Below are 60,948 nucleotides of genomic sequence, written 5' to 3'. Positions count from 1 at the left end.
TTTATTCATCTTTTAAATAACTTTAGGATGTGCAGATGCAGGGGTTTTTTTTTAAAAAAAAATCATTCTTGCCTAAAAGGAGCCTTGGAATTTTGAGTCTGCAGCAGCTAGCTGAGTCATAAACTCTTTTTTATTTTGTGTGTATACAAAAATAGGGAAGGAAACACCCTCTCAAGTTCTGCAAAGTATCACCAAAAAAAATCTCTATGACTCTAGAATGGAATTTGAAAAGAACAACTTATCTAGAGAATGGTATTGAAAAATATAGCAATTCTTATACCTTAAAAAAAAAAAAAAATCAGCTCCAGTAATTTGTTTTTACACCTTCTCATAGATGTAGTTTCGAGATACATTTGATGTGGTAGAAATGCCACAGTCTCAGGCTACGTACCACATTACAAAGGCAGATGAAAAGCCAGAATTGAAAGTACAAGAATGATAATGAGGTGTTTAGTTCCTTGATTAGATTTTGCTTCTAGAAAAACACCCGTGCTCAGGAAAAGGCTCAGTTAATTTTGGCATTAGCACATGTATATACAAGTCAGCATCATGACAAGTTGTTTTGGTCAAGAAAATGATAAATGGCATCTGCAAGGATCATGCCAGTCATAATATTCTGGGTTTTTCTCTTGTGTCAGAAAGGATCCACAGCTAGGTTTGTCTCACACGGTGTAGCTTACGAGGACATGATGATAACTAAACTTGAACTGAGTCCCTACTGGGGAGGTTTGAGCTCCAAGTCCCACCACAAAAGCCAACATCCCAAATCTGTGAGGGTCGCCTCCGTCATGGCCAGCACATCTAACATTTATTGTGGTGACTGTGATTACTAGACACACTTTTCCCAAAAAAGCCACTTCTAGTAGTGAGTTTTTCTGCTCAAACCCCAAGAAAGGCTGTTGACCCCTCTGCCTTTCTTCCCTGTCCATCAGTACCATACAGATATGCTCTGAGCATACATAGTTTTCCCTCTCTTTATTCCTCATGGGGAAAAATACAATATGGACACACTAACAAAGGTGTTCTGCAGATTGTGAAAGCAGGTTTTCTTCTCCTACCTACTGGCAGGAAAAATTATGTCATTCTTTAGATATTTGGAGGCACTAGAGAAAACCGTGATGCATAGGCATTCCTCTGGAATTAAAATATGTATTCATAGGGTTGTAACAGAACTACATGCTTTCTCTGGAGTAATAAATTAACAGTAACTACAATGCTTCTTAAGCCTACCCATTATATTGTGAACCAACAAATGCTGCAGAAAAGTTTTGCATCCTGAAGTATATGAAGAACTTATGACCTGGCTTTTCAGCTTCCCTGCACTGCTACTGTACTCCTATGCTTCTATGACACACAGATTTACAAAACCAGTCAGATTCAGTTTAGCAGCCACAAATAACCATGAAAAACAATAAAATAAACAAAAAGGAAATTAGAAAGGGGAGCAGATGCCAGTCACGGCACTGTCCTGTAATACATTTAATCCCCATGAATATGAAGCCATTGTGCTTAAAATTAATCTTCAACATACATTTCTCAATGCTTCAAGGTAAAAATTAGAGTGATTTGTTAGCAAAACAAAGAATGTCTGTAATTTCCAGAGGAGGTGAGCATCAGGTTTCACTCTTGACATGGTTTTTTTGTTCGGTATAATCCCCAATCTGAAATTTTGCAGTTGAAATGTACTTTGTATGCACTCAGTCTCTTTACATTACTGTGCAGTGGCATTTCTGAGAGTGGATATAGTTCCTGTAATCAGCAAGCTGCTTCAGGTACAAGTTTGAAGGCCATCGGTGCATCTCTACAAAATTGCGCTCTTCCACTAGAAAAAGAAATAAAGGAATTAAATGTAATATATAGACACAGAGCACATATGCACAGGCTATAAAAAGTATTTTAAAATAGATAAAAAAACCATTAAAGATATAAATACAACTACAAAAGTAAAGGTGAGTGCTACCTGTTTTGCTTTGAGCTCTACTATGGCACAGAGGTAAGAGTTATCACACAATGTTTCCTTATTTTTAAGTTAGTAATAAAAAAGTTTTTTTGAAAAAATGAATACAATACTTATTAAGGATAGCAGAGAGATATTCCTAAAGATGAGTATACTTTATTCTTAGAGAACAGTCATATGTAGTATGCAAGGATTTTTTTTTATACTGCAGAACTATAAAGCAGGGTATATCAATTCCTGTGCAGGTAGTTTGTCTCAAGATCAGCACAGAAAGCAAGGTGAGGAGTGCAGCTAAGAATCCAGCAAGACATTAATCTCTTATTGCATACAGTTTTTAATCACTGACATAGTCATATAAGAGTCTTTTACCCCTATTATGTAGATTACTCTTCTCTGCATTTGCAGAAAGATGCATTTTCATCCCCCTAACCCCAGATATTCCAGAGTCAGCTTGCATCCATTGATCCTTGAGGGCCTCAGATGAAGACAGAGAGTTTACAGCTGGGAGAGCCTGAGGGCAGGCAAACTGCACTCACCTGGGTACAAGGCAGGGCTGCAATCCTCAGGGGAGTATCCTGCTAATCAAATCTGATTTCCTCTATGGCAAGGTAACCCACCTAACCGATCAAGGGAAGCAGTTGATGTAAGGTTTTTGCAGGTCAGTAAAACTTTTGGTACTGTTTCTCACGAAAACTGGATCTTTCTTGACAAAATGTCCAGTCCACAGCTGGATAAACACATCATGTGAAGGGTGAGCAGCTGGCTCACAGGTCAGGCACAAAGGGTTACAGTGACTGGTGGGACATCAGACTGGGGACCTGTCACTAGTGGGGTTCCAAAGGCCTCCATCCTTGGCCCTGTGCTCTCCAACATCTTCATAAGTGCCCCAGATGGAAGACTTATAGAAAGGACACTGACTATGTTTGCAGATGCTACAAATCTGGGAGGAGCTGCTGACTTCCTCAAAGGCAGGGAGGCCCTTTGGAGAGGCCTCAGTGAGTTAGAAGACTGGGTGATCACCAACCATAGGAAGTTCAAAAAGGGAAAGTGCGGGACTCTGCACCTGGGATGGGGCAACCCTGGATGTATGGACAGACTGAGGAATGAGATGTTGGAGAGCAGTGCCCTGGAAAGGGATCTGGGGGTCCTGGTCGATGACGAGTCAGCAGTGTCCTGGCAGCCAGGAGGGACATTCCTGTCCTGGGGGGCACCAGGCCCAGCATGGCCAGCCAGGCAAGGGAGGGGATTGTCTTGTTCTGCTGCCCACTGGGATGGCACCGCCTCAAGTCTGTGGCAGATTGGGGCACTACAGTGTAAGAATGACATTAAAACGATTAGAGAGTGTCCAAAGGAGGGCAGCAAAGGGCCTTGAGTGGAAGCTGTGTGAGGAGCGTCTGAGGGCACTTGGTCTGTTCACCCTGGAGGTGTCTGAGGGGAGACCTCAGTGGGGTCTGCTACTTCCTTGTGAGGGGAAGAAGACGGGGCAGACGGGAAAAAGAGGGGCAGACACTCCAAGGGTATGGCCTGAAGTTTTGTTCAGACCTCCTTGGGGAGGTTTAGGCTGGATTAGGTAAAGGTTCTTCCTCCAGTGTGTATTTCAGCATTGGCACAGGCTCCCCAGGGCAGTGGTCACAGCACCAGCCTGACAGAGTTCATGAAGCTTTTGGGCAATGCTCCATGGTGTGACTCTTGGGGATGGCGTTGTGCAGACCCAGGAGTTGCACTCAGTCAACCTTGTGTGTTATTCCAACTCAGCTAACTCTGCATTTCTGTGAAGGTCTCAGGTCTTGGAAAGCCCTGGGAGAGCTGCTGCCTGCTGCTGTGTTGCTGCCCTGAACCTCGAGATGATGAGGTGCCACAGGTCAAAGAGATGCACCCCTCATCAGGGTGAATGAAAATCACATAGGCAATGAGCAAAACATTCTAGTTACACTACCAGAAACAAATACAAATGCTTGGAAAAATAAATATCAGGTCCCTGGAAGAAGGTGGATTTATTTACTTGAATGGGCCATAATTTTTTTATTTTATAAGATCTGCTGGAGCATACTATAAAAATCCTACTTTCTTAAAGGAAGACCCTTTAAAAACCAGCACTTGAAGAAGTATCAAAAATGACCCATTACCTTGATTTAAATTAGCATGATAATATGAAGGGGTTGACATACAATGACCAAACTGGTCCAGCAAATTCAGTTATGGATAGGAACCTGGCCATCCCAACAGGACCCATAAAAATGGTGATGCAATGCTGGCTGTGTCATGCTGTGTGCTGATCGCACGCCAGGGTGGTGAAACATCCTGCTGGAATATCCTAAAGAAACCCTAATTATTTTCTCATGCAAAATTGGTATTATCCAGAACATCACTTTTTATCTCAGCAAAACATAAAAACATTTGTATTTTCAAAATGAACAGAAAAATACCTGAAAGTTCTTCAAATTCAGGCTTTTGACTGAAGATGAGGTAGTTAGTGGCAATAAAATGAAGAAGCCAAGTTGAAAGGCAATCAGAATTGTGAAACTGTGGGAAAAAAGAAGACAAAAAACCTCTTAATGCTATCATGTCTAAAATATAACCACATCTCACATGTCAAAATATTTCTGGTTTCCATTGTGAAGCAATTTACTAAATAAAGATTTGACTATAGAAGATAATGAAAGAAAAGTAATTTAATGGAAATACATAAACAGGTGAACACCCAAGAACAAATCAACAAAGTCCCTCTCCCAGGGGTAGAAAAAAAACCCTGAGGTATCATGAATCTTGGAAATTTTGTCATCTGCACAGAGACAGAACTTCACAGGAAGGAGGGAAGGAATGTGTCATGTTGGTTCTGTGGTCTCCTCTTCCTGCACTAAATCCTTTTGATTAAGGCAATATCCTTCAATCTAGTTTTTACTTTCCTCTTCTGTTTTCCAAACCTGTCTTTATTGTCTCTCTTTTTTAAGCATCTAATATTTTCTTTTCCTTCTTCTATGCATTTCTCTCAATATTCTATGCAGTTGGAACTCCTTTGTCACCTACATACCACATAATTTTCTTTTTTGTCTAAAGGAGGAGTGAGTGCATCTTTACTTGCCTAAAACCCATCTTTCCTGGAGGAAGCTGTAATTAAACTGAATTACTGCAGTGTGTCCATGATAAAAGGAATTCTACAGATAAGGGTGTGACTAGAGGGTCTGGAGCCTAAATCTTAAGGGGAGCAGCTGAAGGAGGTGGGGTTTTTATCCTGGAACAAAAAGAGGCTCTAGGAGACCTTATCACTCTCTACAACTCCCTGAAAGGAAGCTGTGGACAGCTGGGGGGTCAGTCTCTGCTCCCAGATAAAAAGTGACAGGACAAGAGGAAATAGCCTCAGGTTGTGCCAGGAGGTTTAGGTTGAATAGCAGGAAAGCTTTCTTCATGGTGAAGGTTGTCAAGCTCTGGAGCAGGCTTGGGTACAGTGGTAGAGGCAATTCTGTGATTCGGTAACTGCATAATCAGCAATTAAAGGCTGAAGGATTTCTTCTGGCCACCCTTGTGTCACCAGTTATCCTAATAAACAGATTTTATACCAACGCGTTTCCTTGGGAACAGAAATTGCTCTTAATATTTTTAAAAATTTTAAAACAACTTATAACAGTCAACATACATATTCTCATTTGATATATACACAGTAAGTACCTTAGCTTTCTTGAGCAAGCTAACAATACTGAGGCTTGTGGAAGCCAGTTCCCTGCTAGGCATGCTCTGGAGCTGCGTGATGATGTAAAGTTCACAAATATGCTGGAGTCTCATTACTTGGTACATCTCTGCACAGATCAGCAGAGACATCGCCTGGAGAATACTGGCTGAAAAACAAGAAGACACAAGTTACATGTATTTTACCTTTCTGACAATATGATCAAAGCTACTTTTCGCCAAGTTGAATTTTAAATACCTAACAACAAACACAAAATCAGACTCCTGTGATCACCTTGTTTTATTTTTTTCATTATTATAAATTTTTTTTTTGCTGTATCACCTTATTTTTCCAGATAAGCTATTCAATTAAGAAGAAAAAATGTGTTTACAACTTTTTGACAGATAGGTGTAAAGAATTGCTGTCAATATTGTGGATCTTGAAAATGATGAGTCAAGTGCTGCTGATTTATTTAGAGTAACTGAGAAGGAATAAGTGGATTTAGCTAAGTTCTCTTTCAGAAAAGCACTTTTATGATACAAGAAAATATAGCCAGAAGTCCAAAGACAAAAAAAAGAACAATTTTTTTTTTTTAAATATAGCACAGTAGCACAGTAGTTGCATTTTTAAACTGATAAACAAGGAAATGTTAGGTGGAGTGAAAAGAGAAACATGGAATATCTAAGAATAAGGTAGAATAAGAATTTCAAAATAAAACAAAAGCAAAAATACGTATCACAATATCATTTATTCATTATACCATGGAAAAATAAGCAAAATTTAAATAATGTTTTAGATTTAGTATTCAGATTTTCTTCTCATAAGAAAGATAAAAATTGAGATGTAAAGAATATTTTAGCTCAATTTTTCTTGCCAAACACTCCTGTTGGCATATTTTTCTGGGTAGACATACACATAAAATAACCATGTGTATAAATAAGATATTCCTGCAATTTAGCCTTGTTTACAATACACTCAGCTATATGTGTGTTCAAGAAATGACAACTTTTAAATTTAACACAGAATCCAGACTAGAAAGCAGTATTACTATAACGTAAAAAAAAAAAAAATACAAATATTATAATGGATCAGAAATGAAATTGAAACTTCTTTGAGTCTTGTTATGTGAGCACAAAGCAAATAAATAATGTTATTAGAAATATTTTTTCTATTTTACTTGTATAGTACGGATTTCTTTTTTTATTGCACAATACAAAAACATTACCTTTCTCGAGACATTGCACATTCAAATATTGGCATTTTTCAATCAAGTAGGCGCTGCTACATTACTCTCTACCCATGCCCTGCTGTGGAAAAATGAATTACAGATATAGAACTGTATTTTACAGTATTTCCTTACCTGGACAGCAGGAGTCAGTGTAAAGGTACTCTAGGAAGGACAGGAAAGTGTCTTTGGAAACGCCATACACTGGAACTTGAATGCTATTTGCTTCTAGATAATTACCATTAAACATTGCTGCCATAACCTCACAGCGAGCCACCAGAACTGCCCTGTGGGCTGGAACAGTTGCACCTGCAGGATGCAAGACAAAAATCAATATACAATGATTTTATACAACACAGAAATATCTTCATTTTAAAGTTCATGTCTTTTTAGGAGGTCTTCACCCCACTGAACATGATTAAAGTGTTGAAAGTTGACAATGACTAACAACACACTCACTGCATACTAGTTAGGATGAATAATGAATAGTAAAATAAAACAAAATCAACAGCAAAGAATTATTTAAGTCAAAATGCAATAGACTAAACCAACTGAGAATAGACCAAATAGAATAAATCTGTTCACACAAACTGAACCCATTTCATAAATATGCCATATTATGAAGTGTTATGCAAATGGTTAATTGTTGGATTTGATGATCTTAGGGGTCTTTTCCAACCTGAATGATTCTATGAAGAGTCATTTATGTGCACCAGTAACCCTGCTGGCAAGTGATGTTTGTATAGAATGACCAAAGAAAGCAGAGAAACGCAAATTTTTCCAGATGAAATTCCATTAACTCCACTAAGTATAAATTTAACTAGATTAAATACTGTGACTAAGTGAATTTCCTGAGTGGTTGTCTTTTGAAAAAACCACTGATGATTTCTTCCCATAAATTCATTAATTTTCTATTATTTACAAGTGAACCCTTTGCTTTCCTACAGTCTTTGAAAGAGGTGGAGAGGCCAAAAGCCCAGGATGGCAGAGGCCTTTTGCGCTGCAGAGTCCAGCTGGACTGAGCAGTCCAGCTCAGTATGCAACAAGTGCCAAGCAAGTGCCAGTCAGGACAGCAACCAAACCCAAAATGAGCATTTAGAGTTGGATGTAAATGTTTTAATCAAAATTATAATAAACAGATCAACTCACATGCAATATAATGCATATACTTACAAAGAAGTTATTGTTTTAATTATGTCTTTAATCACAACATTGGTACCTGAGTAATTTTTTGAACCCTTCTGGCATTTTTTGTCTTTTGTTCTGTTTCTACCTCCTGTACTTCCACTTTCAAAATGTCTAAGCTGCATGCTATATGTCCTATATGTGCTTGTGAATGGACACTCATCTACTAATTAAGATGTTCAGTCACATTCTGTCTCTCTACACAGACACAATGGGCTCCAGTTTTTCCTGGCTTCCATACTTCTGTAAGCTAGAAAACTCAAAGCAATGCTAAGTATCCAAGAAATTGCTCAAAATCTTACAAATTTGTTTGTCTGGTTAAGATTAGGGCCTTCAATTTCTCTTAGTAGTAATATAATTTTGATACAATTGCTCTGATTGATGAATTTGAGAAAAGAATTTAGAAGATGTATCAATTATTAGGAAAAACTGTTAACATTTTTTAGTGGATAAGCATGCTTTTTAAAAATACTCGTCAACCCAGATATTTGGGGTTTATTTCTGTAAAATATATAGTGTTGTGTGGGAATCTATAAAATTAGAGGGTTTTGGGAAAGCTGCAAAAGTCTGCAAAAGGAGTCAGGTTCCCGCAAAGACTCTCAGGAGTGGGACACTGAGGTGAATTGTTCATGTCATTGAGGTCAAAATCAGTATTTTCCTCTCCTTTACAACGATATTTTTGTGCAATCTTTTCTGTGTGTTAAACAGAACATCTAGAAAGAGTCTCCTTGACCTGTGCTTATATTTGATGAGCTAATGCTTCATATCTGTCCCTGAAATATACACCTGAAAATAATTATCTAATTCTAGAAGGCCATTTCTGCATGAAGGGTGAGTATGGACAGACTAAGAAATGGTGTTAGCTTTTAAAAACCATCTCATTCTTATTCTTACAAAAGCATGCAACACATTTCTCACACTGCATCATTCGTTGCAACAATGAACATATTTAATTTCCAGACAAAACATTGAATCCTGACACTGCAGCACATTTGGAGTAAACCAAAATAGAATAAAAAAATAATGTCAATCAGGGAGGCACAGTGTGCCGTGACAGGGAGAGGGAATTCTCATAGGCTCAGCCCAGATGAACCTTGCCCGCCATCCACAGGGACAAGATTTCCCTGCTTTCCACAGTGACAGTAAAGCACTCATAATTCCTTAGTTTTGATGCCACGGTCACCTCCATGTCCCGCATTCTTGAAGAGGGGAAAAAGGGTAAAGGATGGATGCCAAGTGGTACTGTACCTTGTATTTTGAAGATTACATCAGCCAGCACAGGCGTGTTAAAGAATAGCCTGAGAGAAGTATTATACAGCCGTTTTATCTGGTGAGACTTGCAGTCCTTTACAGTGTTTAGCTGAAAAATAAATTGGTAATTAAACATTGTCATGTGTGGCTGCCCACAAAACTAAATATTATGGGACGTAATTTTTATGGGAAAATAAACAAGAGCTTCTGGCATGTGCATTCCTCTGCAATCACCTTTTACTTTCTAATTTCCTATTCCCTGCTGTGCAGCAGCCCTGAGGGGTCTCTTGTCCCTCACAGTCACACCAAATTTTGCTATTCTTGACCTCCTCCATCCAGCCCCTACAGGCAGGTTGGGCTTCACCGGTTTTCTGGAGTCCCAACCTTTGCAGACTTTGCCTGTGCAGACCCAATGCTGCAGCAGAACGGGGTTTGAGGGCTCTGGGGGGAGCCAGGATGGGACACACATCCACCCCGCAGCGTCATGCTCTGTACAAAGGCAAGGCAGCTGAAAGTTTGGTGATTATATTGCCCTGGAATCACCTCCACAGAGGCAGGGGGAGCTCACAGCCTGGAGCACAGACTCCTCTTACAATAACCTGGTAGTGTCAAGGCCCTCCAAAACCCAGTACTGCCAGTTAGTTTTCAGTTTTGGATTTCTTACCTTAAAAGTGTAATCTAAAGCTGACAAAAGGAACTGCATTAAAATTGTGTTGCTAGATTCTGACAAGTGAAATTCAGTTGAGGTTGAATTTATGGTTAAAATGTTAAATCTATAAAATTTTTAGTTTTACTAAGACAAATCACAATTCCTTCTTTTTGACTTAAAAAAAATGCTTGAATGAAAAATAAGAGTACCCTGAAAGCATAAAAAAAGAATAAAAGAAACTACAACAGCTCAGTCTTGCTTTCTTGAAAGTCTTCAGGCTCTCCAAGGCCAAACCTATAAATGTTTTAGCTGGGCACTAAGGGCTGCTAAGCCTAAAACAAAGCAGTCATAAGCTGAAAACAGTTCAGTGACCTTTTGATGTCTATATTGTATTATTCCTAGAGAATCTGAGAGGTTTTCCTTTCTAAATCAACAGAAATCATCAGAGCAAGTTCTGTATTATCAGGGAACGTATATGCTCCAAGAAAAAATGTCTGTAAAAACTAATTCTATATTAAAACTAATCCTGCATGGTGACTTTTTATTAACTTAATAATATTTTACAATTTTTGTGTGGTCTTCTACTGACTTAAATATATTGAGTTACAGACAGCTTTCCACAACACAGCATTTATATGAGAAACCACCCCTCTCTGGATCTACTGCAGAAGCCCAACTTTTGGCTTATGTTCAGGAGCAAATCTTTCCTGGGCAGCCTCTATTACATGGGAATTAGCAACACATAATCATATTGGCAGACAATGTTCAAAGCTGTGAATACGAGTAATCCCTTTAGAATACCTGCTTGTTTGGTTTTTACGAATTACATTAATTCTGCATGTTACATCAGGATCTCTGTGTATGTGCCTGCAAACTACTCACTGAAAGCATGAAAAAGTACAGGCTCTTTAATCCAAAGTGACTTTAAAACAAAGACTGACAAGAAAACCTTGTCTACAAAACAATTTCTCAAAAATTTAAGTAACTTATAGTGACCCAAAGGAGTTAGATGTACCTTTCCTGGAGTTTTCAGGATGCATTTAACTTTCTCAAGCACATATTCTGTTTTATCTGGATCCTTCAGCTTCTTTCTTATGTCCTCTTCTAATCGTTCCCACTGGAAAGCACCTACCACAAAACCAGGGGGAGACAGATTATTAATCAGCAAGGCACAGGCCTCAGCAGGTGGAGAAAAGATGGCATCACTGCCAAACACATCCTGCAGAAATGGTAGGGGGCTTGCACATAAATCAGCCTGATCTTTGCTTTTAGGAAGGGCAGAATGCAATTTTTGCACACTAAATTTCTATGGTACTTTTTATAGTGTAACCAAGTACCAAGTACTAGAGCATCTCACTTGCTTTCACATTCAATCTATTCATTCCTCCCAGTTCAGTCACTACAAATTGCAGGTAGTTCAATAGAGATTCAGAAAAAAAAATCCTTCATGTTTCAACATTTGTAGAAATTTTTTAGCTTCTGCTCATGCTGCTAGCTGCATTGTTCTGTAGGGGTCGGAACCAGAAAAATTTAATGCACAGCTACATTATTAGTCCTCACAGCTAAAATCAGCACAAAGTTTGCAGTAGAATTTCTGTTATTCTTGTTTTCGCAGTCAAAGCCATGACATTCCCTGAGGTGTATCAATAGCTTTCTTGGAAAAATGAAGAGAGTGAAAACAAAGATAGTTTATCTTCATGCACTTTGCTGGAGTAAGTCTCAGAGGCAAAGTGGGGTTTTGTGCTAACTTTCAGTTCTAACCCAGGACAAGAATGAGACAGAAATAGATCGAGCTCAGTAACAAGCCCAACTCAGCACAGCTGATGCTATCAAGAGGCTCAACCAGCATCTACAGCACACAGCATCCTCAGCTCAATTATCTCCCATCTGTACCACACTGGTTAAGGGTTTATAACCTCATGGGCATCATGTCACAGCCCTGAAAATCTGAAAACTCATTATTTGTTCTCTTCTCAGCCTCTACCTCAAGCGCCTCCACCTCTCAGAGGCACCAAAACATAAAGCAGAGCTCTGCCTGCAACTGCAAAGTTTCACAGCTCCTTGGCTGACATGAAGGAAAGTAAAAAAGGAAAATTAGTGCACACAAGGCACTAAACCCAAGCTGTAGATGGTAACAGATGAAGATGTTTACAAAGATATTTAGACTGGAGGAAAGGAGGCTCAGGGGTGAACTTGTTGCTCTCTTCAACTGCCTGGAAGGAGGTTGTAGCCAGGCTGGGGACAGCCTCTTTTCCCATGTAATAAGTGACAGAACAAGGGGAAACAGCCTCCAGTTGCACCAGGGGAGCTTTGGATTCAGTATCAGGAAGATTTCTTCACCTCAGGGGTTGTCAAGCACTGGAACAAGGTGACCAAGGCAGTGGTAGGGTCACCATCCCTGGAGGCACTTCAAAGATGTGGCACCTGGGGACACGGTTTAAGTGATGGGCTTGGCAGTGATGGATTAGTGGTTGCACTTGATAATCTTAAAGGTCTTTTCCAACCCAAATTATTAAATTATTCTTTGAATTAAAAATACTGTATTTATCCATTACCTGCTGAAAATCTGTTTTTTATCCCCTATTCTTGGCTCAAATAAATAAGAACAAAAAAAATAATCTACTCATGGATTTTTTTTTTCAGTGAAAAGCTTCATCTATTCTTTATGTTTGTTACTATTTTGGAAAAAAGTGTCTTTGATGTAAAAACTCCAACTGAAAGCTGAAAGATTGTCTGACAGGTTGAAAAATATTTTACAAAGAACAAACAGGCATTAGCTACTTCCAGAAAAAATCCCAAATCTTTCTGCTGAGTAATTCTAAGCAACATCTGAAAAGTTAAAAAAATATCTGTGCCATTTTGATAGCTGGCATTAGGTAGGTGAGGTCACAGACTGTACCAACTGGAAGCAGAACTCATGCAACACATCAGAGGTCTCCACAGTCCAGCCACTTTTCACTGTTTTCTCTTCAGATGCACCATACTCAGAATAAAAATTACTTGAGCTTCCTTAAGCAACTCTGCGCTCTTGCCCTTGTGTTTAGAACATGCAACCATTTACAATATTTTAAAAGCCTAGGATCTGAAACTGACTCAAACTCCAAATTTGTTTTGACAAAATTTTGAATGTTATTGATGTTAGCCTATGGACTAATTTAATTTAGGCCCATTAAATCTGGAATGACAAGTAACTTAATTTTTGTTATAGGTGGTGGTGTTTTCATTGTGCATGGTAATCACAAGGGATAAAATGTGGAAACAAGGTGAGATATCATCTAGCAACAGCAAAGCCGCGTTCCTTAGGGCGATGCACACATTCCTTCATGAGACAATAGGAAACAAGTTGCCAGATCTGTTCCCAGCAGGTACCTGAATAAATGAAGTGGAGGATGTCTGGGAGACAAGAGCAGAAGACAGAGTCCTTCACCACCACCCTGACTGGTGGGACACAGGGTGGGACACCCCGGGGCGAGGAGGGCAAGGGATCCCCGGCCTGCACCGCGAAGAGGCTCTGAGCCAGCTGCGCCACGGAGGCGTCGTGCGCGTCGCATGGGCTCTTCACCCCGAACAGCAGCATGAAGAGGTGGCTCACAGAGCACAGGATGATCTTGTGAGCCTCCACCACCGTGCTGAGGTCCTCAGGGTAGAAGGCCACATCTGCACACTGGCAGCAGCAGAGCAGGTTGTGCAGGTCTGCGTTGTAGTGCGAGGCTTCGCCCTTTAGGATCGGCATCTTTTCTGCAAAAGAAGTCAGGCTGTAAAACCTAAGTTTACAACCTTAGCAAGTGCTAACCACAGGACAACTGACCTTATCAGGTCAGTTTAATTCTAAAAGAGATATTCAATAAGAATATTTCTTATATGCTGTTTGAATATCTTGAGTAAAATACTCAAGATATTCAAATACTTAATACAGTAAGTAAGTTAAGAAACACTTAGTTTAATAGTAAGTGTCTGTCCTTTCACGAACCCTCTATAGAAAGTTACACTATAAAGAAACTTCGACTGTGTACTCCAAATCTAAGAGGTCTGAGCAAATTTTTAGAACATGGAAGAAGAGACAACTACATGTTTATAGGTAACTACTTGTCAGTAATTCTTTCACTGAGCAAATGCATCAGATGCTCAGAAATCTCATACATGCGCATACTTCTCTCCCTTGCTTCATCTGCAGCAAACAAAAACACTATCTGATTACGCTGTAGAGTAATAATTCATGCTCTAACAACTTTCTTTTTTTGTCTGTCTGCTAAGACTTTATGTAAAGCTTTTATCAATTCATGTTTTAGTATGTCCACCAGAAAACCATTCCTACTAGTTATACCTAAATTAAACTGGAAATCCATTGCATTGTTATATATTGCCATACAATTCTCCCCAAGTAAATTAAACTATCATTAAGAGGTGATGCAACATAACCAGAACAGCTGATAATAGATGACACAGCTCATAGTAACAATTGTTACTAAAAAATGAAGTAAAAGATACTGATTGTGCAAAGAAAGTGACACACATCAGGAATTATACTAGAGACCAGATATCATTGAGCACCTGGCTGTTCAAGCTGAGGTGGTTGGACTCGACGGCACTTCTGTGTCTTTTTCCTTTTCTTCATTTTTTCAGATGACTTCTGATTCAAACTTTGGATCATAAAATATTCAAGCTAAGACAAGAAATATTTTTTTAAAAAAACTTGTTATTTAATAACAACCTATACATCAAATTAGGGGTATAACAGGCTCTGTATGCAGGGCTAAAGCTGCTGACACTATTACCAGTCATCCAGGAGAGTACCAAAACTCATTTCTGAGAAGCTACCATATTTAGATAGAACTAGCACAATTTACAAGACTATTTATTCAAATGATTGTGGTTAATTCTTATGTATTTAATCTTCCTAGAACAGAGAGACACAAAGATATTCAATTTACCGACCTCTTAAGATGCTAATTCTATCTTGGGGAGTGGCCTCATTTGGCTGGATGTTAGCCAGCAAGATAAAAGGACAAGAATACAAGAGGAAAACTTACTGCAATGCGACAAATAGCTTTCCTAAATCTTCCTACTTAAAACCAGAGCAGCCTTGGTACTATTAATTCAGATAGCACCATAGACTCACAGAATCCTAGAGTGGTTTGGCTTGGAAAGTGCCTTGAAGACCATTGAGTTCTTCCAATGGAGACACTTTCCACAGATCAGACTGCTCCAAGCCCCTTCCAACCCAGCCAAGAACACTGCCAAGGATGGGGCACTCACAGCCCCCTGGACCATTCTGTCCCACTGTCTGACCTCCCTCACTGGGAGGAATTTCTTTCTAATATTTAACTTGAATTTTGCCTTGGTGGGAACTCAACACTTGGTGGAAGGGCCCATGGTGTGCCTCCCCTGGCTCTCTGAAGCCCTCACATCTGCCAAGCACCTCATGCATGTTCCACCCTGCTTCCAAAGCTGCAGATTCTCACTCACCACTCCTCCAAAGTATTTCTGGATGTAGAAGTCATTAAGGGTGTGCAGTTCAAGGTAAGTGGCTCCGAGTTCCTTTGCAAGCTGGACTCCTTCAGAGGTTGTGACACAGCTCCTCCTGTCTGAAGTGCACAGGGGACAGGTGCAAGGCACTCCTGGGGTAAAAAGTCATGGAAAATAACCATTTTGGCCAAATAATGCAGAATTCTTAGATTCCTAAAAAACTGTAATGATATCTTACTTATAGGAGAACAAAGAGGGAAATGAAAACATAGGAATTTTATAGTAAGAAATCTGTATTGACAGAAAAAAATCCAACTTCATATAAATCAATTCAAAACACTACTCACCCTACAAACCTCTGTATACATTACATTAGTATTACTTTATTGATTTTGTTAAGTTGGAAGATTTCAGCCAGACTTATGGATGCCAGATTTGGCTTTGGCTCAATAGTTTTGCATGCCCAGGTCTTGTACTAGCCTGCAGGTGTTATCATTCTTGAATATCACCCTTAAACCTGTTGAATTCTTGCGGCCTGTCCATGCAGGAAGCACACACAGCAGTGAAAGAAGAAAATTTCCACTCCAGACCAACCTTTAATGGGTTTGTATGTACTGCAGGATCTGATTCATCTACATGTATTTCACATACATTTTTTAAAAACACAAAATAGGTACTTTTAAGATTATGCCATTTAAATGTTAAAAATCTTCCAGCCACATTGGGTCAGCTTTGCTTAATGACAGTAAGAATGTGCCAGCCATGGATGTGCTTTCAAATGTGCTGTGCCCGCTCCCCGCTAATGTCCTCTGCCTAGACCTATGGATAACATAATAAAACAGCTTTTTCTTCGTTTTTTTAATCATTTGTTTTGGCATCAACATTTACCACTACAGAGGATTAAGATCTTAGTAATTTGTATGAGCAAACTGCTGTGTTCACAAATACCTCCTAGAAACAAAAGGGTTCTGTGTGTGCACAGCAGTTTGCTCTGACAGGTCCCCGGGTAAACCCAGAGGTCCAGCCTGGTGTCTCTCATGGCCACATTACTTAGGGAGGAAGAGAGAAAAAAAACTAAGTGGAAAAGAAAAAGTAACCACTAGAGGAGTCACTCAGTTTGGTGATATCCTGGTCTTAAACAAAAAGTGTAAGGAAATACTTGGGGAATACAAACAATTTACCAAAACCTTGCATTTAGAATGGGAGATTTATTACTCCTGTATATATCAGAGCATGAAAGTTCTTGGTCATGATCACTGAATTACTAAATGGAAGAAAATAAATATTTAATTGTTATGCAGCTCTTTAACTGTCCTATATCTGTCACTGAGCTAAAAGGCTTATAAACAGACCTTAGCAACACTGAGCATCCACAGAGGATATACTTCATATGGATTAATATTTCTCTGTACTGTACAAAACAAATGTCTACATATACATTCATCATGTCTCTTACTCATTAAAAGGAGGGACGCTCAGAACCACTTGTTTTAGTAAAGTTAAAGACAAGCCAGGCTTGTGGTTTTCATTCATTGCTTTAGGAAGAAAATCCCAGAGAATTTCAAGGCTTTTCCCAACCACTCTCCAGTGTTTTCAGAATGCTGGATATAATTTTAATCTCATAGACTTGAGATACTTTATACCCAAATGTATGTCACATTATCCAATTTACTAGATTTAATCCTCATGTGTGATGGCTCCACAAGAAGAGTCATTGCAGAGGTCAAAGAAGGATAGGTTGCCTATCATTACTGAGGTTAATTAAGTGCATTGTTCTTGCCAGCACATCAGTCTAGAGAGCCAAAATGCATGTGCATATTACTGTCATCCTGACAGACTAATTGTTTCTGTTAGCAGCTTGGAAAAACAGCCAGCTTCTACTGAAATTACATTATACCCAACTTCCAAATGAGATTTTATCTGTTGTTACAGGAGGCTGGATACATACCGTTTTTTCTTGCCCCAATAGCAGAAATTATTACTGGAACTGAGCAGTGATTTAGTGCTTTTTTCACCATTGGCACATAGCTGTCCTTTAGTTCTTGAAATGAAGTCTTGTCATTGACAGAGTATTTAATCACAATAATATCAGCTCCTCCAATGAGCCTGCAGGAAGTGTACCAGTCACTGTCAAATATATCCTAAAAAGAAAAAAAACACCAATCAAGAATTGACTGACTTAAAGAAAAAGATGAAATATTCTATATTTTTAATGCAAAACTCTACATAATTGTTTTTGTCTGATTAGATCTTATTTGAAGACATGCAACAATGAGCAGACTTCCTGCTTTGTAATTTCCTTGTTTGGAGAGCAAGTTGTTTGTTATAATAAATCATAAATATTTTCCATTAATTCAGGAATTCTGTCAGAAGAATTAAAAATAGGGCTTATCAGGGAATACTCTTTTCAGGAAGAATCTTTGCTGCTTTTATTACTTAACTTTAAAACTGTTTCCTTTAGGAAATAAAAACACCTTCAGTGGTAGATGTTTTCAGCAACACATACAAAAACATTATTAATCACACCATTTTAGAGAAAGGTTACACAGAATTATCCTATGTACCTATGAACTTTTAAATACAAACTTAATAATTCAGTGTGACTTTTGTCCCTAGGGCTTCTACATAGCTTCACCAGGTGTTAATGTTTTCAGGATAAGGACTTAAATCACATACCTAAATTTTCTTTTTCAATTTCACATTCAAATATTCATTGCTCTGTGCTGAGGACTTAACCTCTAAAACTGTTTGATATTCTGTACATTTACAGCTGTGCTGTATCCACATGCAATGTACGGTTATTACTTGTGTATCTGTCATGGAACTGTGATTCCACAATTTCTGCTTCACCTGGAGGTAGCTCATAAATACCAGGGGTCCCTTGGCTTTGAATGTATGCTGAATTGAAAACTCTTGAGAGAAGTCTGGAAGTGGTCCAGAGAACTGAAGAAAACCCCCAATGACCTGAAATACTATCTCCTCTTAGAACAGAGAGGCTTTTTTTTGCCCTTTTTGTACTTAAAGGGGGCTTGTAAGAAAGATAGGGACAAACTTTTTGGCAGGGCCTGTTGGGATAGGACAGGGGACAATGGTTTTAAACTAAAAAAGTGTAGATTCAGGTTGGATATAAGGCAGACATTTTTTTATACAGAAGATGGTGAGGCCCTGGCAGAGTTTGCCCTGAGAATCTGTGGGTGCCCCATCCCCGGCAGTGCTCAGGGCCCAGCTGGATGAGGCTCTGAGCAATCTGGTCTAGAGGAAGGTGTTCCTGTGCCTGGCAGGAAAGAGCTAACAATTCCCAAGCACATGTTTGTGCAGCCTCTCCCCAGCATGGCAGGGGGGGGCTGGAATGAGATGATCTCTAAGGTTCCTTCCTACCCAAATTATTCAGGGATTCTGTGATTCTATGGCAGCCCTGCATAGCATGTGAGGCAAAACTAGAAGAACTTGGGGTATTGAGGGGAAAAAAAGGGAAATTAGCAGTAGTGAAATAAAGACAGTGTTAAAATAGGAATAAATGAGTAGAGAAAAAGTGACAAAAGAGCAGAACTCAAAAGTTTGGTAGTGGGGAGCAATTTGAGTTTTGTAAAGCAAGTACAGAAATAAGAGCATTACAAAGGGGAGTGAAGTACATAAAAGATTAGTAATATCAACAAGTGGCATGGCTTGCATTGTCAACATAATTATTTCTGACCACTTCAAAAGGGTCATTGTTTGAAATCTGGTGAGGTAGCTGCAATGCTCTTAACTACAAGAAGTAGTATGACCTTGATGGAAGTCAAAGTCAGCGCGTATTTGCCTAAAGTGTCAGTTCACATCATTCCCAATTCAGGTCTTGACCTTACAAAGAAATAAGTCAGAAAATAAATTACAGTACACATTCCCATTGATGTCTGTAATAGAAGCTTTTGTTCTGCAATAAGTAAACCAGAATTAGCAATTTATCAGGAATAGCTCTCACATGATTAACCATGTTGACAATAGAGGAGGTCAAGTGCACTGCTCTTGATATTTGTTTTTTTAAGACAACTCAGTTAGAGACTATTAGAAACCAAGGGTAAGGACAGTGTCAATTAGCACTTAATACAATCATTTAGGCCCAGTTAATGATATAACATTTACACATAAATGCACATTTAGCGCCTCTAGAAGTAGGACTACCAGCTACAGTGCTTAGAGACAGCCATCTAGATGGACATTTGGAGAACTTGATCACACAAGCAGGCAAAAACTGAGAATTTTCAAGGGAAAGCTTTAGTACACTTTAATTGATGAAGATCTCAATGGGGAATTTTTAACAGAGCTGCATGCATTTAACACAACAAAGGTTTAAAGGAAAAATACAACACAACCCCAAAAATAACATGGGCTATTTATTTGCTCTGTTCTGTTGGCAGACAGAAAGCACATCTGTTCCTTTGCAATTTCCTTCCAGCTGACCATTTTCAAGATCAGCCCAGATTTGCACCAGCCCATCTCTACAAGATTGGAGACAATGGGTGGTATCATAAGCAAAGAGTAGAGCACAGGTGCACAAATACACTGCAACTGCACAGCTTTAAGCATGAATAATAAAAAATGCTTATGGAAACTTCTTATGGAATTTAATACATGTATTTTTATATTGTTTGTATATTGGTTTTGTGGTATGTTGATATATTGTTTTCCACTCACTCAGGGGTAGAACTGAGGTAAATCTCATGTGCCATGAAAATCCTCCAGAAATATCTCTGACAATGGGTTTTTTGCACAAGACATCCCTAAGACAGAGCATCTAGAGCCTCCTTCATTATTGCTTTTAGGGAAACTTTCATGCAAAAATGACAGGGGGAATGTCATCAGATGATGAACAGCCATTCAGATTCAGGAATAACCTTAATTTCAGGTTCCATGTATGAAATTTTTGTAACAGCTACTCCTCATCATGTTTCCTGCTCCATTTCACAAGTCAGGCATTGGCTAAAGGAAGAAGTATCTGTACAGCTAAGGTCATTTTATTATGACCTTAATAATTATAATTTTAATTATACTTCTGTTGCTGTTCCACTCATGACATACTAGGAAAAATCTTCATTTTTTTCCTTGCATGCCTTCATTCTAAGTGTCTCATAACACATTCTTGCCATTAGTAAATTATACTTCTCAAGACTCAGTGTTGAAAATAAAGCTTTCAGAGGCACTGAAGATATGATTTTCCTACAAAATCACATGATCCCAGAAGACAACAATACCTGCTTTGTTAAAAATGATTAATGAATGCCTTTCTGAAAGGCAGTGAAATTCCTCACACAAGCGCCCTTGCAATGCCCACGCTCTTTCTGCTCATAAGTGTCCCCATGTCAAACCACCCCAGCCCTGGGTCTGAGGCAGCAGCAATGCCAACCACTCTGTGGGGAAAAGGGCGCCTGGACACCCCGTAGGAATGTTCCCCTGGGATTTCCCCAGGATCCAAGAGAACTGCGTTGGGAACACTGGAGAATTATCCCTCTCTATAATCCATTTACAGACCCAGTCTCCACTACCAAAACGTTCTTCACACTGATGTCTTCCACAGAACATACCAGTGCCTTCTCTGATTTTATTTTAAGATTCCTCTGCAGTTTCTTATCAGGTCTACAGCAGGACAAATTTTATGGGTGTACTCTCTATAACTTACTCGTCCCCTGAACTTACTCAGATAAGTAATCTGCAGCACAGAGGGAAGCATCTCCTCCGGAAATCCCCCTAAACATCCCCCTCACAAAACAAAGGAAGCTCATATTGGCCTCTGCCATCCTCTCATAAATGAATTTAATAGTATTTTTTACCAGGATATGATAATTTGTTGCAAATTGCCACTTCAGCCATTCAAACTTAAAAATGAGAAGGGATGACATAATGAAAAATGAAAAGTTACTTACTAGGTGACATTTTTTACTGAAGCAGTAATATGTCTAGATTTCCAAAAATAGTAAATAAAATCTGAACATGGCTTAGATTCCTATACCTTTAGACATGGTAAAGGCTGGCCAGCATAAGGATAAGGATAAAGAGGAAAAAGACAGAGAACTACACTATGGATGACATTGCTGACATAAGAAAACTCACAGTGTTTTAGGGATGACTCCTGTTGGTACAGTAAATAACAAGGAAAAAATATAAAAAGGTTCAGGGAAAGAAATTGTTGAAAGGGAGAACTAGAAAAAAAATTCACAGAGCACCTTCTCAAAATTGTGGTTAATATATTTAAGTTGCAGTTAATATATTTGTGTACTAGTGAGCCCCATGGAGGTCTGCAGCTCTGTGCAAGGCATTGAGCAGACACAGCAGAGCATGCCCCCCTCTTCAAGTATCTAAACCACCACAAGACAATCTCCACAACCCAACTGCTCCATATTCCCCTTTTGTAAACATTTCTGTGCTTGATGATGTCAGTAATTCTCTAGAAGCTCAGCAGTTTTTATACAATAGGAGAAAGATAAAAAAATTCGGGGGCGGGGGTATTGTTTCTCATGGGGAAAATAAACCCAAACAAAGCAAACAAAAGCCACAAAAACAAAACAAACAAACAAAACCAGGTGGGTTTTTGTAGAAAAAGTTAAAAAACGGCAGCAGGACCTCCAGGCCAGGGCAGAAACACTCATATCCTTACGGTATTGCTCCAGGTAAGAGAGGGGAGGACAAGAGTTACTTTAAGTAGGGGACACTACAAAGGACTTGCTATTTTGCCACTTATTTTCCAGCACTACAATTAAGTGAATCAAAACATGAATTACGGCTTTTATACTATGCTAAATTCTGGACTTGAGGAAGATTCACTTAATTAGATATTAAAAATTCTGCCTGCATTTTTTCTGCAGAAGCCTAAATGAATTCAGAGTAAAGTGGAATTGCAAAATACAGGTAGGTCAATAAAATGGCATCTTGGTCCTGAAGACTGTCAAATCTAACACAGATTGTTAATTAAAGCAGTGTTTTCCAAAGCAAGTCTTAAAACTCATCTTGTGAATTTCTCCTTTTGAGTTATTAGCTCCATACAGAGGTTCACCCCTGCAAAATTAGAAAAACTGGGTCATTCTTATTCAATATGCCTTATTATAGAGCAGCTTAAGGCTACATTAGCAACTGATCAGCTATTAAAACCACAGTATTCAGCAGATATGTTAGCACATGTGTTTTCCTTAGTTCTTTATGTCTTCTCTTACCCTAGGTTTGCGTTTTTTGAGAAAACATTTTGAGGCCACATGATTTACAATGATGTCAGTGCTCTGTGCTCCTGTCCCCTGCACATAGCTCTGCCAGAGCAAGCCACAGTGGGACACCCTGAGAGCAGCACACAAAGAGCAACCTGGCCTTGGAAACCCTGACATTTTGCCCCCAAATTTTGAAAAGTGTGGTGTTCCACTGCTGCCTCTACAGCCCTGTGACATTGTAAGGTCCCCAGAGTCAGCATTTCCCTCCTGCACCCTGCAGCTGCCAGGGGAAGGAGAGGTGCTCACAACATGCTCGTTTCCATGTTGGCAAACATGAATTTATCTTTGTTTGCATGTTGGCAAACATGAATTTACCTTTGTGATTTCCCAAAGACACCTGAGCTGCTGACCTTCCTGCAGACTCAAAAGGCTGAGCAGTATCCTGGGCTGACAGACAGGTGCAGCAGCAGACTCAAACTCGAGAAAATTAAACTGCACCACAATCTGCCATGCAAAAGGATCCCCCCACTCTCTGTGGAACTCTACTCAGTGAAACCACATCAACACTGCTTTTCCAGACTCATGGCTGTGGAAGACAGATCAGCTGGGCACCCTTGAGTTTTGAGACTCACAGCTATCAGTGTACTCAGTTGCCAAGTTCATGTCTAGGACTCTCTTGCCTTAATCATTTGGGTTTAATCTAGATGAGGTACAAATCCCAGGTAAATACAAATCTCTCTTGGCCTCAGATATTAGAGGCTGGAATACTGCAAGGCCCACGGCACCATCACCTCTGTGTTTTGGTAAGATGAAACAGGGATCATTTCCATGCAGAATATGGCTTGAGGCAATATTGTCAACATCTTGAATTGTTCTGTGCTGTTTCCCCAGGCTGGCAGAGGAGCAGCTCTGAAGGATCCACTGTGATATAGTGAACCTCAAGCACCCAGGCTGTGGGAAATGGTCCTGTTCTGCCTTGCCCTAGCAAGGACACTGCTTTATGCCCGACACATAATCTCCTGCAGAGTCCAATCCTGATATCTGACGCGTCTTCCACGAAGAGAAACATGCTAATTTGTCCTCAACATTCTCAGTAATATATCTCTTGCCTCCTTTAACTGATAGAGGGAAAAAATGTGAGGACGCAGAAATGCCGTGACTCAGACAACAACAAGCTAACTTTCGAAAGGCAGAAATTAAAAGGTGTCCAGAACTGAACAACCTTGATCTGCAGAAGGCCAAATGCAATTAAAGCAATGTAAAAACACATCAACTCTGTCTCCAATCTATGTCCTTGCTTCCCCTTTTCCAGCTGCCCCCACTCACCTTCCCAACTCCCTTACCCACCCCCCTCCATCCCTTTGAAACAGCCTCCGAAGCCCTACAGACTTCATTTATATTCAGGAGATTTTGCTGCGCTCCGGTGACTACAGCAAACTGCACGTGCAGGTCACATGCAGCTTCAGATTAGAAACAGGATCCCCCAGTCCATCTGAACTGGTGTCAGTAAGCAGCTGGCAAAAAGAAATAAAGAGCAGAAGGACAGCTAAACTGGATTGTTTAGTTTTAAGATTGTTGGCTTCTGATAATTTCATGGAGCTGTCATGGCTCCTGCAGATTCTACAAAAGGTTTCCCTTACAAGAGTACAAAAATCACCCAAAGGATAGAATTATGGAACTGAAACTGATTATTGTTTTAATTTCTAAAAGCTGGTAAGCTGAGGGGTTTTTTTTAAGGCTGCTAAGTAGTCATTAAATATGTTTTAATTTAGATTATCAGTATCATTTCTTACATAATCATTGATCTGCTCACACTCCAAACTAAGTTTTCTCACTTACTAACAAAAGTGCTGGCAACTAGCAACAGTGCCAAAAACTTTGTTATTTACCATCAGATAAAGGTAATAATGTTAAGACATGATTATTCTTTGTAGGAGGAGTAAAATTGTTCCCTTTATTACTATATGAATAATATATAATTCATATAATTTATAATATAAAAACAATCAGATCTTTTAATCTCTTATTTTTCACAGCTGGAAAACTTACTGCCTTTATTTACAGAAAATTTCATTTTATTATTGGCAAATATTTGGAGAGAGAACTTATGGTGCAGTGTTACAAGGCATTCTTGTATACTTCTGGATTGCCTTTCACAAAATTTCCACTGGGCAATACAGTTGAAAAAAACACCTTATTACAGGGAAGGCCAAGCGGAGGTTTGTTTATAAGAACCCTTTTATAGCACCTTTGAGATTTCCCAGCATTTGCCTAGTTACATTTTTAAAGGTTTTTTTTTACTAAATGCAGTAATAAAACTACAAATAAAATCCCACAACAATGAAAACCATTTAAAAATAGATCATTATTTCATTTTACTAAAAGAGCTCAAACTGTTAATTGTAGTTAAAAAGACTGAGATGGATCTCTTACCCAGACGGGACAGTCGTGCACCACCAGTCTGACATTTCCAAATACGCAGGCTTGATATTCAGTAAAAACTGGGCTTCCAACATGACTGGCAGACAAGCTGCCGTCGATCTGGGAAATGAGAGCACTTCTCCCGAGATAGCTCCAGATCAGGCTGGGCTGCTGATTGTCCTCAGAAAAACCATCTCTTTCATTCCCAAAAGCTACAATATTAACCGACCTAAAATAAAAATAATAAAGACGAAGTTGTGTTAACAAAGATGAAGGGCAGGGATAAGGGGAAAGAAAATAAAATCCCCTTAAATCAAAACTAACATATTAATCCCTCTGAATCCTCTTCCCTCCCTAGATTTTAACACCCTCCCGTAATCAACAGGAAAACCACATACATGATCTCAAATCCAACAGCAGGGTGAAAGCAAAGCGGAAAAGAAACTTGGAAAGGCCGCTTGCATTGCAAATCCCCAGCGGGTTTGGCTTGTTATTCCTTCCTCGGCGTCCAGGCTCAGCCTCGCCGCGGTGACCTCGGGGACTCCTGCCGCATTGCCCCGGCTGCGGCCGGGCTGGGAAACTCGGGGCGATGGAGCTGCAGCGGCAGCAACAGCAGCAGCGGCAGCAGCAGGATGGGGATCTGCAGCAGGATTGGGATACGTAGCAGGATCGGGTTCTGCAGCAGGATGTGGACGGGGATCTGCAGCAGGATGGGGATCTGCAGCAGCAGCTGCGGGATGGGCCGCAGCAGCCGGATGAGCGCAGCAGGATCTGCAGCCGCAGCAGCAGGAAGAGCAGCAGCGGGATGAGCAGCAGCAGCAGAATCTGCAGCCGCAGCAGCGGGATCTGCAGCCGCAGCAGGGGGATGAGCAGCAGGATGAGCAGCAGGATGAGCAGCAGCATGAGCAGGGGGATGAGCAGCAGGGGGATGAGCAGCAGCCCGGGCTGCGGCGGGCGCGGTGCCCCGGCGCTGTCGGGGAAGGCGAAGCCGCGTCCGGCCGGGCGGTCCCGGGCCCCGCATCCTGACGTCAGGCAGCCCCGAGCGGCGATGGGCAGAGCGCGGTGACGCGCCGAGGGCAGGTGCGCCAGGTGAGCAGGGCAGGGAAAAGCGCTGGGGCAGAGCCGGGTCCCGCCCCGCACCAACAGGACCAACATCCCCGCACCGCCTGTCTGCACCGGGGGAGGGACCTGGGGCTGTCACAGCCAAAGGAGAGAGCAGGGTAAACTTCCTCTTTTAAAGTATTTAAACTTTTTTTTTTAATTACTATTTAAATAAGATCTATCTTTTCAATAGTAAGCTGATTAGCAATACAATTTCTTAAATGCCGCGTGGGCTTTTTAGCGTTCATGCGATGTTTAAAGCACAATTTTCCAAAAGGATGCTGTCGCGTTAGAGTAAAACAAACACAAATCACAGAATGGTTTAGGTTGCAAGGGACCTCTGAAGATCACCTAGCCCAGCCCCCAATGCAGGGTCACTTGTAGAGGTTACACAGGAAATATAAGATCCAATATAAAAATACCATTAGCTGTCACATAGCACTGTGTACACTAAAAAAACAGAGTAAAAATACAGAGTAAAAAAACAGAGTAAGAACACAGAGTATTGTGTACTATCTAGTATGCCTAAAGCATTTTTACTCTCTTTATTTTTGTACACACTAGTATGTGTGTACAGGCATTTTTACTCTGGTTTTTTTTTTTATGTACACATACACTGGTATGTGTGTACAGGCATTTTTACTCTGTTTTTTTTTTTTATGTACACATACCAGTGTGTACATAAAAAGAAGACAGTAAAAATGTTTTAGGCATACTAAATGGTACACAATACTCTGTGTTATGTGAACACATGCTGCTGTTAATCCCACAGGCAAGAACTCATTCAAAACAGGACTTGATACGATTATCAACAGAATAATGAATAGAGCTTTGCTTGCACAATTCATACTTTGAGAAAAGTACTATTCCACTATTTGCAAATTTAGGAGATACCATTTGATGTCACTAACAAAGTTTTATACAGACATAGTACTGAACAGAAAGACCATTTTAATAAAATGTAAGTATTATTATCAGCTAATGAATGCTAATTTATTATTTTTATTTTTATTATAAATTGTACAGGGGCTACTGGAAAAGAAAAAACCCAAAGAACAAAACAACAGATAATTCCCCAGCCTGTTTGTTTTCACACATTTTATCCCATCCTAGCTTCTGCTTTTCAATCTAGCTTTGCTCTAGAAAACCAAAAGAAAGTGGAGGTTGTTGTTTTGTTTCATCCTGGAAATAAAAGTTAGAATGCTTGTTTCATAGGTAACTTTTAAAAAGTATCAGAGGAAACCACTATTTTTTCCCCAGATCATCCTCTGACTGTGATGAATCACTGTCCACATCCGAAGCCTCAGTGGTGTCCAAACTCTGGGTACATGATGTTGTGAGTCAACAGAGCAGCCAACATTTTGCAACCATGACTATTTGTGTATGTTTTAAAGGTCACTGAAGATCCCTTGGAATTCTTAAATTTGCGCTTGTAGCAATCTACCCATTGAAAATGAGGAAACCTTTGGGAGAAAAGTTTTTCACATCACTAACAAGCCTGACCCGGTATAGCTAAAAGCATAAATAGCTATATACATAAATAAATACGCACATGCATATATAGACACAAATACACACACACAGATTTATATAAGCATATGTTTAAAATACATGCATGGATGTTATAAATACAACACACCCATACATGCAGATGTGGACACTCATATAGGTAGTTGTAATACCAAGAGAAAGCGGACTGGTAAATAAGGCAGTACTAATGAGGGGTGACCCAATTAACCCAAACTCCAATTAGCATAGCTTATTCATTTCTGCAAACCTAGTGCTGCCCAGGGGTGACAAGGGTAGCAGCACCAACTGAGATAGAGGGTCACAGCAAACATTTTTGTTTTCCTCTCACTTCTTCCTTCAACCACCTGGTAAACTTGGGACTGACAGAAGTCCCATCAGCTTTGGAAAATTGTGCAGATGGGAGACGTGAGATTCATCTCAGCTGATGAATAGCACTTAAAGCTTACATACTAAAATACACTGAAATACACTGTCTTAATAATGGCTTTACAGCAATCAGATGACTGAAAGCAGTGTTTAAAAAGCAAGGATTAAAATTGGAGAATGCTGTTGGTTCTGCTGTCAAAGTAGGTCCATTACCCTGTTTTTGCTTGCATTGCTCAGGGGTTGTGCAATGCATTTCAAATAAACAAACAAACAAAACAGGAAAGGAAACGAGTTCACTTTGGCAGGATAATAAATACCATGAACAGGGAAGTTGCTTGGCACCTCTACCCTAGAAGCATTCTACAAGTTACACGGGCACTGCAAGGGAAAGCTGCAAAGGATTGTTTAACCTAGAGGATTACAGAGGATTGCCTGACTGTTCTCTGTTTGGCAATCGGAATGTTGAATACCCTCCTGTGATCAGCAAACCTTTCATCCACCAAGCATTTGCCGTTGCTGCTGACAAACAAGGACTAAACTGCAGAGAAGGGAGCCTTTGACAAGGTCCAGGAAACAATCGCAGATTCGGTCTTGTGTAGTTTGCGCTGGAACATTTTTTTTTTCAAACCATTTCCGTCGTAGCTTTCCAGTGAGTACCTCAGATAAAGCACTGAAAACAAATACACAGTCCTTAATGACAAAGGGGAATGATATTTGCTAGTGAAAGGAGATAGGTGCATGCAAGTCAAGGAGAAGGATTTTTTCCCTAGTGGAAGCTGTAGCCTTATGTGCATTGATCCATGCAGAATTATCCAGCTGGTATTTTCAGGACAGTGAGGAGATTTAATGTACTTGAAGTCAAAGTCGTTGCCAAACCTGCTTATTAGCTGAGTCTGCACACTGCACAAAGCTGCTGCTGATGCTGGTGTAGTCAGCTTCAGGTGCAAGAGAAAACATGTTGCTCTAGGACAGGTAAATTTCCAGTTTGTTTGGGGTTTTTTTCAAAGATAGAATATAATTCCAAATAACACTAATACACTTTGCTGTATAGACCTGTTTCCTGATAATACTGCAAAAAAAATGTCCTGTGATAGTCTTGGTTTTACTGGTGCTTGTCCAGAGTAGACATGGCTGCTGCAGGATCTGCCAGCCAAAACCCCCTGCTCAGACAAAGCACCAGAAACAAAAAGGAGGCTTTCTGTTGTTGTAGCCATCTGCCATATCCCCACCAACAAAAGCCATCTGTGTGTGTGGGTGGGAAATGAATGGAGGGACAGTGTTCAGGGTCAGCAGTATTTCTCAGTATAACCATGCCAGAAAAATCACGTAGTGTTGTTCAAACTTGGAAGCAATTTGTTTAAATTTCCACCCATAAACCATAGAATGGTTTGAGTTGAAAAGGACCTTAAGGACCACCAAGTGGCTACAACCACAGCCAGTGCGTGCCTCTCCAGCCCAACAGGTTCCACTGCTTTCTAGAGGTTTAGATGGAGGCATCAAGAAAAAACAGCTCAAATTCTAAGGCTTTTGTGTCAAATTATGGAATGGCTATCCTTGGGCATATTCAAGTTTCACTGAAGAAGTCCTTGAATAACCTTAGCCCTTTAGACATGCTTGGAGAGCAGGCTAGGTTAGATGGCCTTCAGTGGTCCCTTCCAACCTGAATTATCCCCTGACTGCATAAATCTCCTCCTTCCTGGAGAGTGACCACTGAGCCCTGTCCCTCACTTCCTCTTCTTACACCAGCTTTCAACTTCAAAACCAGCCTCTCATCCAATCTTGTGGCAACTTATTTTCTTTACAAAGTTTAATAAGCTTTACAAAAAGCTTCTCAAAGGCTTTTTGAAAGTGCAAGAGGATTATTATGCCCACACGAGCCCTTTTATTGGCATACTTACCACCCTTCCTTCAGAAACCAGTGATGCTGAACTTCACTGGAGGCTCTCCAACAGCTTCCCAAGAGACTGTGTTCATCCCTGGATCTCATTTTCTCTCAGACTTTGTCATCTCACCAGGAGTGGTAGCTGCTCCCACTGCTTTGGCATTATCCAGGCCTTGCTAAAAGAGTTTTTGAGTATATTGGTGGCCTCCTGTGATACACAGACCCCAGACACAGTCTCTCGCCACAGTTTCTTATGACTGTTCTCAAAAATTTTATCTAATCATGCCCATTTATTAACACCTATTTTTACTACTTTTTTTTTCTAGTCTTAGTGAATCAGATCGAGGAGTACCAGTGCTGATGCCATGACAATTTTTCTGCCTTTTCTTTTATACACCTTTTATGTATTCTCAGTGCCTTAGCATGCATTTAATTCCTTAAGTCTGATAACTTAGCATCGTCCTGGTATTCTGTTAGGACACAAGACCAAACATCCCAAAGGCCTCGCAGTTGGAGGCCAGAAATCCCACACTATCTTGAGAAACCAAGGTCCTCTCTAGAATGCATCCTGTAAACTAAGATTAGGCCCATCTAAGGGGGAATACTTCAGGATAAGGAGATATCATGCTATTCATTCAAATCTCTCATTAGAGCATCTTTGTTAGACATGCTAATTTACAAGGTCTCTAAAATTGTATATGAGATCTACTCTGTGTGTGTGCATTTTTGAGTATTCCACCTTGGAGAAGTGTCACACCATAAAAATCCTTATTCAATACCAAAGCAAAAACCATTTATCCCTTAACCACGTCTGGCTCTTAATTTTAGGACCAAGGAAAAGGCATCAGTGCAATATTGAAACAAAAATATTAAGAGAGTGGGAAATTATCTGATGAGAGGAGAAGGAGAAATAAAAATGTATGCCACTTTTAAAATTAAAACTACATCCATTTTGTGGCAGAACAGAGCTGTGCAAGTAACTAGCAAGCTGTGGAAAGCAGCTAACTCTGTGAGGGTGAGATGTGGAAAACAAGAGCCAGGTCTGCTGCTGCAGATGGGCAACACAAGAATTCCTCGACTAGCTGGTTGATTTTGGCAGTGAAAGAAAGGCCTGGTGCCATGAGGAGGGGACCCATCTGGTGCCTAAATACCCCAGCCTGCCTCAGAGGGGAAGGGCTGAAAGCACAGCATGCTGCACAAGAAGAAACCCCACTCACACTGGTGAAAATCCCCAACTGCAGGTGCAGAGCTGCACCCTGCAGTTCGTATGTCATTATTTATTAAGTGTTACAAATTACGTTAGAATGAAGGTCAAAGGATAAAAGAAAGTAGTTCATATGTCATTTCTGCTGTTTTAGAAAAGGAAGCCATTGCCACAAGGTGGACACAGACCATTGTGTCACTAGAGAGCAGGGAAAGATCCCTTCTGGCACCGCCTGGCCACACATACTGACCAAAACCCTTCAACAAATCTCACCCTTGTGGGTGTCCTCTCCCACAAGGCTCTCAGAAAAGTACCACCCTGGGCAGAGATGCTGCTGATACTTGGGGCCAGGGAAGGGATGGCATACACTCAGCATGTTCTGAAAGTTCTGAGCTATTTTAATTCACCTTACAATCCCCCAGATAAGCACTTAGGACTGAGTGACCCAGCACATGAATTTTACTGAGAGAAGTGCCTCAAACTGCTTTAACATGTTTCTGCAGAAGCTCAGCCCTTTGTCTGCCCACATGTTTTTTCAGTAGGCTGTAAGTTTCTAGTTTTTCTTACTAAAATCAGATTTCCACTTTTTCTTACAAAAAACATTCAATATGATTGCAGATAATGCTCCTTAGCTATGTTAAATGAAAATTATCTAATAGTGTCAGCAAAACATATGAGTTAATATCTATTTTAAGAGAAAATTAAAGAGAAATTTAAAGAACAAAGATTTATTTAAGAGAAAATTAAAGAACAAAGGTTATACTTAGATATACAAATATCTGCAATAGCTTCTGTGCATATAAAAAGAGTTATTCATTTATCAAAGTTGTAAGGTCTCAATGAATCATAAATAAATCTTAATTTTTATATAATTGCATTTTTCCAGAATCAAAAGGCATAGCTCATTGTTAACTAACTTTCATTATACAGGTGTTAAACATCTGCCATTGGATGACCATTTCATATTTAAAAAAAAATATTTAAGAAAACCTTTCCATTTACTAAAATTCACAGAGACATTTCAGAGTGAGTATTTTAATCAGCTATTTCCTTTTTAACTTAATTTCCTGTTTTCTATTGTCTTGTTTTCTGTTCCGTTAGGATTTCACTGCTATTTTCTAGTTTTCAGCCTCCTTTTCTGTCTGTATACCTGTAAATACAGAAGTAATTATCAGGGCAGCAAGAGAGGATGCACAATGTGTAATAACTGAATGTTCTTCATGGATTTGAATGTTCTCCTTACTGTTTGAGAAATTAACTTGATTTTAGCTTTGTAGCCTCTTGAATTATCCTGCACCCTCATATTACTTACTCTCCCAGAGGTGTTTGGCTGCTTAGAGCCTTTGCCGCATCATAATTCTGTATGTGGTGTGAGAAATGGCTTCTCATAGAAGGACATAACTAAATCTGTATTTGAAAATGGGTTATTCATGTCCAGCTTTTCATCCACCAGCATACACCAGCATCCATTGTTCTCAACAGGGCTGCTTCCAAGGATTTCTTCCCCAGGTCTGCGCTCATGCCTGGGATTGCCCTGACCCAGGTGCAGCACCGGCCCCTGGCCTTGTTGAACTTCATGAGGTTGTCATGGGCCCACCACTCAAGTTTGTCCAGGTGCCTCTGGATGGATCCCATCCTTCTGTTGTGCCAACTGCACCAACAAGCTCGGTGTCATTTGCAAAAGTGCTGAGGGTCCACTAAATCCCTCTGCCTGTGTCATCGACAAAAACAGCAAACAGCGCCAGCCCAAAGACACAAGAGGAACACCACTTGTCATCAGCCTCCACCTGGACACTGGGCCATGGACCACAACTCTGTCTGCATCCACCCAGCCATTCCTCATCCATCCAGCAGTCCACCTTCAGCTGCATGTCTCCCTGATCTGGACATGAGGATGCCATGTGGGATTGTGGCATCAAAGGCCTTAGAGAAGTTTAGATGGATGACACAAGTCACTCTTCCCTTGTCAGTCCTTGCAGTCACTACAGAAGGCCACAGATTGCTCAGCAGTCCCTTTATTCCCTGTTTAAAAATAGGAATGATGCTTTCATTTTCACAGTCACTGGGGGCTTTTCCTGGGTGCTGTGACTTTACAAACATCACAAGGGTGTCCTGGCAACAATGTCATCCCTCAGGGCATTGGGGTGCCTCTCACCAGGCCCCACAGGCTTGTGCCCATTCAGTTCCATCAGCTGCTCTTGAATCTGTTCTTCACCAACCCCCACCTGCAGCCTCAGGGAATCAAGAGGCACAGGAAGCCTGATGGCCACTGAAATCTGAGGGAAAGAACTCACTGAGTACCTCGGCCTTCTCCAACTGCTGTCCCCAGTTCTCTTTTCTCCTTTATCGGGGGTACACTGTCCTTGGCCTTTTTTCCCAACTGATGTCCTTATAGAATCCTTTCTTGTTACTCTTCACACCCGTTTCCAAGCCCTGTTTAATTTTTGCTTTGACCTTCCAGATCCCATCCTTACACATCCAAACAGTATCCCTGTACTCTCCCCAGGTCACCAGTTCCTGCTCCCACTGGCAGTGTGTTCCACTTACTCCTCAGTTTCAGGAGAAGATCCCTGCTTTTCCATGGAAGTTTACTGTCCACCTTACTTGGTTCCTTACACATCTGTGACAGTGTTCACAGGGGTCTTAGGATGAGGGAAGAGATGAGAATGTTGACTCCATGTTTCAGAAGGGTTGATTTATTATTTTATTGTATATATTATATTAAAACTATACTAAAGAAATAGAAGAAAGGATTTCATCAGAAGGCTAGATAAGAATAGAAAAAAAAAGAATGATAATAAAGGCTTCTGTCTCAGACAGAGGGTCCGAGTCAGCTGACTGTGATTTACCACTAATTAGAAGCAACTCTATGAGACCAATGACAGATCCACCTGTGGCATTCCACAGCAGCAGATAATCGTTGTTTACATTTTGTTCCTGAGGCCTCTCAGCTTCTCAGGAGAAAAAAATCCTAAGGAAAGGATTTTTCATAAAATGTGTCTATGACACACATCAGCTTGGAAAGGTCTTCTGCTCCAAGAAAAGTCTCCTTAAAAGGTTGCCAGCTCTGATCAGGTCCTCTGTTCCTAAAGACATCCCAGCAGAACTCACCCACTAATTCTTTGTACATCTGGAAATTCTTTCTGCTGAGGTTTAGGGTACTGACCTGTCTCCTCACCAGGCCAGTATTCTTCAAGGTCAGGAGCTCACCCAGTGCAGGGTCACCACAGACCAGAAGGGAATTAGTTCTGGCTTTGATGATGGGATGGCTCTGGCACATTCCCACTGGGGGTGATGTGCACAGAGCCCTGTGACTGTGCAGAGGTTCACAGGGCCCTTGTGCCACACAGCAGGACTCAGGATGGAGATGAGGGGGCCATGGAGTTCTTTCCACACCCTGCACAGTGCCACTCTTCACTGGCCCTTGCCAGCAGTTTGGGACAAATTAGAATCATAAAATGTCCTGACTGGGAAGGGACCCATCAGGATCTGGAAGTCAGCTCCTAGTCCTGCACCAACACAGCTTCATGAATCCCACCATGTCCAAACACTTCTTGAACCCTGTCAGGCTTGGTGCAATGACCAAGGGAAGCTTGTTCCAGCGCTCAACCAATCCCTGGATGGAAAATCATTTCCTGATATCCAACCTAAGCTCCCCCTGACACGGCTCCATGTCATTCTGTCTTAGACAAGCACTTAGAATTAGGAAAGGCAGAGCCTGGGCAGCAGAGCCTGGGATACACCTGGGCTTCTTGACCTGCTGGATCCTCCTGCATTTTTTTTGTCCCCTTCTTCTTCTCTTCTCCTCCTTTACTGGCAAACATTCTGTCATTTTCCAAGGCCTCCAATCTTTTTGTTTGCCTTTGGTTTTCATTTTCCTGGAAGGATCCTGGAAACCTGTCCACCCCACAGGCAGGAAAAGCCACTATTGTCTGGAGTCAATTCTTGTTTTTAACCAAAGAGTGGTCAATTTACATCCTTTCCTCTGAAAAGCTTATCTGCCATTCCACATCTACCAGGGACTCTGCCACATTCTCAGGAAGCAAAGCCGGAGGTGCCTAAACCAGGCAGTTTGGGGTTAACGCTTGGCAGAAGGCAGCCTGGAGGTGTCAGTGACCAATTGCCAAATCACCACCTCAGTTCTGCAGAGAAGATGCTGGTTTTCATCATTCACATCTTGCACAGTCCACCCACCCCAAAACAGACTGGATGAATCTGTGATGAAGAACAAGCTGAGCAAAAATCCTCTGAAGCTGACTTTGTTGTTGACTCTGAAGCTACACTTTGTTTTTCCAGACAAAGTTTTGGTATTTGATTAAACACATGTCACAAACACATTTTATGAAAAATCCTTTCCTTGGGATTTTGTCTCCTGAGAAGCTGAGAGGCCTCAGAAACAAAATGTAAACAATAATTATCTGCTGCTGTGGAATGCAACAGGTGGATCTGTGATTGGTCTCACAGAGTTGTTTCTAATTAATGGCCAATCACAGTCAGCTGGCTCAGACTGACTGGTCAGTCACAAGACTTTACTATCATTCCATTCTTTTTCTATTGCTTGCAAGACTTCTGAAGAAATCCTTTCTTCCATTCTTTTAATATAGCGTTAATTTTTTTTCTTTTTAATATAATATATATTATAAAACAAGAAATCAGCCTTCTGAAACACTGAGTCAGATCCTCTGCTCTTCCCTCTTCCTGGGACCCCTGTGAACACCACACAAACACATTCCTAATACATTTGATTAAAAACTCCAATTTGGGGTTACAATGTATTATTGCAGTGGCACGAGGAATCCAGTAATTCCAGGAGATGGGCTGCTTTTGGGAGGCACAGCAGAAAGTACCTCACTGCCCAAGACACCTTATTCCAGTGTTTGTGGAGCTCACATACACCTGCCTTTTGGATTTCACCCATGTCTCTCCCATCTTCTCTGTCTGGCAGAGAGGGGGATGGATCCATCCAGGTCTTGCCTGGTAATCCCACCTGTTCTGCTTTCCTGCTCCACTATTCCAAATGCTTGTCCACAAAGCACCAGTGTGTGCAGCAGTGTCTTCTCGGAAGTGTGAAGCAAAGCCCACCCAGAGCCCTTCCCCTGTTGTCATCTTGACTTTGAGGTCTCTGGAATCCCAAGCCCCAGGCTGTGACAGCACTCTGTTCCTCCTCACACCTGTCAGTGCCCATGGGGGTCTCCTCAGCTGAAGGACAGGACAGGCCAGCCATCACCTCCCCACACAGTTTTCAACCACAGATTCCACCAGCACCTTCACCTGCACACATCAAAACCTTTTCCTCAGCCCAAAAGCCTGAAAAGTTGTGAAGCAGTCCCCCTGCACAGAAGGCTGTGGATGTGGAGCAGCCCTTCCAGCAGCTTCCCACCAGCACTTGTTGGAGAGAGGAGGCTGCCAGGGACTTCTGAGCACCCAGACTCTGGTGGGACAGCAAGACTGAAGCTGGCTGGTCCAGAGACTTCTTCTCCGTCAACTCCATATGGCTTTCAATAGGAGGCCTTGTCCTGCTGGCTGGGATTTGGCCCACACAGATGGCTGGAGGTCACCCTGCTGGTGGCTGCATCGTGGCCAGTGTGCTGGACAAGGGCCAGGCAGCCACTTCAGAAGGAGGAGATTGGCCACAAGCAACTCCTCAGGCACCCGGAGGGAGCAGGAACACAAGGCCAACAAGGCAGAAATTGTCCATGGGCAGCTGCCTATTCGGAAGTGGCATGAGACAGGGGAGAGGCACCAGCTCTGCTGCACCACTGATGTACAGGTGCTACAATACTCCTCGTCCTAAGGCTTCTAATTTTTCTGTTGGAATCTGGATTATCAAGCTCTGAAAAGGATGAACATCTGAAGGAAGACAGGATCTCGAAGATATCTCATTTACAATTCATCATTTACTGCCTCCTGGCAGACAGAGCTTTCTTTACTCAGAAACCTTGCCTAATTTACATATATATGCATAGCAGTGTACCATAGCTCACCTTACTCCTAAATAAAATAAGGCTGTGACTAGGGTGTATTCCCAGGTACCACAGGGTGTCCTGCCAAGATCCCTTCTCAGCAGTAAGCATCACACATGCCCCACACTCAGCAGGATGGGACACAGCTGCAATCAGCTCAGATGTGCAAGCTGTCAAGGACTGCTGGGCTAGAAAAGCTCTTACAAGGACTGAAGGAAGATTGTTTTGGAAACTCAATTCCTCCCCTTTGAAATAAAGGCCTGAATTCTGCTGGTTGTCAGGCAGCTTGCCCTCCATTGTTCCATTTCCCTGGATGCAGGAAAACTTGTACATGGGTGATACGTGAAAGTTCTTGAGAGCGATTTTCGTTAGCACTATCCACTTGTAATTAATGTTTATATCACTCCTGAGGTACAGAGGTGACATTGCAGATCATGTCATCCAGCTGTTTAAAACTAAAGACCAGGAGTCTGTCAATGTCAAACTGCATTTTTTTTTCCTTTTAATTTCAGCTGGAACAACTCTGTCTAAATAAACTGATGTTCTTCCCACACACAACTCTTGTAGAAAGGGACTTGGAAGAGTGTGACAGTGGCAAAAGTTATTCCTTCCTCCTTTCCCCCACCATCTCTGATGGACAATGAGGTTTGTCCTAAGACTGGAACAGCAAAAGGGAATTGCAGGAGGGACTGTCTGTGCACTCTCATACTTAATGCATTCCAGAGATGGGGGAGCAGAGATGTTTGGTTTCAGTGCACATCTGCAAAATTGCATAAAATGCTGCTGGAGACTGGAACAGCTGGACTCATGAAGTTGCAGGCAGCTTCTGAGTGGAACACACGCAAACCCCCACACTCCCTGCAGGAATGCCTGCAGGCTACATTAACTGTAGTAATGTTAGTAATTGTAGTAATGTAGAAAGTCTGGGGAACACTCACTTCTGGACAGAACAGAGATAAAACCCCATCAAGTGTCTCTATAGGAGCTTTGTTCCTTTGTTATTGTGCATTCCACAAGGCCAAAGACTGTAAACCTGTGTTTCCAGCTGAACCTGCTGGTACAAGAACTCTTCAGACACAGGCTGTCAAGCAAATCTGAGACTTGCTGGACCAAGCCACACCTGCTCTGAGGTGAGTTCAGCGGAGCCAGGGACAGGGAGGGTTCAGGAGCTCTCTGACAAGCTGCCTTGTACAGCTAAGGAGAGGGTAAATATGTCACAGCTGTGGAAACAGGGCAGCTTGTCACCACTGTGGGAGAGCAAAGCTGCTGCCCTGGGCAGGGGGCAGCCACCATGTGCTTCACTGTTTATCTGTCATCTCAGGAAGGAATCTTACAACAGCTCTGGTTTTGTTCCATTTGAACTTCAAAAGACAAGAACTCAAGATTTTCTTTAGCCCAAGGGAAATTTTGGGTTCCTTCTTGTTTCAGTCTTGCAGTAGGGAGGTGTGGGGAGAGTGTTTGGGTAAATGCCAAAACCACATTTAGTATCTTTATTGTTTCAGTTAGAGTATTTGTACTTTTTTAATAGAAGACTAATACCCTATACCAAAACTAGGAAACATTTAAAATGTTTATTTCTGCTTCAGTTTCACAGCCATCAGCTATTAAAAAACAATGGGAAAAGTAACCAGAGTATCACATCACATAAAGTCATAAAATCACAGAGTGGTTTGGGTTGCAAAGCACACTTAAAGATTGTCGAGTTCCAACACCCCTGGGATGTCACCCACTAGACCTGCTCATACAAAGCCCTGTCCATGCTGGCCTTGAACATTCCCAGGGATGGGACAGCCACAGCTTCTCTGGGCACCCTGTGTCTGGGCTTTGTCCCCTCACAGGGAAGAATTTCTTCCCAATGCCCAATCTAAACCTGTCCCCCGTCAGATTGAAGCCATTACCCCTTGTTCTGTCATCCAGGCCCTTGTCAAAAGTCCCTCTCCAGCTCTCTTGGAGTACCTTTACAGACTAGAAGGGACTCGAAGATCTCCCCAGAACCTTCTCTTCTCCAGAGAAGAGAGCAACCCCAGCTCTCTCAGCCTGTCTCCACAGCAGGGGGGTTCCAGCCTCAGGTGATCTTCGTGGCCTTTTCTGGACTTGCTCCAACAGGTACACATCCCTCTGCAGTGGGACCCCAGAGCTGGATGCAGCCCTGCAGGTGGGGTCTCACCTGAGTGCAGCTGTGGAATCACCTCCCTCAACCTGCTGCCCACACTGCTGTTTCTGGTCCAGGACATTTTTGGCTTTCTGGGCTGTCTGAGCTCATTGCCAGCTCATCTCGAGCTTCTCATCTCCCAGCACCCCAAGTCCTTCTCCTCACAGCTTCCATTCTCTGCCCTGCCTGTGTTTGTGCTTGGCATTGCCCGGATCCAGGTGCAGCACCTTGCGTATCCATTCAGTTAACATCAAAACTCCATTCTGCTTAGCACAAGAAAACTGATAATGAAAATTGGTGTGAACATCTGCGCCTCCAAACTGAATCTTCAGGTATTCTTTCAGTGCTGAGTCTCGTGAAAAATACCATGAGCACTGCAAGGTGACACAGCCTCCAGGGAAGTGCTGCTGATTCTGAACATCCTTGGCTGTTCAAATGATGGCATGCTGGTCTCCTGGGTGCTGAGCCAGTGCCATGCCAGGAATATTCAAGGCCTTATAATGAATGTAAGGGGGGGCATTACTTCTCTATTCTTCTGTGCTTTCCTGGGCCAAAGCAAAGCTACACAAGTATTCAGTTTTTCCTGGGGCAATCTGTGCCAAATAAATACGTAATTTTTTTTTGGGGGGTGGGGGGGGGAAGGGGTGGGAGGGGGATGTTCAGCACACACTGTAATTTAAGAAAGTAGTTTTCCCTTCAATGTGAATCTTAGATGCTAACTGAAATCACAGATGGACACATGTGTGCAGAGGTGAAACCTCTCATCAAGCAACTGTCATATAAACATTAAAAATCAAAAAACCTTCAGGTGCAGCTGACCTACCTTAGTAGGGGCAAAAGCTTCACCATTTTTTCCACTGTAGTGACTGTCTAAATAATGAGGGATCACCTTTGCTGGTAATCTCTGCATTATCTGGATCCTTAGTAAACCACAGCTGCAGCAAAAATTAATTGCAATTTGAACAGTTAAATTAATTAATAATAAATAACTAATTAATAAATAATTAATTTAAAAACTTTGTTGGTTGATTTGTTTGTTTTAAAAAAGATAATAAATATTTTTTATTTTCAGGTAGAATAATTATTTCTGGAGTTGTCTTCGTAAGTCTTGAATTTCTAACTAGCATTGTTGGTAACAATAAACCATATTCTCTGACATCTTTCAGGAGAACAATTCCACTGTTCAGGTACTGCTTGTCAGGGAATTCTCTTCATCTCATGGAGGGAGAGTCACTTGGCTAATTAGAATATCTACACTGCTTTTCCAGGTTTTCTTGCCGACAGGCAAAAATGTCATTTTCACTTTTAGTCTACTTCAGTAGTTTATAGATGGCAGGCTGAAAACTATGCTCAACTCTTCATTCAGCTAAAAAAATCCACTTAATGAATCCATGCCTTTGCACGAATAAATGCCACATCAAAAACAGCGTTTGCAGAATGGAGTTTGAAGAGCTGACCCAGTTTGTCACACCCCCTAAGCCTCACTGACTCCTGCCTCCCTCAGCATGGTCCTGCTCATCTGCTGATGGAGCTGGCTGGATTTGCTGGCCCAGCAGCAAACCACAACCCAGTTGTTATAGGCAAAAGTTTGGTTAATTTAAATTAGGGTATAGTTCAATTATATAGTATTAATTCTGTTATAGCAATTGTATTATGTTAAGAAGAGGAGGTTATTGGAATGTTCTAGGAGAAGGGTCCAGGGTTTGGTGGAAGGGCGGTGTGGTGGGGCAAGGTGAGGTCGAAGAGGGATTGGATGGAAGATCTGACCAATCATTCGAAGCCTTGCAGAAACAATTGGTCCAGAATGACCAATGAGAAGCCTGGAAATGGACCAATTATGATGCGGATCCAAAATGGACCAATCCTGGACTCGAAGGGGGCTATAAATGGGGGGAGTTTCATTGGGTAAGGGTTCTTCTTTTTGGAAGCTTGTTTACTGGGGAGAGCCGTGTGTACTTGGGGTTAGTGCCCTGTTTTGGTTTTGGCTCACTGTGTGGGTGCCTGGGCTTATCCTGGGTATTTCGTTCTTTGTAGCTATTTTAATAAACGAGAACCTCTTTCTCCAGAGAAACTTTGGCCTCGTTCATACTCGTAACACCGACACCTCAGGAGCAGCCGTGGCCGGGTCTGCAGTGGCAGCATCTCTGACAGAGCTCTGCCAGCCAAGGGCAGCCTCCCCACACACACACGGGGGCTGAAGGACCTCTCCTCTGATGTTATTTCCATTCCCCATCCCCTGCTTCCCCCAGGAACCTTGGGAAGAAGTTGCCGAGCCAGTGGGGCAGAGTGATGGGGGTCGGTGAGCGCTGACTCTCACAATCCGTGTTTGTACCAGCATCAAGGGAGCCACATGATAATTCTGATCATTTCAGGAAACAGGAATGCAAAATTCTGAACTGATTTCATTCCAGTATTAAGTATAAAATTAGGAACCACACAAAGGTATTGAAAAGGGCTTCAGTGGTGAAAGACTGTTTTTAAAATTGCTTTCCTACAGAATGAACATTTTTCTCTTTGTTCTGCCATCCTACAAACTGTTCTCCCCCAAGTTACATGCTCCATAATGAACTTCTCAGTCCCAGCTTGATGGCATGTTTTACATTGGAGGGGTCCTTCATTTAACGTGTAACCAGGGGTGTATTGCATATCAAGGCACTACAAGTAGAAGGGAAAGGACAGCACCCAGGTTTATTGCCAACACCGTCTAATCAGAATTTGCAGTGCAGGTACATGAGATCGAGGCTCACTCTGCACTTCAAACTGCTACACAGTTTTCACCTGTCTTTTTAGAAAAGATGATTCCATGATCGCATAACATAACTTATTTATTGTCTTCAAGCTGCTTGCTTATTTTAGGGACTGAGTACCTTGCCAAATCGTCACAAAAATTTTCCTTCCAAAGCACAGAAGATGTTTCGCTGCTCCCTGCCTGGCTGATCTGTGATGAAAAACAGATGGTATTTGTTCATTTGTCAAATTAAACTAAACTTCCCTTCCTGCAAACAAAACACTCTCCTGGAATGGCTTGGTTGATTGCTGTCATTAACACACCTCTCTAGGAAGCAGAGAGGTGTGTTATTATAATTATATAATTATCCAGCCACTCACTCACTGACCTCCCGCCCACAGCTACTCATTCCTTCTGCCTCTTCATTGTGCCTTAAATGCCACGTAGGAGACTCAGAATGTTCAACTATAGGGCATTAAATATTGAAATTATTTTCAAATTAGGTGTACAGTCTAGCACTTCAAAGCTTAGAACAGTGCATACATTTTTTTAAAGGTAGTGACTTTAATATGCTGAAAGAGAAGCTTTGTTCTTTGCTGTCAAAAATCAAAAAAAAAAGGAAAAGAAAAATAAGAAAAAAAAGAAAAGGGAAAAAAGGGAAAAGCAGGAAGGTGAAAGAGTAAAATAAAATAAAAAACTAACAGCCCACCAACCTTCCCTGCTCTGTTCACAGCCACCTAAGTTAATAATTTTCTGTTCCTTCTGTGATCATCAACAGGAAAATTGAGGGGAATGAAATTCAGTGGGCAAACTTCCTGGGAAAGAACACTTAAGAAAAAAAAAGAGGCAAAATAACTGTGAACTCTCTCAGATAGCTATTATGCTTGAGAAATACTGAAGAAAAAGGATTTACCTATGCCTGGACATGCAGTTTTATTTATTCAATGTGATTAAGTGTAAGCCCATGATTAAACACTTTTCTGAATTTTAGCCAGTAAAGGAAATTTTGCAGAATCCTGAGTACTCTTTCACTAGTATGAACATGTCCATGAAACTTTCAAGTAAAACTCCCTATTTCTATCATTCTTCTAAACATCATACAGATAATAGCATACTGTTCAGAGTCAGTGCTTTCTTAAACTGAACTCCTCTTTATTAATTTTATTTACTAGAAATTCACTCTAGTAATGCACTACTTCAAGAAAAGTCAGTAAAAATACTATCTCAGCAATCACATGAGTTGATGCAGGTGTATCTGAAATTCTTGCAATACTCTCCTTTTATATGATCCATGTCTTTGACTAGGACACAATGTCTGTGGTCGAGTTTAATCTCAGGTGCAGGTATCTGGGTGAGGAGGGAGGGAAGGGCAGCAATTCTGCACCCCCCTGACACCACCCAAGCCCGTTGGGGCACCAGCTGGGGTAGATGGCAGGAAGGTACCTGCTTCACCTTCCTGCCACCTACCCGGTGGCTTCAAGAGAAAAAAATTAATCTATTCACTTGAAAGCAAACAAATTGTGATAAAAAAGCCCAACAAATCACTGAACTGGTCAGTTCAGAACAGCATTTCATAGCAGATAATCAAGACGTGATTCACCTGAAGGAGGACAGGCATTTGCATCTGATCACTGGCCCTGGCTGGCTGAGTGGTCAGGGAGAGGAAGAGGAGGAGAAGGAAGAGGAGGATGGCAAGAAAAGTATTTCTGTGCTGTAGTTCTTACAAAATGCAGAACTGGTGTGGGTCAGCTCAGCAGCAATTTCAAGGTAACACTTTTCCCTATCAACTGCAAAAACCATGTCATGGAGGAATGACCAGAGGTGATTTCCTCTCAATTTAGCTGTAGTGAAATTAATTGATCCTGTACTTTGCTTTATTCGTTGTGATCGATGCAGTACAAATTTTCCTTTGACTATTCCCTCTGCCTCACTACTTCTAAACACATTTGTACCAGCAGCAGTGTTACCCGTGACAGGCATTAAAAGCAAGACAGCCTGCTGCAAACACAAGAGGAACTTAAGAGATGAAGAGTGGGCATTTCAAACTGAACCTGGCCATGAATGAACTTTGCAAAAAAACCCAGCAAACCACACAAAAAAACCCCCACACTGAAGAATTTTAGCCATGCAGGATGGGGTATTTAAAAGGGGTGTAGATGTGGAATTTGGGGACAGGGTTTAGTGGTGGGCTTGGCAGAGCTGATTTAATGGTTGGATTTGATGATCTTAGAGGTGTTTTCCAGCCTCAATGACTCTGTGTGCTCTGTCTCTGCACTCCACAGGCTGAACAGTAGAACCCACCATGTTGCAGACATCTTTTATGAAAAGTCCTTTCCTTAGGATTTTTCCTTCTGAGAAGCTGAGAGGCCTCAGGAACAAAATGTAAACAATGGCTATCTGCTGCTGTGAGATGCAACAGGTGGATCTTTGATTGGCCCATGTTGGTTGTTTCTAATTAATGGCCAATCACAGCCCATCTCGGACAGAGAGTCCAAGCCACAAACCTTTATTATCATTCCTTCTTATTCTGTTCTTAGCTAGCCTTCTGATGAAATCCTTTCTTCTATTCTTTTAGTATAGGTTTAATGTAATGTATATCATAAAATAATAAATCAAGCCTTCTGAAACACGGAGTCAAATCCTTGTGTCTTCCCTCAGTCTAAGACCCCTGTGAACACCATCACACCACCACATCCTGGAGTGCAGCAGAGCCCAGAGAGAAACTTCCTTGGAAGGGGTTTTTGGGGCAGATCTGATATTGGACAGAAACACACAGAGAAAAACACAGGTTTTGCCTCTACACAGACAGCACTTTTTTTTTTTTCCAAATGAATGCAGAAAAATGTGGTTACAATAAAGAAAAACAAGCAAACAAGGGTCACTAATTTATATATCACACCAAACAGCTCCCTCTTTAACCAACAGAACCAGGAAGAACAAATTATACATAATATATCCTTGCTGCATTATTTGATGAACTAACTAGAGGAATTCAGTGAGAAGGAGGAAAAGAAATGCATTTATATACTCAAGGTGTTAATGCATAAATAGGCATAAAAGAATGTGCTAAAAAATTCTGAAATTCTGTGTTTCCCTTTGTGGCATTTAATAAATAGCTAGAAATCACACAAATATCTCAGAAGTTAAAAGTTTCCATGACATTTTTACCACAGGCATTAGAAGTATAAACTGTTAAGTAAATAAAGATAACCTTTACATCTGACCATCTACTTTTAATTATGTAGTAAGTTTTATAAGCCATAATATACTATATCCCCTCTTAAAAATTAAAATAGTTCGAGCAAAATATCAAATATGATGAGGCACTCTGCTGGAATTAAGTCTTTTTTTGAAATGCAGGTGCAAAAAATATCCTCAGCACAAAATCAGGCACATTTCTGACAATGCAGGTTTGTTATCCTACTCATTTCTATGTATTTCAATGCTTTAACATAACAATATTAGAATTTAATTTGGAGACAATCTTGATGGCACAGTCCATTTTTATTTCCCTACAGATTCTTCATTTGTGCATTCCCCAGGATTCTGGCTGTCAGGCCATGACCTACTCCGTGTCTTCTGAGTGGCTTGGTTTTCCTATAGCTAATTCACCACCTTGTTTGTACTTTTCAGCATAATAATCAGAGTCAAAGCTCACAGAAAAATCTGGGGGACTCACATAAACATTTCCACTGTCTATTGTGATCTTATAAATCCTTTGTTTGACTCCTTTTGATTGCCACTTTGGTGTTGGTGATGGCTCCTGAGGATTTATTCCTTTGTACAGTCCTTCTCCTGTTTCCAAGGTAATTTTAAACTTATGCCAAGGACAAACAATACATGCTTGTCCATCGATATCCTGGAGGGAGAAGAAGAAAAGATAGCAAGTAATCCTCTAGGACAGAAGGTATGTTTGGTTGTAAGGCTGTCTGAGGTTATAAGTTTCTCTATATATTGTTCAGATAAAAGCATTACAAAAAATCCATTAGAGTTTTCACATGACTCCACGCCTCTGCATTAGTTTTATTTTGCTTACATACCTCTATTTCTCCAAAACACAGAGGGCCTCCTTCATCTGAAACATGGCAGAATACCATATTAATTTATGCAGCAGATTTTATGCTTAATTCTAACAACACTGATATCACACAGGCCAATATCTTACGGTAGCAGCGAGAATCCAGAGCATGAAATTTCCCCTCATGATAGAAAACAACAATTTCTCTGCCATCGATTTTGGGTGTTATTCTTTGGGACTTCTTTATGTCATCTTCTTTGCCAATGAATATAAGACCATCTGGCTGCGTTTCAGCTCCTCCTGTGCTTGAGCTGTGTGAATCCACATCCTTAAAACACACAAACAAATAAATATAAATGTCACTTAGAAAGCAATTCACATTTGGATTTCATGTGAGGAGAGGGAGAGAAGGTTTCAGTGAAAGACTGTCAGCGTGCAGAGGTAGAAAAGCACAAGAGCTTGGTGACAATGTTCAGTTACTGTGTTCACTAACAGAACTGACAGGACAAGGAATACCAGCTGCTGGAAACCAGATACCTGAGGCTCAGGCAAGATAAACTCTCAATTACTATTTGTTTACTCTGCACCTAAACCACTTTCACCCCTCAAAACTTACGTGCAAACAAATATAAGGATGGCCAATGTAAAATACTATACAGTTCAGGTATGCAACAGGTACCATTTACATGTAAATCCAATACTTTTCCATAATATTATGGCTAGAAATATAAAGTGATTAAAACTAATGAAATATTATTCTGCAAAGGAAAGAAAACATTTTTTATTGAGAAGCTGTATTCAACCTGACATTTCTAGTAAATTTTCCTGTCTTTCCTTCCCTCCTCTTACGTATTTCAAACATATAACAGACTCTCCCTCTCACAAGACGGAGCATAAGCAGTTTTATGAAAACAGCCTTCCCTTTAAATTTACTTGCAATTAGCTACTGTGTTCCAGTTCTTCCCCAATTCCCAATACAACCTTGCTTCCTCAGTAAAACAAAGCCAAACCAGGTCTTTATAAACACAGAAAGGGTAAGCATGGATAGGGGGAGGGGGGTGTCTCTCTGGCTGCAGGGGGCTGCACTGTACCTTTGGTCCATACCAGATTGCAATGAAGATGAGAAAGCAGATGAAGAAATGAAGGCCGAGGATGATGAGGTCCAGCATGGCCTCCCTTCAGGTCTGTCACAGCTGCCCTGCCTTGCCCCCATGTGTCACAAGGTGCTTCTCAGCCCCTCTTTAAGCGCAAGCTGGAGGCAGCGGGGCCAGGCCCTGCAGCACCCTGTGACGGGACTGTAGAGGCTCAGCGCATCAGAAGCTGGCTCTGCGAAGGCTGATAAGAGCCAGGGGCACGCTGGGGCTGGCCTGATAAGGGAGGAGCAGAGCTTCCAGTTCCCCCTGCTGCTGTCCTTGCTGTGAGCCCAGTCCTGTGGCCTGCTCCCAGAGCCTTGCTCAGAGCCACATGCGGCCTGTCCTCAGGATCAGCAAACGCAGGTTTCCTCTTAGGCCACCGTGCTGGGGAGGCTGGTTTAAGTGCCAGTGTGGCATTCCCAAGACCAGTTGTGAACTGATCTGCACAGGATCAACTGCTCAGACCAACTCCCTGCTTTCCAGTTCAAGGAACTGCCACCCAGTCTTACCCAGAAAGTGAAACGTCACTGCCAGGCTCACAGGATGATCCAGTAAAGCATTCACACTCAGTTTTTTCTGGTGATAAGCAAGCTAACCACAGAAACGAGAGCAGGAAATCCCCAGTTTTTGCTATCACCTTTTGGCTGACTCTCCCTATAAACTTTCCAATTGCCAAAGACACTAAAATGCAGAAGCCTGTAATTAAAACCTCTCTTATTGAGATGCTTCTGTAAACCCTGTGTATATAAATGCATACATCTCTAGAAACAGAAACACACACACACGTGCATACGTATTTGTGTGCACACATATCTGTTTGTATCTCCCAACCAGTATTAGATTACATCTAACCTCCAGCTTGTTTAGATGACTACTTACACTCAGCTTGGATTTTGCACAAATGAATCATCCAGGTTCCAATTCTGAAACCTGACTGAGACCATCAGCAGCACATTGTGTACCCCGAGCAGCCTATAACTGTGCAAGCAATCAGTAGCCAAAAAGTTCCTTTCACAGCTGATACTTGCACACTTATCTATGAACAAATGTAGGCTAAGGACTACACTGGCACGTCAGGGGCCCTCCAAAAGAAAACACTCAAGGCTACTTTCTTCCCCTAGATAAGAGGAAACGGGTCACATCACCTCCTCACAGATCCTGAGACAGAATCCTGAGATATCGGAGCAATTCCAAATTGTGCAAGTGAGCATACTTCAGTCAGTAAGAGGAAAGGTTGTTTCCAAGCTTATGCAGAGTAATTTAGCCTTCTAACAGTTTTTTTCCTGATAGTTTCTTAAGAGGTTGGCTGCTTTGATATTTTCTGAGTCACTGCAGACAGCATGGATGGAATTGTCCCTGCTGCCAAGTGCCACCTGGTGGGAACAGCAAAGGGGTTTGCAAGCAGCGTAAGGACTCCTTCTACAGCTGGAAACAGAGCTGGATTTGTAAATTGTGGCAATTCACTGCTGTACCCTGCTCTGAATAATTTTTCCCTATTTTGGGTAAAAGAAAATTACCCCTGCCGCAGGGCACATTTTATTTTATTTTATTTTATTTTATTTTATTTTATTTTATTTTATTTTATTTTATTTTATTTTATTTTTTTGTTTCGTTTAATTTAATTCAATTTAATTTAATTTCATTTCATTTCATTTCATTTCATTTCATTTCATTTCATTTTTTCCCCTCTGCGTTTCTTTGTCAAACTTCAAAAAGCCTGTAAGATCAGCGGGATGGCAGTTGCTACACAAATTGCCCAGATATTCTTCTCATTCAGATTTCTGAATTCTCATTCAGAACCTGAGTTTTTGTTATCATTAAAAAACTTTGCAATATTTTGTTCATATTTGTGGATTTTGGGATACATCATTCAGAAATAAAATTGGTCAGTCTGTTGTTGGGAGGTTTTTGGTAGTTGCTGTTGTTTAAACCCACCAGAAGAGTCTTGGATGTGACCATTTCTTTTCGAGCAGGCTGGTGCAATTCCTGCAATAGTTAACTAATGAGCTGCACAGACTGTAACAGGCACACTGCAATGGGATGTTGTATATGTCTAAAACCTGCCCTGCTTGTGGCAAAAGGCTTCTAAAACATTGTTATAATTATTCCTGCCTTTTAAGGCAGAGCAATGAAGACTGTATCCTACTCACTTAGTTCTGTTGCTGTTCATAAGATTTTTCACTGCACTCACTGAACCAGCTGATTTTTTCTTTTTTTTCATCATTTTGACATTACAAATAAAACCTATATTTTTCTGTGGTGTGAGAGCTCTGTTTCTGTGCAGTCGGGCAAGGGCAACCTGCAATCTTTAGAGCTGGTAGTAAATGTGTTATTAAAACCCTCAGCGTGATGATGACAGCTCACATGTACAAAAACGATGGACAAACCAAAGCAGGTGACATCAAAATCTCAGTGGCTTCTTAGTAATAATGGTGAAGCCTAAACCACCCTCCAAACACAAAGGGGCTGTGAAGCACATTCCTACTGATTTGTGTCAGCCTCCCTATCTCGTGCAGGATCACATCTACTTTGGCCGTTCCTGACAAATATTTTGAACTAAATTCCAATGGCAGAGTTTGCATAGCTTGGCAGGCAGTTTTCATGCTTAAACACTTGGAGTTCTTTACTTTTTTCCTCCAAATTTCTCATCAGAAGAGGCCTGCCTGGAAACCAAAATAATTTCTCTTTCCTGCTCTGGGTGGCAGCATTTTCCAGGCTGTGAAGCCTTAGTCACTGCAGAGGGCTCCTCTGACAGCTGATATCTCATACAACTCACAGGTCTGTGTTTGTATTATTTTCCTCCAAATGCTCTCATCTTTTTATGATCCTTCTTAACAGATAAAGTCACAAAGCAGAATCAATGCCCTGAGCATTCACTGCAGTTAATAAAACAGTTGCCTCTTGTGACTCCTTTAAGTCATACCCACATGTCACTCATTTCCTTTTCCACCCCATCATGTGGTTGGCTAATGCTCTGCTTCAATTTCTCTAAAATTTCCAGGTGTATTGCACTTTTTTTGAACTGCAAAAATGCAGCTTTTTGGACAGTTTTTTGTTCACCAATATAATGTTTTTCCCTTCCCTTTTTATTTTTACTTCAAACTGGTCCATGATTATTTTACCTGATTGATTTCAGGTATTTTTTCCAGCTAATCAAGACTCCTTTGGATTTTAGCCTATCCTGAGGAGTGCTGGTAGCTCTCCCAGGGTACATTTTCTCAAGCTTAGCTAGGAGTGCATACTACTGCATTCAATTACTTCCCAAAAAAATACCAAACAGCACTACATTGAATTCTTGCAGACCAATTATTTTATCTGGGGAAAAGGCACAAAGTAAAATACAAGAGTTTTAAAACTCATTATCTATATAAATTTTGATATTAATAGTTGGAAGACAAAACTATTCAGATTTTATGTCCTATTTTCAACTGGATACCTGATTGCAAATATTTGAGAAGAGACAAGCAGACAAATCTTTTGTTCTGCTTTTAGAAAATGAAAGTGAAACAATACAGGATTTTTCACTGGCTTTCACTGCCAGAAGTGCAGTTTTATCTCCTGATCCATGTTCTCTCCAGAAACTGCTGTTTACACATGACAGTTTTGAAAGAGCAGGCTTTGCAGTCTGTATTGCAAAGAATGTTTTCCTGAGCCTTAGCTTAAAAGATCCCAGATAAACCTTCTAAAGTTCAGTTTCAATAAGATTAATCTCCTACATGTTTTATCACAGGTCACTTCAAAAATTTACTATTAATGTAAATTTCCATGTGTGTTTAGGTAATTTAATGTCAGTCTTATTTCTTTCATTCTCTGTCTCATAATGAGTGCCTGCATATCCAAGGAGGAAAGAACTACATCCATTATAATATCTTATTTTCATGTTATTACATATTATCCTGCTGGTCCAGATCAATAGTACGTTTCCTATATGGAGTCTTTATAACATTTCTTCCACATGACCCTTAACAATGGAAATTTCTCTGATAAGCTAATGAACTAGCCATCCTTTCATGTTTAGTATTATTCCTGGATGCATTTGTGCTGTCATTTCTGTAGTAAACTGTTAGGCATGACTGCTAGCAAAGACTGTTTGTGTCTAAACCTCCTTTTGTAACAGCAAATAATTCTGAATCTAACCATTCCCTGTAGTTGTGTTGATGACAGTAACAGGAATAAGGAAATTGTTTTTTTAAGAAGCCAAATATCTCACAGAGCTGAAAATATATCATGTGCCATAAGAAAAATGTACTTTCAAAATATTCCTTCTCCTCTGTACCAGTGAGGGAGCATGCAAACCCTAGGGAATTGTGGTTTCCAATCCTAGAGAGTTGGAAATTCCCCTCTGCACAGAAGGCAGAGCCCAAAGCCTTCAGCCCAGATTAATTTACAGTCACCAAGGAGATGCACAGGTCTGGCTTCCAGTGAAGTGTGGAGCTGACTGAACAACCATAAAAAAATGCCAAAAGGCAGGAGTGCACCATAGCTAAAGCTGTTATCATCACTTTTATGTTGTTTTTAGCATAACTACTAACAGTGATTTCAACAGCAGCAAAACAGAGCATCAAAAGGCCTGACACTGCATTCAGGGTGAAGGACTTCTGGCAGTATCCACCTTAAATATAATCAGTGGAAATTCCTCCTTCCTGTGCCTACATCCCTATGGAAGCCCTTAGTTCCTGTTAGGAGATTTTTTTCCCCCTCATAAAATGTGGAAGAGTAATTAAGTGTCTTTTAAATTATTTCATCATTCTAACATTGCTGAAAAAACCTTTTTAATTCAAGGACCTCATATTAGAAGGCAAGGAAGTTCTTGTTCTTTCAAATCAAGAAATAAGAGTACTGTAAATTAAGACCAATTTGTACTATCATTTTTGTGTATGAAGACCTTACTGCAAACTAGGAAGAATTCTGAATGCCCAATTAATGCTTTCTTCTAAACTGTCAGTAATATGCTGCTAAGGAAGACTTCAGGAATAACCTTACTGTTTAGTCCATGCACAACAGCACCTTATCCATGCCCTAAAATTTTTCTCTCCCTCCAGCTCTGCTTTGCCAGTCTGTCCCATTCACAACTGTTTCCATAATTTCAGTCAACACTTGGTCCTCTTGTTAGTTCTTTAGTTAGCTCCTCAGTTCCTCTTGCAAGAGGCACATAAAACATTCCATATTTTACTGCAGTTACTGTGCGTCTGACTGCTTCTTGTGATTACTTTTCAGAGTACTCTCCCTTCGTCTTGCAAAAGATTCAAAAGTTATCCAGTTATTTGTCTTGTAGACTGGGTAAGCAACATCCATATGATTTATTCCCAGACCTTTTTATTCGTCCCCTCCGCCAAAGTCCAGCCTATCAATATTAAAAAAAATAATAAATCAGAATAATACCTACCAAGTGTGGCATCTGCCCCTGTACATACAGCATAATAAAAAACTTTAAGTTTTCTCACTTCCTGCTCTGAGAACTCTCCTGTGCAATTTCTTGGTGTACAATGAGTAATAATCTACTGAGTGCACCTCTGCAACAATTTAGGCATTTCAATATTTTCATATGTTACATAAAGGTAAGAAGAAATTACAATACTTTAGCAACTAGATTTAACACATTATTGAAAAATCCCAAAACCTCCCAAAACTAAACAAAAAAAGCAAATGTAATTTAAAACTTTTTACCATATATTTATCGTTTTCAGTCTGTGGTCGCAGAAACACAGAGGCTAATCTGTTAACACAGCACTGTTACCTCCTTCATGTTCTCCCTTTGCTTCCACAGATATCAAGCTATTTTAAAAGATGCCTGCAAAAATCAGCTAGGAACAAAGCCTAGGAGCCAGAAATATGTGCTTTATCAGCTCATGTCTTTTTTTTTTAAGGGGGTACTGCAGAATAATCCCTACAATTTTATCTCCTACTCTCCAATAATCTCCTACTCTACAGAAAGTACAGAAACACTGACATAGCGTCTCATTAACTGTAGCATAACTATAAACCATAAAGATTGGGCATTATGTGAGACTACAGAACAATATAGAAATTCATTTAGCCTAGAACGGTCTTCAGGACAGTGCATGACAGATACAGATCTTGAGACTTTGATAGAAAGAATTCAGTACATTACACCAATTCTATAGTACTCTTTTTTTTTTTTTTTTTTTTTTTTTTTTTTTTTTTTTTAAACAGGCACCAATCCATTTAGTTATAAAGAAGTATAAGATAATCCTGTTGTTTTCTGTGGTAATTTAGGCCTATGAAAGAAGCCACATGCCCTGGAAGAGTGCTACCTTGTGCAAAATGCAGAGGACCATCTGCTCAACAACACAAGGTTTCACAAGCATATTTTGTTGATACTCTGTTCTGTATTACCTCCCCAGCAGATTTAGAACTTAAGTTCCTCATCGATGCACTAAAAAGAGTGATTGATCTTTGTCATTTTCAAAACACAGTTGCACTCCAGAAGAATCAGCAAGTGGTCAGTAAAGGGTGGCATTCATCAGCAAATGCTGGTTCACATACTGGGAATGTGCACGTAGTGGTGGAAAGGACCACAGCAGCCTATGGAGTTTACATATTCTAACTGGATTAAGGATGAGAAAAATTTAACAGAGATGTTATAGCTGTCTGTGACCTGAATAAAAGGAACTCCTGCTTTCCAGGACACATCTCACCTAGCAATTAGCACCTAGAAAGTTTTCCTTCATGTGCAAGCTAGAGTTTGCTTTTTGCAAATATTCCCCCCCCCGCCCCCCCGCTCTCCTTATCTCCCAAAACTTCTCACCATTCCTAGAAGAAAAGAACCACAACCCTGTATACAATGACGTTCATGTTTCTCAGTCTTCATTTGTATGCCCTTGTTTCCAAGTATTTCTGATTTTATTGCACACAGAGATTTTACAGTTGTGTAATAGAAAAGGCCATAAGTTGCATAAATTCCATAAGTTGATTTTTTGTTTTAAGTAAACATAATTTATTTTCAACCTAATATTCCGTTCTTCAGCAGCAGAGAATGCTGATGCCTTTATGCAATGAAAGCTGTGGTAAGCCATTTACATTTTTGTAGTAGAGAGTAGTGCCTGAAGACACCATGTGAGACAGAATAAAAAATGTCCACTTTTTTTGAATTTATTTCTTGGCAAGTACTATTTGTTAGTTTTCCATATAACAAGAGTTTTCTGTACTCTGAAAACACTGAAAAGCTACAGCAGCCCAGAAGAGGTTAACAGAAAAGAGAGATTTCTGTTGTGTCTTACTACTTCACATCCAAGTTTCATATATTCACAATACAACTCAGAGAGAATGATTACATAAATTGTCACTACTAACAAGCACCACGCAGAATGTGCTAAATCATGAACTTCAGATACATACTGAAAAACAAAATACAGCTAAGTATAGCAACAATTTCCTTCTGTTTAATATCAGCAAAAAGCCTTCCTGGTGCTGTGAATGTGGACTGTCAGGAGAACATGAGGGCACAGGGATGACATTTGAGCACAGACTACTGGTCCACATCTGCTTCTTCCCAGCTTCACCATCCCTGTCTCTTCTCCTCTGCTGATACTTCCACATGTCTTGTCTCACTCCACCTTTGTCCTGGAGTAAAGATGTACTAAATATTGGAAGCATCCTGCCACCCCTGCTCAAAGAAAGCATTTTGGTAGAAAATTTGGCCATGTGGAACTTCACAAAGTGGCCATCCTCTGGGGGAAGTGGAGAGGAAAGTGCTGACCTCTTCTCCATGGGATTCATGGCAGGACACATGGAAATGACTCAGAGCTGTGTCAGGGGAGGTTCAGACTTGACATGAGGAAGCATTTTTACCATGCTTTTCCCCCCCCATGAGGGGGGGCAAACTTTGGAACTGGCTACTGGCTTCCTGGAGAGGTGACCAATGCCCCAAGCCTGTCAGTGTGGCAGAGACATTTGCACAGTGTTTTTAATGTGACTTTAACATTGGGTCATCCCTGAAGGGATCAGGGAGTTGGAAGAGATTTCTTGTAGGTCTCTTCCAAATGAAAAAAACCCTTTATTCTTCCCCTTCCCCTTCTCCTTCTCCTTCTCCTTCCCCTTCCCCTTCCCCTTCCCCTTCCCCATCTCCTTCTTTATTTTCTTTTCCTTTCTTTTCCTTTCTTTTCCTTTCTTTTCTCTACTGTAATTCACCAACATACTGTTTGCATAGAGGTTCTCAGGTCATTTTTCTCCCCATCTCAAGGGAATATGGTGGCTGATTATTGTGTAAAGTGGTGCAAAGCCTTTGCAAATAAAAAATTAAATAATTCAGAACAGGAAAAGTTTCTTGCCTGCTTGCCTAAGGTGACTAATTTGAATAGAAGTGAGAAAAATGTCATTTTGCCCATTATCAGCTCCACACAAGGTGGATAATGGGTTTGTTCTGGGCATATGCTGGGGCTTTTAATAAAAATTCTCCCAAATAACTCTCTCAAGCTGCTATTCAACTGCAAGACATACTTATCATCATCCTCCTTATTATTATTATTACACCACTAGCATTACCATCACAATTATCCCTCAAAACATCCAATAGCTCAATTGTGGAAGATCCCAAAGGACATGACAGAAAGAAAAATCCAATTTCCAATTATCCTGTTGAAGCTAAAATGCTCTCATTACTATCAGCCCTGTTCTACAACATCTGAGAGACTGAACCCTTGTGAGAGATGCTGTCAGATAAACACTGGCACAGCTCTTGAAGAGAGATGATTCTCCCACAAAAATCTACAATATTTATTAAGAAAATGTGCTTTTTTAATTTTATTTTTTTAGTCTGAATCTTTTTTAAAAACAAACATTTCAAACAAAAGCTATATTTAACATAACATTCTCCTACATTAAACATTAGACATTAGATATAGCATCAGGTGCATAAGTTTCTTTCTGTCTTCATTTTTTCCAGAATATAGATCAGACCACCCTTACTATCAATTTCGTACTCCACTCTTTTTGTAGCTGAGGAGATATGTCTCCAAACTAACACTTCAGTATTTACTATTTGAAATTTCTGTAATAATCTCTGAGAGTAAAAAGGCCCCCATCCTGAGCAAATTAAAGAGACCAAACCTAAAAAATTTACTGTGTTGCTATTGCTTCTGTTACGCACAATTCCCTGGGGACAGGCACTAACCTTCCAAGTGACAACTTACAAAGGACACTGCACAGAATCAGACTTTGTGAGGTCTCATAGAGAACCCAAAAACAGTTAAGCACTCCAATTGTGCTCTACCGTAGGAAACAGTTCTTGTAAATTACTGAAATGTTTTAATATTACAGTTACAATGGCACTGCTTCAAATATTTTAACCTAACAGCACAAGCTCTTCATTACCTCACTAGCCACCCTTCCATCACTCATCAGTTCATAGTTAATGTACTTTTCTTTACTCTTTAGAGTTCATAACAAGGAATGCACTCAGAGGAAAAAATTCCCTCAATTTATGTTTTTTTGGCAGCAAATGTTCTTGGATAACACAGCACTGTAGAAGAAATAATTTCATTTAGCACCAGTAGAGCTAACCATGACATCCCAGCAGCTGGAATCAGCTTGTAGACAAGTTTGTCTAAAGACTTAATTGCCTCATCTTGTACACCACTATAACTGGCAACTGGAGCAGGCACTCTGTAGGACAAATTGGAAATAAAGCTGCAATCATAAGGTAGAATTTGAAAAAGGGACTTGGACCAGAAACTTCTTTTGAGAAAGTACACAGCTGACTTGTCATCCCGTCAACCACATACTCACAACTTTCTCCAACACAGAAAGGGTTTGTTTGAACAGCTGTAGGCCACTTTGGTTACTGCCCAGGCGACATGTCTATTGAGTGAAAGAAGCTGCTTGAACAGACTGGGAATATGAAAAATCTGCACTTTTTCTGGAGATCCACTCTACAAGGACTGTGTAGGACTTGGTTTTGAGGGACCTGAAGCAGTATCCTAATTCTGAGCAACTTTATCAAGCACATGTCGTCCAGGATCTCAAGCCGCACTGCAAGAAGAGCCTGTCATCACTTGGTTAGCCTCAAGAAGCAGTTTAGGAGTTGAATTGCCAACCAGTCCATCCCACCAGCAAGCACCGTGAGAAGCACAGAGAGTATTCCTAATATAACACAGCTGCTGTAAGGGGGCTGTTCAAGCCACAGGGCACTGCTCTGCAGACCTGACACTTCTGCCCAGCCTTCTTCACTGAGAAGAAAACATTTGTCACACTTGTCTTAACACGTGACAGTGTTCCAGAGGGAGCACCACCCACTACTGAGGCAGGCACACTTTCAAAAGAAAGCCCAGACCTTTGAACAGGAAGAGTTCAACTGTAGGAGTTGAAGCATTTTATTTTTTCCAGAAAATAAACCTAGTCATTTCAATAACACCCAGCTATTGAAACTTCCAGCTCTCCACTAGTACAATCAAAATACTTAATCTGCCTTTGATATAATAGCATGGAGCTTATTTTGGATTCCTCAGTAAGGATGGCTTGGGTGACGCAGTGAAACCAAGGCTTCACCTTTCCTGTGAGTAAAGCAGGTCCAGTATGCTGGGTGAACAAGGAGAAGAGTGCTGAGGAAACGGTAAAATATTTTCTGGTTTTAGCTGTGTGTATATATTATATATAGTATATATGTGTATATACTATGTATTTGGGAATGAAAATATGTATTTGGGATGTACACTATGTGTTTGGGAATGAAAAAAAAAAATCTTCTCTACCTGTCTTGATTGATATTGGATTTATTGATACAAACTTATGAATAATAAATTCACTGTAATAAAGCTACTAGAAATTCATAAAAGCTACTGGTTCCTGTATCCTTTTAGCTGGGTTTATTTGGAATTGTAGTGTTTTTTATAATTAATAAAAGCCTGAGTCAAACAATATGTGAGGCTCAGCATCTTATCTATCTGTCCCAACTGTCCTACTCCCCGACGCTTCTACATTAACTCAGTCAAATTTTTCACGTGTGATTGGAGGAACAATCCACCCCATCCATAAAGTTCCTGGGACACAGCATGCCAACAACAACAGCTTTTATCAACCTTGCTTTCCCTTCTGCTTTCCAAGCCCATGGAAGAGGGTTCATCCCCTGCAGCATCTCTGTTCCCGGAGCGGTTGCCGTTCCCCGCTGCGGGTACCACACCTGGTACCCACCACCAGAGCCTGACCCCTGCCATGGGCCTGATGCAAGCCTGGAGCACATTCCTGGGAACAGAGCCTGTTATAAGTGATCAATTTTGAGCCAAATTATCAAAAATTGTGAAAAGATTTATCTTTTTGCGCAACCAAAATATGGTCCTCAAAACCACCACAGCCAAGGAGGCAGCGTCAAGCCCTGGATCGGCACTGGGTGAACTTGGATCCAACCTCTATTGCATCGGATCCTCCTCCCTTCACAAGAACCACGTCTAGCGACAAGGTTTTATACAGTTTGTTGTGCCCGAGGGGAAGGAGTCCCAATTTCTTTTGTAACTCTTCACATTCATCGCTGTTCCTTTCAGTGTGCAGAGCTGGACAATGATTGTCTCCAGGTGGATAGTCAGTGTTGATGGGCTCTGGGGGAACCTTGTATTCAGATGTATAATTCTGGCATAGCTGGCTATCCTGATTGATGCTATCAGCAGGGCAATGATCGCTCTTAGGTGGTATCCCATGACTCGAGATACTGGTGATCATCATCCTGGAAGCATCTATTCTTACGCTAAAGCATTGATCGTTATCTTAGCTGTGTCCGGGAATCTTAGAATCTGAATAGACATCCTCTCTTGGGCTGTGTGTGGTCATTCGACTTTCGCAATCCTTATAAAATACATTCTTTATAGCATGAATTATTTCTAACATATATTACAGAGCCGATATTGGTATACCAAACCCCCCGGGAAGCTCTCGCTGCATTCTCGCTGCCGCAGCCCTGGCATCCTGTCACAGACATCTTTTGTGAAAAATCCTTTCTTGGGATTTTTCTCCCTTCTGAGAAGCTGTGGCCTCAGCAACAAAATGTAAACAATGGTCATCTGCTGCTGTGGAATGCAGCAGGTGGATCTGTGATTGGTCTCCTGTGGATGTTTGGGTTTACTGACCACTCATGGCAGAGCTGCTCCTGCTCTCTGCCGGGACACAGATCTTTGTTATTCATTCTTTTCTATTCTTAGCTTACCTAGCCTTCTGAGAACTTTTCTTTCTATTCTTTTTAGTATAGTCATAATGTAGTAAATATATCATAAAATAATAAATCAGCCTTCTGAGCATGGAATCAACATTCTCGTCTCTCTCTTCATCCTGCAACCCTTGTGACCACTGTCACAGCATCCCCACCATGATTCCCCGCGGGATGGGCCTGTTCCTATGGGATGCGGCCTGGGCGCTTATCAGGAGCCACAGGTGTCCCCAAAGTGCAGCATGACCCAGGGCTACAGCTCACAGCGTGTCCTGGCGCTGCAGGAGCTGCATCTCCCACTGTGCTCGGCTGCTGCCGTGTCCCTTGTGGCCGTGGGTGACAGTGGGGCCACAGCGGAGCATACTTGTGGTGGCCAAGGCATCTGTGCCTTTCTGGGCACAAATGTCTTTCCAGGAGATGCTGATCAATGTAAATTGGAAAGACTTTTCCCAGTACTTTTTGAGCTCCAAGGGAACATTTGAAATTTGTTTTCTTCATTTTTCCTTTCATTACTTATTATCTACTAATTTATCTTACAGAATTAATTTTAGTACAGGACCCTTTTGTTACTCTTTTTCTTCTGCATTTCAGCTACTGAAAGATCTTTTCTCTTTGTCAGCTGGTTGCTTTTCCTTTCTCTTTCTGTGCTGACACCACTACCGTAGTTTCTCAGACAGTTTTGACTGTGGTGTTTCTAAGGCTCATTTAAGGCAAAAAACTTCGACATTCGCCAAAACAGTGCATGGTTATCATGACAAGAGCTCAAAAGCACAAATGCCTCTGTGGTGTGTCCTTAAATGCTTTCACTTTTCGGCTCCCTGGCTGTATTTGGAAGTGCTCTAAGTGTGTGTGAAGGAGAGGAGCACTGTGGGCCACACAGTGCCAGCGATAGGCTGGCCCTGGAAAAGTCTGGCAAGAGAAGCCCTAGTCCCCAGGAATCACTCGAGCACATGTCCAGTGCAAAATGCCTCTTAAAAAAAGTTCACTGCTTAGCAATTCCTCTTTAAAAAGAGGCTACATTCAGGGTGTCATACTAACTGATGTGCCTGTCCTATAACACATCTCTCCCTATTTAAATTTATCTAAAACCTTAGTCTTGGGTTGCTGTTGATAAGTGCTGCCCCAAGATGCTTTGGCCAACGCAACTGAAGAACCTGTCTGGAATCTTCACTTTTTGGTCTTGAGGATGTTTATTAATTCTTATCTATAAAATTTTCTCTCTGCAGAGCTGAGATCCACTCAGCAGGGCAGCCACAGGCACTCTGACCGCCCCCAAGGTGGTGTTGTCTTTTTATACTACAAACTACATATAACATATTTACACTTAATTCCCAATACATATCACCTATGTTAGACAGTGCACATCTACTCTAAACCAATCCCAAAGTGCCAACATCACTGCAGAAAATGGAGAACAAGAAGAAGGATAAAGGCTAGACATGCCCAGATTCCTCCATCTTGTCCCCATAACCCCATACCAAAATCTTAAAATCTACATTTTCACCCAGTGATCATTTTGTTATAACACTATTCAAACCTGTGTGACTTTCATGTCTTCCTAAAAAGTTGGCAACTTGCTCCAAGGGTCAAAATCGAATCCCCAGGTGTTCTGGGCATCATGCCAGGGTCTCCGAGCCCCCCGGCGAGGTCCTTGGCAACTCTGGATGCCCAGAGGAATGTACTGACACCTTAGCAAAGCTTTGATTCTGGAGTGATTATTTTGTATCATT

General features: G+C 41.0%; 2 protein-coding genes across 2 annotated transcripts; both read right to left on the bottom strand.

The window, feature by feature from the left end:
- Positions 1-277: 277 nt before the first annotated feature.
- RHOBTB3 (Rho related BTB domain containing 3) lies at positions 278-25,721 on the bottom strand. The gene is made up of 12 exons (XM_054283745.1): positions 25,389-25,721; positions 25,003-25,219; positions 17,346-17,538; positions 15,398-15,549; positions 14,483-14,594; positions 13,301-13,669; positions 10,947-11,059; positions 9,280-9,391; positions 6,982-7,155; positions 5,624-5,790; positions 4,384-4,480; positions 278-1,822 (listed from the first exon to the last, which is right to left on the bottom strand). Coding segments are annotated over exons 1-12 (1,824 nt in total). The 5' UTR covers positions 25,391-25,721; the 3' UTR covers positions 278-1,706.
- A 19,040-nt stretch (positions 25,722-44,761) lies between these two features.
- Positions 44,762-47,318, bottom strand: RFESD (Rieske Fe-S domain containing). The gene is made up of 4 exons (XM_054286736.1): positions 47,026-47,318; positions 46,082-46,262; positions 45,957-45,991; positions 44,762-45,775 (listed from the first exon to the last, which is right to left on the bottom strand). Exons 1-4 carry the CDS (start codon positions 47,101-47,103, stop codon positions 45,482-45,484), a joined length of 588 nt encoding a protein of 195 aa, XP_054142711.1. The 5' UTR covers positions 47,104-47,318; the 3' UTR covers positions 44,762-45,481.
- Between the last annotated feature and the right edge of the window lie 13,630 nt (positions 47,319-60,948).

The sequence above is a fragment of the Melozone crissalis genome, unplaced genomic scaffold (assembly GCF_028551555.1).
Source record: "Melozone crissalis strain CALT ecotype California unplaced genomic scaffold, PUWL_Pcris_2 ptg000005l_1, whole genome shotgun sequence".
Classification (NCBI taxonomy): Eukaryota; Metazoa; Chordata; class Aves; order Passeriformes; family Passerellidae; genus Melozone; species Melozone crissalis.
This window is presented reverse-complemented; position numbering and strand designations above follow the sequence as displayed.

Excerpts from the sequence above, each read along its gene's own strand:
- RHOBTB3 (XM_054283745.1), bottom strand. Across the intron at positions 13,670-14,482 it reads ACCTCAGCTTGAACAGCCAG|AAAAGATGCCGATCCTAAAG; the intron begins GTGCTCAATGAT and ends CTTCTTTTGCAG. Across the intron at positions 4,481-5,623 it reads GCTTGCTCAAGAAAGCTAAG|TTTCACAATTCTGATTGCCT; the intron begins GTACTTACTGTG and ends TTTTTCCCACAG.
- RFESD (XM_054286736.1), bottom strand. The coding sequence starts at position 47,103 with ATGCTGGACCTCATCATCCTCGGCCTTCATTTCTTCATCTGCTTTCTC. Across the intron at positions 45,992-46,081 it reads TCTGGATTCTCGCTGCTACC|ATGAAGGAGGCCCTCTGTGT; the intron begins GTAAGATATTGG and ends GCCATGTTTCAG. Across the intron at positions 45,776-45,956 it reads TGTGTTTTGGAGAAATAGAG|GATATCGATGGACAAGCATG; the intron begins GTATGTAAGCAA and ends TTCTCCCTCCAG.